This window comes from Hyperolius riggenbachi, chromosome 5, assembly GCF_040937935.1.
Source record: "Hyperolius riggenbachi isolate aHypRig1 chromosome 5, aHypRig1.pri, whole genome shotgun sequence".
NCBI classification, from domain to species: domain Eukaryota; kingdom Metazoa; phylum Chordata; class Amphibia; order Anura; family Hyperoliidae; genus Hyperolius; species Hyperolius riggenbachi.
Genome location: NC_090650.1, coordinates 440,961,057 through 441,033,145, shown reverse-complemented (window position 1 = coordinate 441,033,145; position 72,089 = coordinate 440,961,057). Strand labels below are relative to the sequence as shown.

General features: G+C 46.6%; 2 protein-coding genes across 2 annotated transcripts in view; one reads left to right on the top strand and one right to left on the bottom strand.

Moving 5' to 3' along the window:
• Window positions 1–14,698, bottom strand: part of CALCRL (calcitonin receptor like receptor) — a 95,094-nt gene extending 80,396 nt beyond the window's left edge. Inside the window, exon 1 of the mRNA XM_068235004.1 lies at window positions 14,336–14,698. The gene's annotated coding sequence lies outside the window, so the exon portion shown is untranslated. The remainder of the gene's footprint in view (window positions 1–14,335) is intronic.
• Window positions 14,699–59,649: 44,951 nt separating this feature from the next.
• Window positions 59,650–71,624, top strand: EXOSC4 (exosome component 4). Its single transcript, XM_068235003.1, has 3 exons — window positions 59,650–59,871; window positions 63,794–64,000; window positions 70,650–71,624. The coding sequence occupies exons 1-3, from the start codon at window positions 59,701–59,703 to the stop codon at window positions 71,019–71,021; spliced, it is 750 nt and encodes a 249-aa protein (XP_068091104.1). The 5' UTR covers window positions 59,650–59,700; the 3' UTR covers window positions 71,022–71,624.
• The last annotated feature ends 465 nt before the right edge of the window (window positions 71,625–72,089 follow it).

The following is a 72,089-nucleotide window of genomic DNA, read 5'->3' as shown; positions in this document are numbered from 1 at the left end:
GAGGCTTCAAACTTGCTACAGTTGGTCATTGGATGACTGGGGTCCAAATTCACTATATCAGGGACCCCCTGTATTGTCCCCCATGTTTGTGATTCGGTCCTCTGCTCTCCCCCCCCCCCATTCTCTGTTACCCCATGTATAGGTATAAGTAGTGACAGCAAGCCTCACCTCATCCATTGGCTATAATCAGAGTCCTCTCCTCTCCCTGACCGCTCCCCTAGTGCTGGTGTAATGATGCAGTCAGCAGAAGCCAGCACTAGGGGAGCAGTGAGGGAGAGGAGTGGTCTTTGATCACCACGGGCTCTGATGGATGAGGTGAGCTTTGCTGTCACTACTTATACCTATACATGGGGTAGCAGAGAATGGGGCGGGGGGGGGGGGGAGCGGAGGACAGAAGGACACACATGGGGGACAGAAGGGGACAACAAGGGGACACAGGAAGACACATGGGGACATATGAGGAAAAAGGGGAACACAATAATTGGGGGAGAAAATCTGCAAGGCCCTCCTGGAACATGGACACACCAGGTTTAGCATATTTTTTCACCTTGTTTTTGCCCTCTAAACCTGTGGCGTCTTATAGTCTGAAAATATGGTACTTGTCTCAGTTGTAGGAAGCCTCTGAATAGACCAGAGGCTTCCCTGATCTTCTCATGCTCCCTTTCCAGCGCTGGCACCCATTCCAGTGCAAGTCGAATAGACTTCCTCTAGCTGTGGAAGAACGCATCCAAACCAGGCATGTGCTATTAAGGTCTGCACATGCCCAATATACTGAAACATTCCGCTCATGCACAGAGTAAAAAAACTGTGCATGAGCGACTTCATTCTACTGGGCATGTGCAGACCAGACTTGCACATGCTCGGTGCAGATGCGCTCTTCCAAGGCCAGAAGCACAGCCAGAAGATGGAGAGGAACCCTTCGCTGGAACAGTGGATCATCCAAAGCATATATGTCAAACTCCGGCCCGCGGGCCAAATCTGGCCATCAGAGCCATTAAATTTGGCCCTCAAGTGGTTTCCCCACTTTGCATTATGTTGGGCCCACTCTAAACCACCAGGGAAGCTATACTGGAGGTGAAGCCCTAGAACACCATAAGAACACCAGGGAAGCCATATGGGGGAGGTAGGGGGAAAGCACTAAACACTAGGGAACTGTATAGGGGGGGAGAACCACTAGACAACAGAGACCTGTATAGGGATTGGAAGGGGGCCATTAGACATCTGGAAACTGTATAGGGGAAGGAGGGAACCACTAGACACCAGGGAACTGTATAGGTGTTGGAGAGGGGCCTCTAGACACCTGAGAACTTTATAAGGGAGGAGGGTAACCAGTAGATATTGAGGTTGGCCCGTGACTTGGTCCCAGTGTTCAATTGCGGCCCACTTTGTATTTGAGTTTGACACACCTGATACAAAAGCTTCCAGCTACAGTGTACATTGAGTTAATCTTCAGACACATGCTGTGATTTGAACCATCTCAGCCAAAAATCTAAAGTGTGTACAACAACGGTTTGTTGTTGATTGTTTGCTGCCCATCGCCAACTTCTCCCCTCTCCATAGAACATTTCACGCTGCTCAGGTATAGCCATCACCCGTGTCTGTACAGAACTCTTTCCCATAACCATTGCCCTAACAATCAATTAGTAACCATTAGTTATGACACTAAGGGCTCGTTCTTTGGCATTTTTACCCTTTTTTCAAGCGCAGGCGATTTTCAAAATCGCCCTAAAAACTCTTGTGCAATGATTCCCTATGAGAGAGTTCAAAGCCGAGCAGTTTGTTTCCGATCCGCTCAGAAAAGCGCTGCCTGGACCATTTTTGAGGTGATTTTGTCTAAATGGAATGTATAGGAAAAACTCTCCCAAAATCGCTTTGTGCAGCGATTGCATTCATGTTCATTCTTTTCCAGGTCAAAAAGTTCACTTTCTGACTTGTGTCAGGGAGTGAAGGACAAAACCGCTCTGGAAAAGTGCTTTTAACAAAAATGCAGCACGCAGTGGAGCGCCAGGAGGCGCTAAAAAAAAGTGCCCAAAAACGTAAACCGTTTGCGTAATTAGATGTGAAGGCCTGAGCCTGTGTACAGAAATATACACGCAGGAGGCACTTATCACTACAAGCTGTTTTCCACTGTACACGTTTATTTCAGTGTGTGGATCATTTGTGAACCACAAAAAAATATATATAATGTAAATTGCAGATACAGGTTTCCACTTGCGTGATCTGATTTTTATACAATTAAGGCTGCTTACACACAGGGACTGTAACGCTCCCCCAACGCACAGCAATGTAACTCAAGTGGGCTGTTCACACAGCCCACGTTGCGTTACATGTAACGCTGCACGTTGTCGGGGCGTTAGAGCGGCGTTAGAGCGGCTATAGCCGCGTTAGACTGTTTGCACATGCGCAGTGGGGGGCGGAGAGGAGGCGGGGAGAGCCAGCTACAGTAGCCGCGCACATGGCTACTTAATATTCACTGCACTGGCGGCCGCTGATTGGCCGGCGGGACCACGTGATGCGGAGTGTCTCGCTCCGCATCACGTGGTCCCGCCGGCCAATCAGCGCCACTCTGGGAGACTTTATCGGAATAGAGCCGCCTAACGCGGCTCACTCTACCGTCGGCTCTTGCAGCACCATACGTTGTGTTAGGTGCACGTTATGCGACCTTAACGTGGCACCTAACGCAACGTCTTGGTCTGCAAGTAGCCTAAAGGTGGTTACACACTATAACCTTTTTTTTTTTTTATCATCTCTTTTCAATTCAAGGTTTACAATCAATTTTTCTGATTGATTGTAACATTTGAAGAATCTGACCAACGTGTTTTCAATTTTTCTCCAACTATGAAAAAAAATGATTGAAAACTCTGAGAACATTGTGTGAGTGTACCGTATATATTAATAAATTAACAATCTACCCTACACCATTCAATTTTCATAAAAATTGATCAGAAAAATCCAACACTCCCAATCGACTTCTATGGAGGAAAAACGGGAAATCTGATTGGATTTCTTGCTCAAATAAAAAAAGCTTTACATTTTGGGGAAATCTTATTGTTTTTATGGAATTTCCATAAATTTGGATAATTTTATTGTGCGTGGCCACTAGTGTTGGGCGAACACCTGGATGTTCGGGTTCGGGAAAGTTCGCCGAACATGGCCGCGATGTTCGGCATGTTCGGGCCGAACCCCGAACTCCCCGAACATCCCGCTTTTGGGGGCCCTATGGGGTCGCAGGCATAAGGGGGGAGCATGCCCCGATCGCGGGGGGGGCGTTGAGGGAGGCCGGGCAGCGGGCGGTTCAGCAGTAGTACGGTACTACTGCTGAACCGCCCGCTGCCCGGCCTCCCTCAACGCGTCACTCTCCGGACTCCTCCTCCTCAGTCACTCACTTCACAGTGCCGCCCACTGCCAGCCACCCACTACCACCGGACCGGTACTTCCTGAAACTTTTGTATGGGGAAGCGGGCAGAGGGGGGAGCGCTAGCGGAGGGGGTGGGGGGAATTTCCGACCCCCCCCCCCCCCGCGATCGGGGCATGCTCCCCCCTTATGCCTGCGACCCCATAGGGGGGCAGTATTCGGTCGAACAGGGCCCTGTTCGGCCGAACAGGGGCCCTGTTCGGCCCTGTTTGGCGGCCATTTAGTAGTTCGGGGCGAACCCGAACTTAAAAGGCCGAACACCATCAGGTGTTCGGCCGAACGCGAACATCACCCGAACTGGGTGATGTTCTGCAGAACCCGAACAGTGGCGAACACTGTTCGCCCAACACTAGTGGCCACCTTAAGGCCTGAACCCACTGGAGCGTTTTTTTGAGCGTTTAGGGAGCGTTTTAAATCGCTAGCGATTTCCCTAAACAATCTGCCAAGGTGTATATATGTAACAAATTCCACAGTAGTGATTGCGATTAGCAAAACCGCAATCGCAGGACATGCAGCATTTTGGGAGCGTTTGTGATTCAATGTAAAGTACTGAAGCGCTGGCAAATTGTTAATGAATCGCTACACATAGTGATTTTTGCACGATTTTAAATTGCTGCACACTGTAAAAAAATATAAATAAATAAATTGAAAGGACCAATCAGAATCACTGATCGCAAATCGCTATCACAATCGCTGCCAAAAAGCTTACACTTTTTAAAATCGCTATCAAAATCGCTTACAAAACGCTCATTAAAAACGCTAGCGATTACGCTAGCTATTTGCGATTTGTAGTGAGTTCCAGGCCTCAGCCTGATCGCAAACGACAGTAATTTTTTTTAGTGCATTTGCAATTTTTAAGGCAATCTGAATCTACTAAAAATAGCTAAATGCAATCACAGACACAAATTGCCAAAATGCAAAGAGTCACAAACTGGAAAATTGTAAAAATCGCATTGAAATTGCGCTGCATTTGCGTTTAGCGATTTGTAGTGGAAATTGGAAAACAGCCGTTTGCCTCTTCCTGGCGATCTGATCCGGTTATATGCCGGTTATCCAGGATATGCAGAGACTACAAATATATTCACACATCTCAGTGACCTATGTACACCGAGTACCACGGTTACAGCTACTGTACTATCAAATATTTATTTTTATAATGATATCATTACATAAAGGCAGCATGGTGGTGGTGAGCGCTCTCGCCTTGCAGCGCTGGGTCCCTGGTTCGAATCCCAGGCAGGTCAGCATCTACAAGGAGTTTGTATGTTCTCCCCGTGTATGTGTGGGTTTCCCCCGGGCAATCCAGTTTCCTCACACATCCCAAAACATACAGATAAGTAAATTAGCTTTCCCCTAAATTGGCCCTAGACTACAATATAGGACTATGATAGGGATTAGAGTGTGAGCCCTTCTGAGGGACAGTTAGTGACATGACTGTATGCTCGATGCTGCGGTGCTTAATAATAATTACAGACATAATTTCAAAAGTCATGTAAAATGATTTTTGAACTTTTTTATGAAAAAAAAATGGTTAAAACCTCTATGTAATTGTGCAAAAGATTTAGTTTTTTTTTTATTTTGTTGTTTTCTTTTTGTTTTTTGATACCACATAAGGGGCCTGGTCCCCTCCTTTCTGCAACCTCTCTGGGATTTTATTGCTGTCTGCTTCTCCAAAAGTGAGAATATCTCTCTGGCAGTGTTATGTTCTGTGAAAATGTAAAAACTGATTTTATTTCCCCTTAGCAGAGCCGAGAAGTAATAAGTGATGGTCAGTGAGATGCCAATCAAAATCAACAGAACGTGCAATTGGCCGAATCCAAGCTTAAATTTCCATTAAACTGCATGCAAGCCACATTTATTAGTATCTACCATCTCTAGAAGTGACAGAACCTCTGTCACATTTTATTAAAGTTTTTATTGCTTTCCCTTGCTTCTTGTCCCCAACAAAAACCTCAGCTTCATAAATGCAGCCACAGAGATCCCAGGAACAGGGAAACAGTCACAGCGATCCTAGGGACAGGGATGCAGCCATATAGATCCCAAGGACAGGAATACAGAGCTAGAGATCCCAGGGACAGAGACACAGCCAAGGAGATCCCAGGAACAGGGAAACAGTCAAAGAGATCCCAGGGACAGGGAAACAGCCACAGAGATCCTAGGGACAGGGATGCAGCCATATAGATCCCAAGGACAGGAATACAGAGCTAGAGATCCCAGGGACAGAGACACAGCCAAGGAGATCCCAGGAACAGGGAAACAGTCAAAGAGATCCCAGGGACAGGGAAACAGCCACAGAGATCCTAGGGACAGGGATGCAGCCATATAGATCCCTAGGACAGGAATGCAGAACTAGAGATCCCAGGGACAGAGATGTAGCCATTGAGATCTCAGGGACAGGGATGCAGCCATAGAGATCTGAGGGACAGGGATGCAGCTATAGAGATCTCAGGGAGAGGAAAAAGCCATAGAGATCCCAGGGACAGGGATGGAAGCATATAGATCTCAGGAACAGGGATGCAACCATAGAGATTCCAGGGACAGGGATGCAGCCATAGAGATCTCAGGGGCAGAAAGTAAGCAGAGAAGAGATACACTTTTTTCCAGTATGTAGATATACAGTGATGTGAAAAACTATTTGCCCCCTTCCTGATTTCTTATTCTTTTGCATGTTTGTCACACTTAAATGTTTCTGCTCATCAAAAACCATTAACTATTAGTCAAAGATAACATAATTGAACACAAAATGCAGTTTTAAATGATGGTTTTTATTATTTAGTGAGAAAAAAAACTCCAAATCTACATGGCCCTGTGTGAAAAAGTGATTGCCCCCCTTGTTAAAAAATAACTTTACTGTGGTTTATCACACCTGAGTTCAATTTCTGTAGTCACCCCCAGGCCTGATTACTGCCACCCCTCAATCAAGAAATCACTTAAATAGGAGCTATCTGACACAGAGAAGTAGACCAAAAGCACCTCAAAAGCTAGACATCATGCCAAGATCCAAAGAAATTCAGGAACAAATGAGAACAAAAGTAATTGATATCTATCAGTCTGGTAAAGGTTATAAAGCCATTTCTAAAGCTTTGGGACTCCAGCGAACCACAGTGAGAGCCATTATCCACAAATGGCAAAAACATGGAACAGTGATGAACCTTCCCAGGAGTGGCTGGCCGACCAAAATTACCCCAAGAGCGCAGAGAAAACTCATCCGAGAGGCCACAAAAGACCCCAGGACAACATCTAAAGAACTGCAGGCCTCACTTGCCTCAATTAAGGTCAGTGTTCATGACTCCACCATAAGAAAGAGACTGGGCAAAAACGGCCTGCATGGCAGATATCCAAGGCGCAAACCACTTTTAAGCAAAAAGAACATTAAGGCTTGTCTCAATTTTGCTAAAAAAACATCTCAATGATTGCCAAGACTTTTGGGAAAATACCTTGTGGACCGATGAGACAAAAGTTGAACTTTTTGGAAGGTGCGTGTCCCGTTACATCTGGCGTAGAAGTAACACAGCATTTCAGCAAAAGAACATCATACCAACAGTAAAATATGGTGGTGGTAGTGTTATGGTCTGGGGTTGTTTTGCTGCTTCAGGACCTGGAAGGCTTGCTGTGATAGATGGAACCATGAATTCTACTGTCTACCAAATAATCCTGAAGGAGAATGTCCGGCCATCTGTTCAACTCAAGCTGAAGCGATCTTGGGTGCTGGAGCAGGACAATGACCCAAAACACACCAGCAAATCCACCTCTGAATGGCTGAAGAAAAACAAAATTAAGACTTTGGAGTGGCCTAGTCAAAGTCCTGACCTGAATCCTATTGAGATGTTGTGGCATGACCTTAAAAATTTGGTTCATGCTAGAAAACCCTCAAATAAAGCTGAATTACAACAATTCTACAAAGATGAGTGGGCCAAAATTCCTCCAGAGCGCTGTAAAAGACTCGTTGCAAGTTATCGCAAACGCTTGATTGCAGTTATTGCTGCTAAGGGTGGCCCAACCAGTTAGGTTCAGGGGGCAATTTCTTTTTCACACAGGGCCAGGTAGGTTTTGAGTTTTTTTCTCACTAAATAATAAAAAACATCACTTAAAACTGCATTTTGTGTTCAATTATGTTATCTTTGACTAATAGTTATCGGTTTTTGATGAGCAGAAACATTTAAGTGTGACAAACATGCAAAAGAATAAGAAACCAGGAAGGGGGCAAATAGTTTTTCACATCACTGTATTGTACCATACAAATAACCGTAAACCATTATTAATATCTTTCAAATATATAGATAAAAGAAACTGTGATACAGAATTCTGGGTTTTGTAGTTCCAGTCAGGAAAGTGAGGGGAGGAGTCAAAAATAAAGAACAGAAAGAGAGAGAGGAGAAAAGAGAGATTGGAAGAGGGAAGACAGAATTACCCATCACTGCTTCCAGCATACATTTATATTGTAACACCGCACAGAACTGTATGCAGCTCACTCAGCCCACCACAATCCTTGACCTTTCTGGTATCTATTATATCAAATAAATGCTGGGGGGCGGAGAGAAGACAGGAGAAGCGGATTGTTCTGTAATTCTATAATCTCCAGTACACGGTTACATTGTAATGCTTACATTCCATGCAGATGCCACATGCAGTTTAGCTGCACAGTTACGCCTTGCACTTTATTCCTGAGATCTCTGAATAAATACCTCCATCCGGTCCCCACATCTGTTGTTCCATGTCAATGCAATACATCTGCACTGTGATAATACACCCACCGCCTGTCTGTGTACATGACATCCCCTCTCACTGAGCACAGCGGGCCATCACCACTGGCACCAATTAGTCACTATTGTCACAGGTTTAACGTCTCTGCAAATCCAAAGTCGACAATCAGCCAGGTGGACAGCCCTGGGAAATGCTTAAAGAGAACCTGAGATGAAAAGTAAATACAAAAAAATATACATACCTGGGGCTTGCTCCACCCCCCCAAGACCCCCCACCCCCACCCCACCCCGCATTATTGCTCCCTTGCCATCCTCAGTCACCGCCTGGTTCATCCGCAACTGGCCCCAGTAAGTCGTCCAGTCGGGGCCAGTCGGCACAGGGGCAGTCCAGCCTTGCGTGCTTCCTCATCACGCTCCCGTCGCAGGCTCAGAACGCTCGGAGAGTGGAAGACGGGAGAGTGTGTGCAGCCGGGCAGCACATGCACAGTTGGCCCCGGACCGAAGGACTTTCCAGGGCCAATTGCCCATGAACGAAGTGGCGGTGGAGGACGGCAAGGGAGAGATAAGCCTTGAAGGGGCTGGCTAAATCTTTCAATCCCCATCTCAGGTTATCTTTAAAGCTATGTACCCACGTGGCGATTTTCCCGACGACAGTCGATTTTTACACACCATTGCAAGGTGGGTACAGGCGCGCAATTGTGAACATTGCTTAGCGTCGCGGGATGACTACAGACCGACACAGTGGATCGGATCTTTAAGATCCCTGACGACACTGCGCAAAGTACCACGATCGCTGGAAGTCTTGCTTGCGCCGCCGTGTAAGTCGCGTGGCATCATGTTTTTCATTTACCAACAGGAAGAGGCTTTGCTAGCGACCATCGTCAAGGGGACGTTGCTGGACCCATTGAGCAGTGAGTACGCAGCTTAAGGTGCCCATAGATCTAGCGATGTATGGGCAGATCGACAAAGAGACAGATCAGAGAGAGATCTGTTGGCTGCCTATACACCGCAGGCCAATTTCCGATCAATTTCAGCATGACATTTCTTGGGAATTGTCCTGTTGACGATGTATCCAGCGCTGTCTCCCCAAATGTTATATGTGCCCCCCCATGCATTAAAATATCTCACCTGTCCAACTGCCACGGCTAGTGTCCAGCCCTCCAGCTTCCGCATTCGCGCCCCAAGTGACTACAGCCCTACGGGTGTATAGCACGTGACGCAGGTGTCACATCGACAAATGTGGATGTTGGACACTAGCTGCGGCGGCCAGACAGGTAAAGTGTTTTAAGGCAAATTAACATTTGATAAGACAGCAGCCGGGGTTCCGTCGCGTTTGGCACTTGTCACAATAACACACGGCGATGTCCGTCCTCCTGAGATTTCCAAGCATGTCCGATCGATTTACTCGGCCAATTTCAGCCCAAAATTGGCCGATTCATTGATCAGTCAAGCATGTTGCAACCAGGGCTGTGGAGTCGGAGTCGTGGAGTCGGGCAATTTTGGGTGCCTGGAGTCGGAGTCGGGAAAAAATGCACCGACTCCGACTCCTAATGATTTTGTAACTGTAATTAAAATAGAAAATATGATAAAATGTTCTATTTCTCAGATAATAGTCATTAAAAATAATGTATATATACAGTAATAGCTGTGCTTAGTCCACAAAAATAAAACAAACCAATCAAAATTAGTTACTTGTGGTGCTTCAATAAAGCAGTCCCCGTATTTTTAAGGTCAGATATACATATCTGATTGTGACTGTATATATGATGTGTACACAGGAATCTCTTATATATACTAAATAACATCTATGCTGTAAGAATAAAGCCTGATGTGTAGCCGTGTCACTAATAGAGATGGTCAACGAGATGGAAATAATTCTGCATTGATGCTGATTTATGCAAATGTATGCACTCCCTTTGCTGATGAAATCAAATAATGTGATATGTTAAAATTTGGTTTGGTGACTACAAATTAAAGGGTAACTGAGACGGATGAAAAGTAAAGTTTTATACATACCTGGGGCTTCCTCCAGCCCCCTTCAGGCTAATCAGTCCCTCGCTGTCCTCCACCACCCGGATCTTCTGCTATGAGTCCTGGTAATTCAGCCAGCCAGCGCTGTCCGGCCGCATGCCGCTCCCACAGCCAGGAACATTCTGCACCTGCGCAATAGTGCTGCACAGGTGTAGTATGCTCCTGGCGGTGGAGTGTGTGCATGCGCACTACGCCTGACTGGCTCAAGTACCTGGACTCATAGCAGAAGATCCAGGTGGTGGAGAAGGACAACGAGGGACTGATTATCCTGAAGGCGGCTGGAGGAAGCCCCAGGTATGTATAAAACTTTAATTTCATCTGTCTCATGTTTACTTTGTTACACAGTAGTACTATACTCTACATATGCACTCCCCACAGAGCTGCAGAGAATCCACTGAGAATGATGTGCACATTGAACACAGAGGTGTTGTCTGTCACCCATAAACCTTGTTCAGATTGTGCATGAAGAATGTGTAATAGAGGAAGAATCTCCTCATTCCCCTGCAGAGTACCTGCACATCATTCTTACATGTACCCACACTTACATTGCCTAGGGCCTGATAGATGTTCTTTGTTCCGGTTTGTACCTTTTACAAGTAACAATAACAATAACAATAATATTTATATAGCGCTTTTCTCCCTGGGGACTCAAAGCGCTGTGACCCTGCATTATGCAGTCTCAAAGGCTAGGGAAAAGAGGTGAGTTTTTAGCCTTTTTTTAAAGCTGTCCAGAGAAGGAGCCTCTCGTACTGATTGTGGAAGTGAGTTCCATAGAGTAGGGGCTGCATAGGAAAAGGCCCGAGCACCAAATGTTAAGTGTATCCTGGGAATAACCAGCTTCATCTTGTTGGCAGAGCGGAGGGTGCGTGGAGGGGCATAAAGTTCCAATAGATCCGCTATGTATTTGGGTCCCATGTGGTGTAGAGCCTTGAATGTCAGCAGGCAGATCTTAAAATTGATTCTCCATTTTACTGGCAACCAGTGAAGAGTTTGCAGTACTGGGGTGATGTGTGAGCTGCGGGGGGCATTGGCTAGGAGTCTGGCTGCAGCATTCTGTACTAGCTGTAAGGGGCGCAGAACCTTATCTGTAGATCCGATTAACAGGGCGTTGCAGTAGTCTAGGCGGGAGGATACAAATGCGTGAACCAGGGCAGGTAGGTCTTCAGCTGGGATTAGGTGTTTTATTTTCGCTATATTTCTTAGATGGAAGAAGGAAGACTTGACGACAGCTGATCATTCATTACTCGGACTAATGCTGTTTCAGTGCTGTGCCTTTTCCTGAATCCTGACTGAAAAGTATCAAAGATGTTGTTATCTGTAAGCCTGGCTTCTAGCTGGTTGGCGACTGCTTTCTCGATAACTTTTGATAGGAATGGTAAGTTCGCCACAGGTCTGTAGTTGGTTACAGAATCAGGATCTAGTGATGGTTTCTTCAGGAGGGGTTTTATGATTGCTTTCTTTAGTTCTTCTGGGAAAAGTCCACTTTGCAAGGAGCACTGAGTGATTTTGTGAAGTGCTGGCCTGAACAGCGCTGGGCACTGCATTAAGGATCCAGTTGGGCCAGGATCCAGGTCGCAGGTAGTGGGGCGGAGACTTTGAATGAGAATTCCAAAATCTTCTACACTCAGAGTGTCAAAGACTTGCCATGGTGGTACGGTAGTAGGCATATGCAACGTCCAGTGGTCAATTGATGTTGTTGGTGTAATGCTGGCACGGATGGTAGACACCTTGTTTGTGAAGAAGGCAGAGAATTCTTCACACCTTTCCCTGGAGTATGTGGTTGGGGCTTTTAGGCAGGAAGGATTGCAGAGTGATTCCACTGTGTGGAAGAGTTGAGCAGCTCTGTTGTTGGCTGTAGATATTTTGTGCGAGATAAAGTCTGATTTTTTCTTGTTTATTGCTTGTTGGTATTGTCTGAGGTGTTGAACTAGGCTAGATTTGTGCTCCCCAGTCCCTGATTTACGCCACTGTCTTTCTAGTCTGCGCCCTTTCTTTTTTAGATCCATGATGGTTTTGTCAAACCAATTAGCTTTCTGCTTTTTGGTTGCTGATTTGGTGCGCCATGGGGCAATACTGTCAAGTGTTTCATATATCGTGTTGTTGTACTGGGTTACTAGAGAGTTTGGGTCCATTTGACTGTGGAGCAGATTTGTAAAATCCAGGTTGGCAGTTATCCTCTCCGGTGTTAATTTACTCAGGGGACGGGTTTTGATTGTTTCTTTAGGGAGCTGCTTGATAGGGTGATGTTCAATAGTAAACTGTATTATGTGATGGTCTGACCATACCACTGGGGTTACTGTTATGTTACTAATGTCCATTCCAAGGTGGAACAGTAAGTCTAGCGTATGCCCTCCTCTGTGGGTAGCTGATTACAACACAGAAGTACTCTTACCAAGGACTAGTTTTAGTCTAAAGGGAATAAATATAGTAGTCTACATATCCTTCTCACTTCAGTTGTCTTGTAAAATTCCTAAGCGTTGGCAGTTAAGAGACGAATTTCATGTTACATACTTTTAATCAACAAAATTGTAATATGCAAATTAGAGGAGTCGGAGTCGAGGAGTCGGAGTTGGTGGAATCCTAAACTGAGGAGTCGGAGTCGGTGGATTTTTGGACCGACTCCACAGCCCAGATTTTCATCTGATTCGATAATAATTATTGAATTGAATAGTAAATTGGCCCAACACAGGAGGTCACCACATGGATCAGAAGCCCCCCACTGCCCCCCATAACAACACAGGAGGTCATCACATGGATCAGAAGCCCCCACTGCCCCCCATAACAACACAGGAGGTCACCACATGGATCAGAAGCCCCCCACTGCCTCCCATAACAACACAGGAGGCCATCACATGGATCAGAAGCCCCCCACTGCCCCCCATAACAACACAGGAGGTCATCACATGGATCAGAAGCCCCCACTGCCCCCCATAACAACACAGGAGGCCATCACATGGATCAGAAGCCCCCCTGCCCCCCATAACAACACAGGAGGCCATCACATGGATCAGAAGCCCCCCACTGCCCCCCATAACAACACAGGAGGTCATCACATGGATCAGAAGCCCCCACTGCCCCCCATAACAACACAGGAGGCCATCACATGGATCAGAAGCCCCCCACTGCTCCCATAACAACACAGGAGGTCATCACATGGATCAGAAGCCCCCACTGGCCCCCATAACAACACATGAGGTCATCACATGGATCAGAAGCCCCCCACTGCCTCCCATAACAACATAGGAGGTCATCACATGGATCAGAAGCCCCCACTGCCCCCCATAACAACACAGGAGGTCACCACATGGATCAGAAGCCCCCACTGCCCTCCATAACAACACAGGAGGTCACCACATGGATCAGAAGCCCCCACTGCCCCCCATAACAACACAGGAGGCCATCACATGGATCAGAAGTATCCCACTGCCACCCATAGCAACACAGGAGGTCATCACATGGATCAGAAGCCCCCCACTGCCTCCCATAACAACATAGGAGGTCATAACATGGATCAGAAGCCCCCACTGCCCCCCATAACAACACAGGAGGTCATCACATGGATCAGAAGCCCCCCACTGCCCTCCATAGCAACACAGGAGGTCATCACATGGATCAGAAGTATCCCACAGCCCCACATAACAACACAGGAGGTCATCACATGGATCAGAAGCCCCCACTGCCACCCATAACAACACAGGAGGTCATCACATGGATCAGAAGCCCCCACTGGCCCCCATAACAACACAAGAGGTCACCACATGGATCACAAGCCCCCACTGCCCCTATAACAACACAAGAGGTCACCACATGGATCACAAGCCCCCGCATAACCACACAGGAGGTCATCACATGGATCAGAAGCCCCCACTGGCCCCCATAACAACACAGGAGGCCATCACATGGATCAGAAGCCCCTCACTGATCTCTGATCTGTGTGTATCGGGTCACTGGACACATAACTAGCAGAGCCGATCGGTTACATATTCGCTACATTGTCAGAAGGGCTCTTGTAACAATAATAACAAATCATCACAAACAGATCACAAAATAATAAAACAAAAACAAGAAGTAAACAAAAGAAGCAGCTAAACTTCCTCATTCAGCTCCTGACAGCCTGGTCTCTGCATCAGCTGTGAGATAAATCACTAAGCATAGGTTATTCTTCAGCAATGGGAGGGAGACTCACCAGTCAGGAGACTCCAGGGTTCTGCAGATGCTTCTGAGGTCCCCCAGCTGACCCTCTTCTCTCTCTTCTCCTCTTATCTCTCTCTATTATCTATCCTGTCTGTTCTCTCTTCTCCCTGCTCTCTCTTCTCCCTGCTCTCTCTCTCTCCTCTGTTCTCTTCTCTCCTGTCTTCTCTCCTCTCTCTGCTGCTGCTGCTGAGGAGTCAGGAGGGGGATCAGCCTGGAGAAGAGGAAAGAGTCTTCTTGTTGCACAAACAGTGAATGTGATTCCCCGCAGGAAAGCAGAGAGCTTCCTGTTACATCAGCGGACTCCGCCTGCTCTCTGGCTGCTCAGAGCTGTCCTCAGTGTGGCCAGAGTTGGCTGATCGCCCCGGCTGTAGAGTGATGATCCCCCTCCATCCATCCATCCTCAGCTCTCCCAGCCAGCAGGATGTGTGCTCCCCCCTCCCCTTCTTCAGGAAGTCCGACTCCAGAGAGGAGAACCAGCCCCAGCCAGCACTTCCACCGACTCTCCTCTCTACATTCTCTGTTCTTTATACTACTGTAATGCAGAGGAGCTCACTATCTTATCATAGTGTAATGTCCTACCATATTATTATTATGTATTTATATAGCACTGGCATCTTCTGCAGCACTTTACAGAGTACATAGTCAAGTCACTGACTGTACACAGAGGAGCTCACACTCTAATCCTACCATAGTCATAGTCTAATGTCCTACCATATTATTATTATGTATTTATATAGCACTGACATCTTCTGCAGCACATTACAGAGTACATAGTCATGTCACTGACTGTCCTCAGAGGAGCTCACAATCTAATCCTACCATAGTCATAGTCTAATGTCCTACCATATTATTATTATGTGTTTATATAGCACTGACATCTCCTGCAGCACATTACAGAGTACACAGTCATGTCACTGACTGTCCTCAGAGGAGATCACAATCTAATCCTACCACAGTCATAGTCTAATGTCCTACCATATTATTATTATGTATTTATATAGCACTGACATCTCCTGCAGCACATTACAGAGTATATAGTCATGTCACTGACTGTCCTCAGAGGAGCTCACAATCTAATCCTACCATAGTCATAGTCTAATGTCCTACCATATTATTATTATGTATTTATATACTGACATCTCCTGCAGCACATTACAGAGTACATAGTCATGTCACTAACTGTCCTCAGAGGAGCTCACACTCTAATCCTACCATAGTCATAGTCTAATGTCCTACCATATTATTATTATGTATTTACATAGCACTGACATCTTCTGCAGCACATTACAGAGTACATAGTCATGTCACTGACTGTCCGCAGAGGAGCTCACAATCTAATCCTACCATAGTCATAGTGTAATGTCCTACCATATTATTAGTATGTATTTATATAGCACTAACATCTTATGCAGCACATTACAGAGTACATAGTCATGTCACTGACTGTCCTCAGAGGACCTCACACTCTAATCTTACCATAGTCATAGTGTATTGTCCTACCATATTATTGTTATGTATTTATATAGCGCTGGCATCTCCTGCAGCACATTACAGAGTACATAGTCATGTCACTGACTGTCCTCAGAGGAGCACACAATCTAATCCTACCATAGTCATAGTCTAATGTCCTACCATATTATTATTATGTATTTACATAGCACTGACATCTTCTGCAGCACATTACAGAGTACATAGTCATGTCACTGACTGTCCTCAGAGGAGCTCACAATCTAATCCTACCATAGTCATAGTGTAATGTCCTACCATATTATTATTATGTATTTATATAGCACTGACATCTTCTGCAGCACTGTACAGAGTACATAGTCATGTCACTGACTGTCCTCAGAGGACCTCACACTCTAATCCTACCATAGTCATACTCTAAGGTCCTACCATATTATTATTATGTATTTATATAGCACTGACATCTTCTGCAGCACTTTACAGAGTACATAGTCATGTCACTGACTGTCCTCAGAGGAGCTCACAATCTAATCCTACCATAGTCATAGTGTAATGTCCTACCATATTATTATTATGTATTTATATAGCACTGACATCACCTGCAGCACATTACAGAGTACATAGTCATGTCACTGACTGTCCTCAGAGGAGCTCACAGTCTAATCCTACCATAGTCATAGCCTAATGTCCTACCATATTATTATTATGTATTTATATAGCACTGACATCTTCTGCAGCACATTACAGAGTACACAGTCATGTCACTGACTGTCCTCAGAGGAGCTCACACTCTAATCCTACCATAGTCATAGTCTAATGTCCTACCATATTATTATTATTATTATGTATTTATATAGTGCTGGCATCTTCTGCAGCACATTACAGAGTACATAGTCATGTCACTGACTGTCCTCAGAGGAGCTCACAATCTAATCGTACCATAGTCATAGTCTAATGTCCTACCATATTATTATTATGTATTTATATAGCACTGACATCTTCTGCAGCACATTACAGAGTACACAGTCATGTCACTGACTGTCCTCAGAGGAGCTCACACTCTAATCCTACCATAGTCATAGTCTAATGTCCTACCATATTATTATTATGTATTCAAATAGCACTGACATCTTCTGCAGCACATTACAGAGTACACAGTCATGTCACTGACTGTCCTCAGAGGAGCTCACAATCTAATCCCTACCATGGTAATAGTCTAATGTCCTACCATATTATTATTATGTATTTATATAGTGCTGGCATCTTCTGCAGCACATTACAGAGTACAGTCCTGGCCAAAAGTTTTGAGACTGAAAAATTGTAGTTTCACAAAGTTTGCTGCTAAACTGCTTTTAGATCTGGGATTGCTTCTCCTCCAAGGGAGTGGGCTCACTCACAATATTGCCAGAAAACACAGCCATGAATAAAGAATGGTACCAAAACACCCTCCAACAGCAACTTCTTCCAACAATCCAACAACAGTTTGGTGAAGAACAATGCATTTTCCAGCAGGATGGAGCACCGTGTCATAAGGCAAAAGTGATAACTAAGTGGCTCGGGGACCAAAACGTTGAAATTTTGGGTCCATGGCCTGGAAACTCCCCAGATCTTAATCACATTGAACCAGCAGTCTCTGGCCCCTTGGAGACAGCTGGTTCACAAAATAGGGCTTACAGACGTCACGCTGCATGTTCCCACCTTTACTGCCATTCCCGCCACTCTCCAGCTGCTGCAGCCCACTCGCTATGATAGCAGAGCTTCCTGAGTTTCATTTCATTGGTTCCTGACCATGTGATTGCTATGACTGGCTATGATTGGATCACAGTGATCACAGTCTCGGGAGCCAATGAAATCTTCTCCTGATCAGCTCAGGGAGCTCTGCTATCATTGCGAGTGGGCTGCAGCGGCAGGAGAGTGGCGTGAATGGCAGTAGAGGTGGGAACACGCAGTGAGGATGATTGAAATCTGCACCGTGGCAGGGATAACAGCTCCCAAACAGGGTGGAGATTTCAAAAGCGGTTAAAGGGGAACTGAAGTAAGAGGTATACGGAGGCTGCCATATTTATTTCCTTTTAATCAATACCAGTTGCCTGGCAGCCCTGCTGGTCTATTTCTCTGCAGTAGTATCTGAATAACACCAGAAACAAGCATGCAGCTAGTCTTGCCAGATCTGCTGCATGCTTGTTCAGGGGCTGTGGCTAATAGTATTAGAGGCAGAGGATCAGCAGGGCTGCCAGGCAACTGGTATTGATTAAAAGGAAATAAATATGGCAGCCTCTGTATACCTCTTACTTCAGTTCCCCTTTAAGTTGGCCAACAATGATACAATCTAAATTTTACAATCTTACCTTTCTTTGTAGTAGAATAGTAACTGAATGAATATACCCTGAATGGATGCTTTAGGGCCTAGGTTCTCAACGTGTGGTACGCATACCCCAAGGGGTACTTCTGAGGTTCCAGGGGGTACTCGGGCCTGGTATACTCAACCAAGAACAACAAATTTAGAGTTTTAGAAAATGATAAATCTTATTTAAACATCACCAAATTAGTGTTTTAGCTCATTAAAAGCAATAGTGAATGCTTGGAAATAGTTTAGAACCAATTATCTTGTACTACTATTAAATATTTATTTGCCAAGGGGTACTTGTGATAATGTTTACTATGCCAGGGGGTACTTGGTGAGTATGGGGTTTCAAAAGGGGTACATACCAATACAATGTTGGGAAACACTGCTTTAGGTAGTCCCTATTACGTAGACGGGGTAAGATTGTACAATAAAGATTGTATCATTGACAGACACCTTTAGACTCTGGAGGGGCTGCTGGTAAAAGTGGGCTTGGAGTAATGAAAAGTACAAACCTAGCCCTGGATATTTAATAAGGTGCTTTAAAGGATACCCGAGGTGACATGTGACATGATGAGATAGACGTGTATGTACAGTGCCAAGCACACAAATAACTATGCTGTGTTCCTTTTTTCTTTCTCTGCCTGAAAGAGTTAAATATCAGGTATGTATGTGGCTGACTCAGTCCTGACTCAGACAGGAAGTGACTACAGTGTGACCCTCACTGATAAGAAATTCCCCCTATAAAACACTTTCCTAGCAGAAAATGTCTTCTGAGAACAGGTAAGAGGTAAAAAGGGGAATTTCTTATCAGTGAGGGTCACTGTAACGATTGTGGAATCGTCTCCGTGGTCAGCGCACCAGACGTGCGCTGACACGGCGGATTTCTTCCACAAGCGTATATTGCGGACACCCAGGCTAGGTGCTATGCACCCGCAGAGGGCAATTCCCACCGGCAGATGGCGCTGTGGAGTGCAGGCGAACACAGCCGCTGCACAGCCACAGATGCCAAATGGGAATTGTACAGATCCGGGACAAGGTACAATCAGGCAGGGCTGGATAGCCCACAGGGAACAGAGTAAAGGGATAGAACCAATGTGTGCCCACCAAATTAGTCGCCACCCAGCGACGGCGAACACACAACGGCGGAAACGAAGAAGGAAACGCAATCGCAAGAATGGCGATTGCCAATAGCGACACAAGACTGAGCAGGACAGAGCACAAGGGTAGCAAAGGCACAGCAAATCATACAAAGAGAAAGATAAAGAAAATAATAAACGCTAGCTGAACGCGAACACCGCACTCATTCGCAACAGTGCACGCGTTCGTGCGCGGTCTCCGCGTGTTACGCACAACAGAGACAAGCACGCCTAACTAACCAAAGACAGACAAACACGAAACAGAGAACGCGAGCGCTTGCTTAACGGTTACCTCACCGAGCCTACAGCAAGCGTTTCGAATCAGACAAGACAGACAAACGTGAAACAGGAACTAGGCAGAAAGGATCCACCGCTCTTCCGTCAGAGCAAGTGTGATCCAAGCAGAAACACAGATCAGAAAGATCCACAGCCGCTACCGCTAGCGGTTAGTGCGATTCAGGAAGACAGATCAGAAGGATCCACAGCGCTAGCGAAAAGTGTCTAGCGCGATCCCAGGAGACAGAACAGAAGGATCCACAGCGCTAGCGAAAAGTGGCTAGCGCAATCCCAGGAGACAGAACAGAAGGATCCACAGCGCTAGCGAAAAGTGGCTAGCGCGATCCCAGGAGACAGAACAGAAGGATCCACAGCGCTAGCGAAAAGTGGCTAGCGCGATTCCAGGAGACAGAAGGATCCACAGCGCTAGCGAAAAGTGGCTAGCGCGATCCCAGGAGACAGAACAGAAGGATCCACAGCACTAGCGCAAAGAGACTAGTGCGATCCAGAGAAGATACTAACAGAACAGAAGGGCCTACCAGTAGCAGCCGCTGCTCTGGTTAGCACCGCACAGACAGACAGACAGAACAGGCAATACAAATAATACAATCCTAACTAGACTAGGGAACCTGCCTAGTGCAGTCCCACGAATAACTCTAAACTAATCTTCAACGAGAAGTAGCATGGCTGCCACTCACTAGGAGTGTATACTACAAACCCTGAAGGAATGACCAGCAAAGGACTGTGGGTAATCCCAACCTTTATACTGCCAGTCATCACAGGAGGCAGGTAGGGGATTTGCATAACGAATGTATGCAAATTCCTCAGCAGCAAGCTGCAGAACTGACAATAGGTCTCTCTTAAAGAGACCTGCAGAATGCAGACGTGAACAATGGTCAAAATGCTGCCTGTCTGCACAGGCAGCTGAGCAGATTCTCACAGTACCCCCCCCCCTTCTAGGGTCGAATTCCAGACGATCCTCAAAACTGATATCTCCAAACCACTCAAACAGAAGACTCATGAAGGTCGGGGCAGCCCGACAAGGTCCAATTCCAGAGTCAGTCCACCCGAAACCGACCTCATCGGAAACAGAAGCCACCGAAACATGCCCATCAGTACTACCAGTCTCAGTATAACACCCATCAGGACTGTGAACGCCAGAAAAGAAGCCATCGACACCCTCCAGACAATACCCACCACCTTCCAAGGAGCGTCTGAAAATACCAAACCTGCCACAATACCTGTTCGAAGTGTCCCTTACAACACAAAAGCCACCGTTGATCTTATTCAGGGTACCAAGCAAAATTTCTCCCAGAACCTTTTGAAGCTCCACAGAGATCCCAAGAGGGCAGAACAATCACCAGGCTCACATGGAGAATTACCAAGAACCCCCATGGAACCAATGACAATTCCGGATTCAGAATTACGAGGACACCCATCAAGATCAAGACTTTCAGGGACCACTTCTGGGCATGCAAGCAGGCAGGCCATATCAGAGGCAGAGCATGTCTCCACTGAGGAAGCATCTGAGTACGCTGGTAACCGAGGCACACTTGGGCTTTCTGGGTCACAGAGCACACTGGGGTACACCAGCACAGGAGAAACCTCAGGACATGTTGGGGAACTGCCAACCTCAGAGTCCGGCACGACAAGACCAAAACCAGTACCGGGCAGAGAATCATCATAAGTGGAGGTCACAGGCACTGGACTTTCAAAAGAAGACTCGGATACAAATTCAGAAATTTCTGTGACAATAATATCATCATTGACTACATATGAGTGAAGCTCCATCAGAGCTGAAAAGGTAGCCAGCAAGGCAGCAATGCCTACGGAAGAGGGTAACACCTCAGAAGGACTTGGGGGGCAGGAGACATCTCCTACAAGTTCTGCACCCTTTGGGAGGAACTCGGAGACCTCCAGAATATCGAACAAGACCTTAGGAACATCATTTTTCAAGTTTTCTAGGAAGGATTCTGAACTATCCATGTTACAGGGCAAAACTGGAACTTTATCTTGTGGACAGGGCAGATGTCCCAAGGAAGGTTCCACCATAAACTGAGATTAAATTTCATAATCATGAGGGGAATGTACAGGCATATTCACTGGACCACACACTGACTTCCTAACTTTAATCTCACTGCACCCAGAATTCTGCGTAGCAGTCAAACTAGCTTGCAATTCCAAAACTGCAGAAAAACAGGTGAAAATAGCAGCAATACCTAGACGAGCCTCTAGGGACACTGCAGGAGATATTGTACAAGGCAATATTGACTCATCCAGAGTACAGGGTGGAGAGTCAATACTTTCTTCAGAATCAGACTCGCAAATGTCAATGCGAGTGGACATAATGTCTTTATTCATGATGCAGGGCAGGCTCAGAGACATCTTCTCTGGACAGAGCAAAGGTGCTTCAGTATCAGGTTCGCAAACCCAAGGCGCTGTCTCACTCTTGGACTCGGCTAACAATGTCGAATCCGAGGAGTCAGAACGCGAAATTTGCGAATCCAAGATCGCAGTTGATTGCGAAAGTGGACATTTCGAAGACAGGGATTCAGAGATCTCCAGGCTGAATTGCTGGATCTCAGAAACGCCAGCTGACAGAGTGCTTTTACAAACATCAACTGAATGAAGTACACGTTGTTCATTCAGAATCATTTTCCACATACAAATCAGCGGACTCACAAAGTCAAATTCAAACCCCTTTCCTTCTCTTAAGGCAGAAGCAGAACTTATACATGCTCTCAAGACAGACTCACTTCTGGCAATGTAGTACTCACAAAACGACTTTGAATTGTTCTCCAATTCGTACACCAGCGATTCGAGCTGCTTTTTCTGGAACGGGGGCTCTCATTCACACCTGACTAGGTCTGAGCATACATACTGAACAATATTAGAAGAAGGAGTTGTGACAACAACATGAGAAACTTTATTAATCACATTACCCTTACTCTTGAAACTGCATAGTTTGGGAATTTTCCCCATAGCAAGATCATAGATGGAGGATCTTAAAGTAGTACTGGGAGAAAAAGATCTGTTTTTACAAGACAAGGGATCCCACATATCATTGACAAAACTGACACACTCACGCCAATCACAATCGGCAGGAACATCTGAGAAACAGGCATCAGATCGCACAGATTCAACCTCCAAACAAACAGAAGAAACTTCATCAGAATTCACACAGGTGTCCACAAACGAGGTACACCCATTCATTTCAGGTCGCACAGTGTCCAAACTCACTTGCTTTACCCCAGAACGACAGGAATAATCATGGGACAATGGTGTCTCTTTATTGGAAATAATTGGTTGGTGTGTGTGCAATTCGTCCAAAATAGTCTGCCACACATCAATCACCAGATCCACATCACACTCATCACATTCATCAGAATCGATCAAAAGGTACATAGAGTCGAGACAATCATTCAGGTCATCCGCGCTCTTTGCGATATAAAAATCGCAAAAGGCTTTCCAATCGAAATCAAACTCTTCCAACAAGGCCCCAATCTCCCATGAGGCAAATGGCGGTTCAAACAACCCAGTATCTAGATAATCCCCATATGGGTGGGGATCAGGGACGAGCACCGATTTTTTAACTGCTTTTATATAGTGTGCGATCCTACCTATAATAGGATCCACATACGCTTTTGTCTCAGGCAATGACGTCTGAAGCAAATCAAAGGTTCCCTCTGCCCTGGGAATTTTGGTTGGGCTGGTCATTCTGTAACGATTGTGGAATCGTCTCCGTGGTCAGCGCACCAGACGTGCGCTGACACGGCGGATTTCCTCCACAAGCGTATATTGCGGACACCCAGGCTAGGTGCTATGCACCTGCAGAGGGCAATTCCCACCGGCAGATGGCGCTGTGGAGTGCAGGCAACCACAGCCGCTGCACAGCCACAGATGCCAAATGGGAATTGTACAGATCCGGGACAAGGTACAATCAGGCAGGGCTGGATAGCCCACAGGGAACAGAGCAAAGGGATAGAACCAATGTGTGCCCACCAAATTAGTCGCCACCCAGCGACGGCAAACACACAACGGCGGAAACGAAGAAGGAAACGCAATCGCAAGAATGGCGATTGCCAAAAGCGACACAAGACTGAGCAGGACAGAGCACAAGGGTAGCAAAGGCACAGCAAATCATACAAAGAGAAAGATAAAGAAAATAATAAACGCTAGCTGAACGCGAACACCGCACTCATTCGCAACAGTGCACGCGTTCGTGCGCAGTCTCCGCGTGTTACGCACAACAGAGACAAGCACGCCTAACTAACCAAAGACAGACAAACACGAAACAGAGAACGCGAGCGCTTGCTTAACGGTTACCTCACCGAGCCTACAGCAAGCATTTCGAATCAGACAAGACAGACAAACGTGAAACAGGAACTAGGCACAAAGGATCCACCGCTCTTCCGTCAGAGCAAGTGTGATCCAAGCAGAAACACAGATCAGAAAGATCCACAGCCGCTACCGCTAGCGGTTAGTGCGATTCAGGAAGACAGATCAGAAGGATCCACAGCGCTAGCGAAAAGTGGCTAGCGCGATCCCAGGAGACAGAACAGAAGGATCCACAGCGCTAGCGAAAAGTGGCTAGTGCGATCCCAGGAGACAGAACAGAAGGATCCACAGCGCTAGCGAAAAGTGGCTAGCGCGATCCCAGGAGACAGAACAGAAGGATCCACAGCGCTAGCGAAAAGTGGCTAGCGCGATCCCAGGAGACAGAACAGAAGGATCCACAGCACTAGCGCAAAGAGACTAGTGCGATCCAGAGAAGATACTAACAGAACAGAAGGGCCTACCAGTAGCAACCGCTGCTCTGGTTAGCACCCCACAGACAGACAGAACAGGCAATACAAATAATACAATCCTAACTAGACTAGGGAATCTGCCTAGTGCAGTCCCACGAATAACTCTAAACTAATCTTCAACGAGAAGTAGCATGGCTGCCACTCACTAGGAGTGTATACTACAAACCCTGAAGGAATGACCAGCAAAGGACTGTGGGTAATCCCAACCTTTATACTGCCAGTCATCACAGGAGGCAGGTAGGGGATTTGCATAACGAATGTATGCAAATTCCTCAGCAGCAAGCTGCAGAACTGACAATAGGTCTCTCTTAAAGAGACCTGCAGAATGCAGACGTGAACAGTGGTCAAAATGCTGCCTGTCTGCACAGGCAGCTGAGCAGATTCTCACAGTCACACTGTAGCAGTGGTGCTCAGCAGAGCTCGAATATTCGAGTAGCTCGAATATTCGAGCTCTTTTTCAGCTATCCGAGCTCGGTATTCGAGCTCCGAATAGCTGTAGCTATTCGAATGGGCTATCCGAGTACACTCGAATAGCCCATTCACTATTCGAGCTATTCGAGCAAACGGCGCTATTCGAGCTCGGTACCGAGCTCGAATAGCGTCATAGCCCAGATTGATGTCCTTAGAGCCAATCAGAGGGCTCCCAGGCCCTCTGACGGCAGCCAATCACAGAGGGGGACCCTGGCCAGCCCCTACCCTATAAATAGCGGCCGCCATGTTCCGTTTCTCCATGCTTGCCTGAGACTTGTACAGAGAGAGAGTTGCTCCTTTGTGCTTTGGCTTAGCAAGTGCTCTATTGTGATCATTTACCTAGCGTTTTTGCTCACCTACACCTGCCATATACACCTATATTGTTGTTAGTTAGATAGACATTGTATTTTAGTTAGTAGCTTGTGTGTTACATTAGAGACAGGCAGCTGCTGCAAGCTTACAGGTTTAGGCCTCAGGGGGGCCTTGCCTCTGTGGGCAGCTGTCCTCTGTTTATTTCTCTCATCTATACCAGTATTTCTGCTGTCCTTTACTAATAGTATTGTAGTTATACTGTACTAGGAGTAGGACACTCACTGACTGTCACTGTTTATAGGCTACTAGCTAGCTCCTGCGTGTGTGCACTCACTCACTGTCTGTGTGTACACACACTCTATTTCCTTCTGATTACTGATAGATTATTGTTAGTTAGTTGTACTTACTGTTACTACTTACTCTTACTGTACTAGGAGTCTAGGACACTCAGTCAGACAGTCACTGTGTTCATAGGCTACTAGCTCCTGCGTGCGGTCACTCACTGTCTGAGTGTACACACACCACCCACACTCCATTTCCTTCTGATCGCTGATTGATTATTGTAATTAGTTAGTTCTACTTACTGTTACTACTTACTCTTACTGTACTAGGAGTCTAGGACACTCAGTCACTGTGTTCATAGGCTACTAGCTCCTGCGTGCGGTCACTCACTGTCTGAGTGTACACACACCACCCACACTCCATTTCCTTCTGATCGCTGATTGATTATTGTAATTAGTTAGTTCTACTTACTGTTACTACTTACTCTTACTGTACTAGGAGTCTAGGACACTCAGTCACTGTGTTCATAGGCTACTAGCTCCTGCGTGCGGTCACTCACTGTCTGAGTGTACACACACCACCCACACTCCATTTCCTTCTGATCGCTGATTGATTATTGTAATTAGTTAGTTCTACTTACTGTTACTACTTACTCTTACTGTACTAGGAGTCTAGGACACTCAGTCACTGTGTTCATAGGCTACTAGCTCCTGCGTGCGGTCACTCACTGTCTGAGTGTACACACACCACCCACACTCCATTTCCTTCTGATCGCTGATTGATTATTGTAATTAGTTAGTTCTACTTACTGTTACTACTTACTCTTACTGTACTAGGAGTCTAGGACACTCAGTCACTGTGTTCATAGGCTACTAGCTCCTGCGTGCGGTCACTCACTGTCTGAGTGTACACACACCACCCACACTCCATTTCCTTCTGATCGCTGATTGATTATTGTAATTAGTTAGTTCTACTTACTGTTACTACTTACTCTTACTGTACTAGGAGTCTAGGACACTCAGTCACTGTGTTCATAGGCTACTAGCTCCTGCGTGCGGTCACTCACTGTCTGAGTGTACACACACCACCCACACTCCATTTCCTTCTGATCGCTGATTGATTATTGTAATTAGTTAGTTCTACTTACTGTTACTACTTACTCTTACTGTACTAGGAGTCTAGGACACTCAGTCACTGTGTTCATAGGCTACTAGCTCCTGCGTGCGGTCACTCACTGTCTGAGTGTACACACACCACCCACACTCCATTTCCTTCTGATCGCTGATTGATTATTGTAATTAGTTAGTTCTACTTACTGTTACTACTTACTCTTACTGTACTAGGAGTCTAGGACACTCAGTCACTGTGTTCATAGGCTACTAGCTCCTGCGTGCGGTCACTCACTGTCTGAGTGTACACACACCACCCACACTCCATTTCCTTCTGATCGCTGATTGATTATTGTAATTAGTTAGTTCTACTTACTGTTACTACTTACTCTTACTGTACTAGGAGTCTAGGACACTCAGTCACTGTGTTCATAGGCTACTAGCTCCTGCGTGCGGTCACTCACTGTCTGAGTGTACATACACCACCCACACTCCATTTCCTTCTGATCGCTGATTGATTATTGTAATTAGTTAGTTCTACTTACTGTTACTACTTACTCTTACTGTACTAGGAGTCTAGGACACTCAGTCACTGTGTTCATAGGCTACTAGCTCCTGCGTGCGGTCACTCACTGTCTGAGTGTACACACACCACCCACACTCCATTTCCTTCTGATCGCTGATTGATTATTGTAATTAGTTAGTTCTACTTACTGTTACTACTTACTCTTACTGTACTAGGAGTCTAGGACACTCAGTCACTGTGTTCATAGGCTACTAGCTCCTGCGTGCGGTCACTCACTGTCTGAGTGTACACACACCACCCACACTCCATTTCCTTCTGATCGCTGATTGATTATTGTAATTAGTTAGTTCTACTTACTGTTACTACTTACTCTTACTGTACTAGGAGTCTAGGACACTCAGTCACTGTGTTCATAGGCTACTAGCTCCTGCGTGCGGTCACTCACTGTCTGAGTGTACACACACCACCCACACTCCATTTCCTTCTGATCGCTGATTGATTATTGTAATTAGTTAGTTCTACTTACTGTTACTACTTACTCTTACTGTACTAGGAGTCTAGGACACTCAGTCACTGTGTTCATAGGCTACTAGCTCCTGCGTGCGGTCACTCACTGTCTGAGTGTACACACACCACCCACACTCCATTTCCTTCTGATCGCTGATTGATTATTGTAATTAGTTAGTTCTACTTACTGTTACTACTTACTCTTACTGTACTAGGAGTCTAGGACACTCAGTCACTGTGTTCATAGGCTACTAGCTCCTGCGTGCGGTCACTCACTGTCTGAGTGTACACACACCACCCACACTCCATTTCCTTCTGATCGCTGATTGATTATTGTAATTAGTTAGTTCTACTTACTGTTACTACTTACTCTTACTGTACTAGGAGTCTAGGACACTCAGTCACTGTGTTCATAGGCTACTAGCTCCTGCGTGCGGTCACTCACTGTCTGAGTGTACACACACCACCCACACTCCATTTCCTTCTGATCGCTGATTGATTATTGTAATTAGTTAGTTCTACTTACTGTTACTACTTACTCTTACTGTACTAGGAGTCTAGGACACTCAGTCACTGTGTTCATAGGCTACTAGCTCCTGCGTGCGGTCACTCACTGTCTGAGTGTACACACACCACCCACACTCCATTTCCTTCTGATCGCTGATTGATTATTGTAATTAGTTAGTTCTACTTACTGTTACTACTTACTCTTACTGTACTAGGAGTCTAGGACACTCAGTCACTGTGTTCATAGGCTACTAGCTCCTGCGTGCGGTCACTCACTGTCTGAGTGTACACACACCACCCACACTCCATTTCCTTCTGATCGCTGATTGATTATTGTAATTAGTTAGTTCTACTTACTGTTACTACTTACTCTTACTGTACTAGGAGTCTAGGACACTCAGTCACTGTGTTCATAGGCTACTAGCTCCTGCGTGCGTGCACTCACTGTCTGAGTGTACACACACTAAATTTACTTGTGATTACTACTGATTATTGTAACTGCTAGTTGTACTTCCTGACTGTTACTACTTACTTACTGTACTAGGGGACACTCACTCAGTCACCTCACCAACCAACCCACTCCATTAAAGTACCCCACTTTTCACCCGCCCTTTTACAAAACTTTTGTCTATACGCCCAAAACATTGAAGATGTCTGGAAGTGGCAGCCAGCGCGGTTTGGGCAAGGGGAAGGGCAGCAAGGGAATCAGGAGGAGAGGGAGCAGCATTGTGGCAAGCCGCGGCCGCGGGCGCGCCACCATGCACAGTTCCGCAGCAGCAGCAGCAGCGTCAGTGGCTAACATTCCTCCCATAGCCACTGGCCGTGGACGCCTTGGGCGCCGCCCAGCAGGAGCATCTGCAACTCACGCTGCAGAGACACAGCAGCAGCAGCGTGTAGCACCTGCTCCCATTTTCCTCCAGCCGGGTCGGAAACGTCCCATTGAGGAAAAGGATGCAGACACTGTGGTGCAACTCATGACGGAGGATGAGCAGCCCGCCATCAGCTCTGCATCCGAGGCCTCCACCCTCACCACCACCACCACCCCTGTTCGCAGCAGCCGCCCAGCAGGGTCTGGGGAGGAGGCCAGTTCACCGTCACTCGCCGACCTGTCATTCAGCAGTCTTTTGACCCCAGGCATCATGAGTAAATTGTCTGCTGTTGTTGGCGATCTTGAGGAGGAGATGCTGATGGGCACTTTGGGGGATGAGGGATTGGACAGCAAGACTGTGGCGACAGTCAAGCAGCCCATCCATGCATCAGGAGAGGAGTTTGGGGGGTCCTCATCCCAGCAGGACATGTTTCAGGAGGGGGAGGATGATGATGACCCGGTGACAGACAGAGACTGGGTGCCACCACCTCCAGGGGATGTCGTCCTCAGCAGCTCTGAGGAGGAGGAGGAGGATGCTCTTGTGGGCCTTGCAAGGAGGCGCATCATTGCAAGCATTGGCAGCAGCAGTAGGCAGGTCCCACAGCCTGCTGGTGTCTCAGGCTCAGCAGCAGCAGCATCTGCCAGTACCACCACCAGCCGCACCCAAGCCCCCCCCCCCAACCACCACAGGGAGACAGGCAGCAGCGCTTCCATGCCGTAGGGGGATGTTTAAGTCACCAATCTGGCGATATTTCACCATGCCCACTGTGTACAGCAAGTACGCCACTTGCAACCACTGTCAGCGGAAGTTGAGCAGAGGTGCAGACCCCTTAAAGTTCTGCACCAGCTCGCTCATCAACCACCTTGCGGCTAAACATTTCCACCAGCATGAGGAGTTCCAGAGGCTGAAGGCATCTGGTGCTGGCAGTGGCACCACACCCATCACTGCACAGCCCTCAGCAGCAGCAGCAGCAGCAACAGCAGCCACCCGCCCTCCTGCTCCTCCAGCAGCACCAGCAGGAGTGCGGAAACGCACTGCTCCTCCCCCCTCTGCAACTCCTGCCGCCGACACTGAGGCCTGTTCTGGCAGCCAGTCCTCAGTGGCCTCCTCCGCTGTGTCTGCTGATTCCCGTGTCAGCAAAAGGCCACGCCAGAGCCTTTTGAGCGAGTCCTTCCAGGGGGTGGTTAGGGCTCTGCCTCCCAGCAGCCGTCGCGTGCGGCAGCTGAACGGCTTGCTGGCACGGGCCATGTGCTCCCAACTCCTGCCGTACACGCTCGTGCAGGAGGGGAGCGACATTCGTGCGCTGCTTGCTTGCGCAGCCCCAGACTGGCAGCTCCCCAGCAGACACTTCTTTGCCCGCAAGGCCATTCCTGCACTGCACCGCTTTGTGATGGCCAATGTGGAGCGAGGGCTGGAGCACGCGGTTGGTGAAAGGGTCCACGTCACCATGGACTCCTGGAGCAGCCGCTTCGGGACAGGCCGCTACCTGTCCTTCACTGTCCACTGGGTCAGCTTGGTGGAAGGGGGTGAGGATGGGAGAGCAGCAGCGGGCACAGCAGCAGCAGCAACACAGTGGGTGGTGCCACCCCGCAGGCTCAGGGGAACTGCAGCAGGTTCCTCCGATCCTCTGCCATCCTCCGGCACACCTGGCCAAACCCCCCGCCTCAGCAGCAGCGTGAAGGCCCGCCACTGCCAAGCGCTGCTGCACTTGGTCAGCCTTGGGAAGACCAAGCTGACGGCAACCCATGTGTTGGCCAAACTCCAGGAGCAGGAGAGGATTTGGCTGACCCCCAGAGGCCTCAGAGTCGGAGAGGTGGTGGCCGACAATGGGGCCAATCTGGTTGCCGCAATAGACAGGGGAAACCTGACCCACATCCCCTGTCTTGCCCACGTGCTGAACCTGGTGGTGCAGAAGTTCCTGCGCACCTACCAGGGGATGGGCGAACTGCTGGAAACGGCAAGGAATGTTGTGCGTCACTTCCGGCGCTCGGCTGCAGCCTGTGCGAGCCTGGAAGACGTGCAAAAGGAGCTGGATCTGCCACGCCATCGGCTGATCCTTGACGTTCCGACTCGCTGGAACTCCACCCTGGCGATGTTGGAGCGTCTGGTTGAACAGAGGCACGCTGTCAACCAGTACCTTGCCCTGGCCACTGTTTCCGCAGCTCAGAGAAGGGACAAGACCAGCAACATCCCGTCCATCGTCCCCGATGATGACTGGAGGCACATGCAGCAGGTGTGCTTTGTGCTGGCTCCCTTCCTGCAGGCCACAAACATGGTGAGCAGGGACCATGCTATGGTCTGCGAGTGGGTGCCCCTGGTTTCTCTGCTGAACAGGGCCCTCGATGCTTTGCTGGAACAGGGAGCGGCAGCCTTGGACCAGCAGGAGCGGCAACCAGCTGCGCAGTCCACCTCTGAGGGGGAGGAGGAGGAGGACTTGGTGGAGGTCCCTGACCTGGCTGCTGATGAGGGGGATCAGCACAGCGCAGCTGAGTTGGTGCGGGGGTGGAGAGAGGATGAGGCGGCAGAGGAGGAGGATGAGGACAGCACTGACGTCGATGTGCCAGCAGACGTGGCCCGCCTCTTCCCAATGGCAGCGCACATGCTGACGTGCCTGCGCAGGGACCCCAGGGTGATCCAGATGAAGCAGAGGGAGGAGATCTGGATCAGCATGATGTTGGACCCACGCCTCAAGGGGAAGTTGAGCCAGTTCCTGCCGCCTGCAGGAGGAGACCCAGCGCAACAAATAAGGAGCTTGCAGCAGGCCCTTGTTGAGCGCTTGGAGGAAGCCTTCCCCCAGCCTTCCACCCCCACTGTCCAGCAGCCAGCACAGAGGCAGCAGCAGGTGCCTGCATCCAGCAGCAGCAAGCGCCCCACAGACCTGCTGTCTCTCAGCCACGAGCTCTACAGGACTGTAGAGGCTCTGGCAGCAGTGACTAGAGAGGAGATGCATGCAGCAGCATCCTCCTCCGGTCACAGCCAGCGCCTGACCCGCATGGTGGCTGACTACATGGGGTCGTACAGCGGGCTTGACAGCGATGCCCCTGTTGATCCCATGGAGTATTGGGTCAAGCGCATGGAGATCTGGAGCGAGCTGGCGCAGTACGCCCTGGAAGTGCTGTCCTGCCCCCCTTCCAGCGTGCTGTCCGAGCGCTGCTTCAGTGCAGCTGGTGGCGTGGTCACCGAGAAACGCTCACGTCTGTCTCACAAGTCTGTGGACAGACTGACGTTTCTCAAGATGAACCAGGCGTGGGTGGAAGGCGAGTTCCTGGCCCCTGTTGTCGGCGAGAGGGGGACATGAACTGGCTGCCGGAACCATCGTTGATGTGCCTTATCACCCTTTACCACCTCCTGGCTCCTGCTCACTAAGCCAGCCTGGTTCACTTTGACTATTACGTCGCCTGCAGCCACACATTTTACACCTACAGTGGGCTGCTGTGTACTGCCCTTCTGCTGTCTGTCTGTGTTTCCCACTGCCAGGGTACACAGAATTACCTTCTTCTGCTGCCACTCTGCCACCAGCTATTACGTCAAACAATAGCTATATTGGTTGCAAAACCAAAACCAAACAAACCATTAAAAAAAATAAAAGGTTTAATTTTTCTGAGGTGCCCGGGTTGAAAACTGTGTTGTCCCAGTTGTGTATTGGACACAATGTGGGCTGCACGACCGCTGTCTGGGACCTCCTGTTGTGTTTATTTACAGCCCTGGTATCACCGCTAGGTACCAGGGCTATTATGTCACGCTGCCTACCTGCTGCCACACTCACACTGCTCCTCCACACCTCCTCCTGCTGCTGCTGCTGCTGTCTGTCTGTGTTTCCCACTGCCAGGGTACACAGATGATTTACCTTCTGCTGCCACTCTGCCACCAGCTATTACGTCAAACAATAGCTGCTCGCCTACTCCTCCATTCCTCCTCCTGCTGCTGCTGTCTGTCTGTGTTTCCCACTGCCAGGGTACACAGCATTACCTTCTTCTGCTGCCACTCTGCCACCAGCTATTACGTCAAACAATAGCTATATTGGTTGTAAAACCAAAAACCAAAAAACCATTAAAAAAAAAAAAAGGTTTAATTTTTCTGAGGTGCCCGGGTTGAAAACTGTGTTGTCCCAGTTGTGTATTGGACACAATGTGGGCTGCACGACCGCTGTCTGGGACCTCCTGTTGTGTTTATTTACAGCCCTGGTATCACCGCTAGGTACCAGGGCTATTATGTCACGCTGCCTACCTGCTGCCACACTCACACTGCTCCTCCACACCTCCTCCTGCTGCTGCTGCTGCTGTCTGTCTGTGTTTCCCACTGCCAGGGTACACAGATGATTTACCTTCTGCTGCCACTCTGCCACCAGCTATTACGTCAAACAATAGCTGCTCGCCTATTCCTCCATTCCTCCTCCTGCTGCTGCTGTCTGTCTGTGTTTCCCACTGCCAGGGTACACAGCATTACCTTCTTCTGCTGCCACTCTGCCACCAGCTATTACGTCAAACAATAGCTATATTGGTTGTAAAACCAAAAACCAAAAAACCATTAAAAAAAAAAAAAGGTTTAATTTTTCTGAGGTGCCCGGGTTGAAAACTGTGTTGTCCCAGTTGTGTATTGGACACAATGTGGGCTGCACGACCGCTGTCTGGGACCTCCTGTTGTGTTTATTTACAGCCCTGGTATCACCGCTAGGTACCAGGGCTATTATGTCACGCTGCCTACCTGCTGCCACACTCACACTGCTCCTCCACACCTCCTCCTGCTGCTGCTGCTGCTGTCTGTCTGTGTTTCCCACTGCCAGGGTACACAGATGATTTACCTTCTGCTGCCACTCTGCCACCAGCTATTACGTCAAACAATAGCTGCTCGCCTACTCCTCCATTCCTCCTCCTGCTGCTGCTGTCTGTCTGTGTTTCCCACTGCCAGGGTACACAGAATTACCTTCTTCTGCTGCCACTCTGCCACCAGCTATTACGTCAAACAATAGCTATATTGGTTGCAAAACCAAAACCCAAACAAACCATTAAAAAAAAAAAAAGGTTTAATTTTTCTGAGGTGCCCGGGTTGAAAACTGTGTTGTCCCAGTTGTGTATTGGACACAATGTGGGCTGCACGACCGCTGTCTGGGACCTCCTGTTGTGTTTATTTACAGCCCTGGTATCACCGCTAGGTACCAGGGCTATTATGTCACGCTGCCTACCTGCTGCCACACTCACACTGCTCCTCCACACCTCCTCCTGCTGCTGCTGCTGCTGTCTGTCTGTGTTTCCCACTGCCAGGGTACACAGATGATTTACCTTCTGCTGCCACTCTGCCACCAGCTATTACGTCAAACAATAGCTGCTCGCCTACTCCTCCATTCCTCCTCCTGCTGCTGCTGTCTGTCTGTGTTTCCCACTGCCAGGGTACACAGCATTACCTTCTTCTGCTGCCACTCTGCCACCAGCTATTACGTCAAACAATAGCTATATTGGTTGTAAAACCAAAAACCAAAAAACCATTAAAAAAAAAAAAAGGTTTAATTTTTCTGAGGTGCCCGGGTTGAAAACTGTGTTGTCCCAGTTGTGTATTGGACACAATGTGGGCTGCACGACCGCTGTCTGGGACCTCCTGTTGTGTTTATTTACAGCCCTGGTATCACCGCTAGGTACCAGGGCTATTATGTCACGGCTAGCTGCCTGCCTCATTGACTGCCTGCTGCCACACACTCATCCTCCTCCTCCTGCTGCTGAATTTACCTCCTGCTGTCTTTGTGTTTCCACTGCCAGGGAGCACATACAATGGCGCTTCCAACATGCGTGCGCCCACCAGCTATTTGTTACGCTCAAAAATAGCTGCATTTCTTTAAAAAAAAATTGAAAAGAGAAATACGTGAAGATGATGAAGAAGAAGATGAAAAAGAAGAAGAAGATAAAGAAGAAGAAGATGAAGAAGATGAAGAAGAAGAAGATGAAGAAGAAGAAGAAGAAGAAGATGAAGAAGAAGATGAAAAAGAAGATGAAAAAGAAGAAGAAGAAGATGAAGAAGATGAAGAAGAAGAAGATGAAGAAGAAGAAGATGAAGAAGAAGAAGAAGAAGATGAAGAAGATGAAGAAGAAGAAGATGAAGAAGATGAAGAAGAAGAAGATGAAGAAGATGAAGAAGAAGAAGATGAAGAAGAAGAAGATGAAGAAGAAGAAGATGAAGAAGATGAAGATGAAGAAGAAGATGAAGATGAAGATGAAGAAGAAGATGAAGAAGATGAAGAAGAAGATGATGAAGAAGAAGAAGAAGAAGAAGAAGAAGAAGATGATGAAGAAGAAGAAGATCTAGAAGAAGAAGAAAGATAAAGAAGAAGAAGAACAAGTATATACAGTAACACTACTGAACAAAATTTAGGACACAACTTCTCTTTCCACATTTTTTTTTAAAGGAACATCCCCACATAATCACTTGCTGTTGTTACTTGGAAAAAAAGATGTTTCTTGCATCATTCACCCTCAAAACAAGTGTTGGAAGCTATTTAAGGCCAATTCGAATAGTCAGCTCGAATAGTGAGCTCGAATACCGACTCGAATAGTGAGCTCGAAGTCCGAGGTCGAATCGAATAGTAAAAATTATTCGACTCGAATATTCGACTGACCTCGAATAATTTACTATTCGAATTCGACCAAACTCGAATTTTAAAAAGGGGTATTTGAGCATCACTACACTGTAGTCACTTCCTGTCTGAGTCAGGACTGAGTCAGCCACTTCCATACCTGATATTTAACTATTTCAGGCAGAGAAACAAAAAAAGGAACACAGCCTAGTTATTTGTGTGCTAGGCACTCTACATACCCATGTCTATCTCATCATGTCACATTTCACCTCGGGTATCCTTTAAGTTGGAAGTCTGTGGACTCAATGATAGTATTTTGGGTCAATATTAGGGTGTTATCAACTCATTAGCAGCTTCAAATGAATTATCTTGTTTGAGATAAGTGTGCTTCTTTGGACCTCAGTCGGCAGAACTCGTTGTGCTGTAAATTTGTGCCAATTAGAGTGATGTACGGATGTTATCCGATGCTTGTTGTTGTGGAATAAGTTTGCATGCAAATTTAATGCAGTTTGTATGCAACTCTAAATCGGACCAATCAAATTAAGTTCCCAAAGGTTTTGGTTGGCCCAGTTCCCAACTGCATATACTGACCAGTTTTATAGACTTTATTATTTTATTGAACCGATTATAAAGTAAAAAGAAATTGCAGTTTCGATTAATGCAAACCAGTTGATATCTGCTAGATGATAAAAAGAAACAAACAAAAAACAGTTGATTGAACACAATGATAAATTTGTGTACCACTGAATCCTCCAATCCCTACGCTACATTCCTCCAACACCGATTGCTATCGGAGCAGTGCTTTTCAGCGCTGCTAGATTTGGGCGCAGCCGGCGCCTCCATAGAATTCTATAGGAATCACTCCTATTGCAGCGCTCAGTGAGTAACGTCGGCTCCGTCAGTAGACGGAGCTGAAGTTGCTTAAAAACATGATAATTCGGCCTCCAGCAATCGCTGGAAGCCGAATTATTTCATTCCCCCACTATCCATGGCGGCCTGGAGGGGGAATAGTAATTAAATCGGCCCGGACTTGTGCAGAAGCAGGATCAGCCATATACCGGCTGTATCCTGCGCCCAAGTCTACCGGCGCCGATTTCAAATGTACTCGTTGCTATAGTAGCTTAATCGCAGGAAAAATGCAGCAGGGCAGCGATTGCGTTCTGGAGAAAATTGCATCGCAAACAGATTCAGTAATACAGATTTCCATCCGTTTAACCGGTTCCGGATCCTTGCCACACGTATCTACGCACCTGAAAGCCTGAATTTGCAGATCAGGTACACAGATATGCAACTCTGCTTCAAACGCGCCACTGTCACCATCCTGTCAGTCCGTGATCAGTAATGGGAACATGCGTTCCCAAAGCTGATCAAAATGATGATCTCCAGCATCAGCGAGATGCCAGTGGTCATTCACAAAGGTAAAGAAAACACACATAGTACGAGATAGTTCACACTCGGAGCTTGGAGCGCCGCTAGCCCGCGTTCGGCTCTGCGATCACGATTTGCGCTTGTTATTCCCGTTCAATAGAATGAGAATCACAGAGCAATCACCCTCAAAACATTGCATGCAGCGCGTTTGCGATTAAAATCGCAACCACTGCAGTGTGAATGTATCCATAGGGATACATTGTAGCAGCGCTTTGCTGATCGCCGGCGACCAGCAAAGCGTTTAAGAATCGCCCCAATGTGAACCAACCCTAACACGACTTCCTGTGTACTTTTCAGTACACATGATTAAGTGTGAGGACATCTAGTGGTCAAAAACAAAAAGGACATTAACTATTCACCCTCCCCCATAGTTACCAAAATAAAGCACTTGTACAAAAAAAACAAAAACAAAAAGTGACAGCATTTTAAAGAAAGGATAAATGCTTTGGGACTCTTTCTTAATATGTATGTAATGAGAGTATATTACTATTATTTTTGCAAATAAGGGCTTGTAATTATTGATATGATATAAAGAAAACCAACACGGAAAAAATACACCTTTATTTTCAAATAAAATATTGGTGCCATACATTGCACTAGTGACATAATTTAAACGTAACACTTTGTTGTAATAACCAAATGAGCAAATTAAATGTGTGGGTTTTATCTACAGTAGCATGTTTTATTTTAACATTATAATAGCTGGCATAGTGGTTAGCGCTCTCGCCTTGCAGCGCTGGGTCCCCGGTTTTGAATCCCGGCAAGGTCATTATCTCCAAGGAGTTTGTATGTTCTCCCCGTGTGTGCGTGGGTTTCCTCCAGGCACTCAGGTTTTCTCCCACATCCCCAAAATATACAGATAAGTTTATTGGCTTCCCCCTAAAATTGGCCCTAGACTATGATACATGCACTACATGATACATACATAGACATATGACTATGGTAGGGATTAGATTGTGAGCCCCTTTGAGGGACAGCTAAGTGACAAGACAATATACTCTGTACAGCGCTGTGTAATATGTCAGCACTTTATAAATACCTTATATTCCGGCGTATAAGACGACCCCCCAACTCTTCCAGTTAAAATATAGAGTTTGGGATATACTCGCCGTATAAGACTACCCCTCTTCCAACGCACACCAAATAAAAATAAAAAAAATCATGTACTGGTGCTGTGTATGAACAGATACTGGTGCTGTACTGTATGTGGTACCCAGTATATAACAGTATATAGTCAATTGACTTGTTGCATTGGTCAGCTCTCCTTGTCTACCTGTTTATCAGAGCGGTATGGAAGAATAGATTGCGCTCCCTCAGCAGGGAGATCTGAGAGGCGGTAACAGGATAGGGCATATCACCCGGCATCAATGACACCCGGCGTATAAGACGACCCCCAACTTTTCAAAAGATTTTCAAGGGTTAAAAACTAGTCTTATACGCAGGAATATACAGTACTTAAACAAATAATAAATAATTATTTTTTTACTCTTTATTCTTCTTTCTCCCTTTAAAATGCATATAAACTTAAAATAATAGTTAGCAAAAAATACCACCTAAAGAAAGCCTAATTTGTAGCAAAAAAAAATAAAAAATATATATATAATTTTGGTGTGATAAGTAGCGATAAAGTTATCAGTGAATGAATGGGAAGCGTGCTGATATATGAAAACTGCTAGAAATAACCTGTGGTGGGGATGTGCTTAACTGTACTTAATGTGTTGCAATTCTCAAGCGATTGGACTCGGAACACAAAGTGCTGGTAGTGGAAAAAGGCCATAAAAATAGATCAGTTGAGTTCCACCTTGGCATGTTACGATTGGACCATTTTCAAGCGTCATACATTAGCATAAACCTGCATTCATTGAATTATGTGCATTCATTGACCATCCCTATTTAATGGTATTAAATAGTACCTGAAGTAAAAAAAGAAGTGAAATGCAATACTTAGTTCAGTAGTGGGAAGTCTCTGGATAGTCCAGAAGCTTCCCCATCCCCCTCCTCCCCACCGAACCAGGGCTGGGACCCTCTGAAAATATGTTCTTGCAACTGCAGTCCATCCAGTATGAGTACGGCCCATGCCTGTGCAGCACGAAACCGGTCGGCCCATGCCTGTGCAGCACGAAACCGGTTGTGCAGGCTTCTCAATCCATGCTACTGCGCAGGCACAGGCCATACTACCACCTGTACAGTGCAGCCAAGCTCATACAAGGACGGGAGCTTGGCCGCTAAGGAGACGGTCCCCATCGAGCAGCGGTATGCTAGAGGAGGATCATCAATCGTCTTCCCTCTACTTAGTACCTACCTTCACTTTTCTTTCCCCACAGGTTTGCTTTAAAGTGGTCTGAAACTCTAACATAACATTCAATAACAATGTGTTTTCCTATTTTTTATTACTCATACAGTTATCATATTTGCTTTTATCCACAAGTAATATTGTCTGTCAACAAATTACAAGTTTCCAAAGTGTAGTTTATCTTGCTCTGAAACCTGCCAGTGCATTTTATTCCAGCTGCTTTTTATTATATATTAAAATCTTCTAGTGAGCTGTTCTGAACTGTTTGTGTGTTTGAAGCACAGAGAGCTTCTCAGAGAGTGTTTTCAGTTATTTACACACTCATGTAACAACATTGGAACGTAAACAAAGATACTGTTATCCTAGACTGGATGTGGATTTGAAGCTGAATAGCCTTTCCATGGCAGGACAAGGTTCTGTGTTTAACTGTTTCATTGATGTTCTGCTACAATTTGTTTTCTGGGATATTAGTTTTAAGGGCCCATTCACACCTGAGCGATTAGCGGGTGATGATAACCGCTAATTGCTAAAGTGCTAGTGCTTTTTAAAGTGCTAGTGCTATTTTACTCTATGGCAGTGTTCTCACTGCCAAAATTGGCACCGATCACGGGTGTTTTGTGATTAGTGCCAATCGCAAAACGTATTCCCTGCAGCATTTTTCTGTGATTCTGAAGCAATCTCAGTACAGTGCTTAATCTCGCTGAATCGCAGAAATGTCCAGTGATTTTACCGCACTAATCACAGTAAAATCACTTGTGCAAAACGCTAGCATTTTTTAGATGTGAACGGGGCCTAAAGCTGTAAGGAATCTTTTAGAGCAAAGTAGAAATGCTGACTTTCAGACCACTTTAAGACTGAAATGCAGCACAAAAAAGGACCAGGTCCAGACAGCCAATCAGGAACTTGCAGTGTGGCGGGGTGAGTGCGCTAGGCCCCATTCCTTTGCATTGTCATTGTGTTCAGGGCCGGATTTACCATAAGGCGATGTAGGCACGTGCCTACAGACGCCTGATGTTGGAGGGGCGACTCACTCCCTTCCCTGAGTGCCTCCCTCCTTCCCTATGCAGGGTCCTGATGAGAGTGTAAATGAGAGGTCACTCACCCAGCTCTCTGCATTCAACTGATGAGATCTCCCTTCAGTCAGGGGCACCTCTAGCTACTTAAAGGAACCTAAACTGAGAAGGATATGGATTTTTCCTTTTAAAATAATACCAGTTGCCTGACTCTGTTGCTAAACCTGTGTCTGTAATACTTTTATCCACAGCCCCTGAACAAGCATGCAGATCAGGTGCTCTGACTGAAGTCAGACTGGATTAGCTGAATGCTTGTTTCAGGTGTGTGATTCAACCACTACTGCAGCCAAAGAGATCAGCAGGATTGCCAGGCAACTGGTATTGTTTAAAGAGACACTGAAGCGAAAAAAAAAATATGATATAATGAATGGGTTGTGTACTATGAATAATTACTAGAAGATTAGCAGCAAAGAAAATATTCTCATACTTTTATTTTCAGGTATATCGTGTTTTTTCTAACATTGCATCATTCTATAATATGTGCAGATTACACAACACTCAGCATTCAAAATGAGTCTTTCAGAGCAGTCTGTGAAGTAATGACCTCTCCTCTGGCAGAGGAAAAGTAAACAGTTCACTTACAGTTGAGATAATAAAAGTCAGATAACAGCCCTCTCCACGACTAACTTAGTCGTAGAGCTTAATGGCTTGTTTGCATATAGATAACAACTGGAGTTTCTCAACTCTTCCTGTACTGGAAACAATTAGACTGATGTATCTGATCTTAATGTTTTATTTCTTAGCTGTACTACACATACAAATCATAATATCATAATTTTTTTTTCGCTTCAGTGTCTCTTTAAAAGGAAACATCCATATCCCTCTCAGTTTAGGTTCCCTTTAATACTGAGAGTACCTCTGGCTACCTAATAAGGGGCACCTGTAGCTACCTACACGAGGCAGGGGATAGGGATTCCTATAGGCTCATGTGATGTAAATCCGGTCCTGATTGTGTTACCTTGCGGCACACCAGGGTAATGAAAACGCACACTTGTAAGGCAAGTGTAAAATGGGCCTAGCAGTGCGTGTGTGCGCACCTTCAAATCTTCCCCCATCCTGTTCTGGCCAGAGCGTGGCTTTGTGCACGACACAGGAGAGACGGAGGGACAGTAAATGCGTCTGCAGACTTTTTTTTCAAATTCTGTTTATTTATTTTCTACGGTTGTTGCTAAGAGAACGAAGATATCCACTTTCCATTTGCCCTGTATGTACAGACAGCATATTCTGCAAATAGACAGAATTCTTACAAGCAAAATGTGGAGGAAGCTGACCCCGAGGGTAAACATTTCTTAAATAAAGTCACTGCGCCTATAAATGGAAAAGAAGCGATTTACAAGCGTCAGGGGAAATAAGCCGTCAGACTGGAAGCTGCAAAGTAAAAGCGGACCTAAACTCAGAACTTCCCCTCTGCTCTAAAAGATACGCAACCGCATAATAACCATAATAACCATAATAACAGAAAAACATTTATTTGGTACAGCTGATACGAATCTTGCTATAAGACTGAAGTGTGAGTACTTCCTGCTTTCATGGAAGCAGACATGTTGTTAACCTCCTGTGCTTTCAAATGAGCTTATCTGCCACGGCAGTCAGCTGACACAAAATAAATCAAATTACAACTTGTGATTAGTCACAGATGAGGGGGATTTAGGCAGGGTAAACTCTCTATATACATATAGGGTGCATTTCTCTCTGTGTTCCTTCTGTCCGGTGCAAGAGTTCAGGTCCATTTTAAGAAGCTTCCTCGGTTGTAGCATCAGAGGCAGAAAATAAACAATCTTGTCTTTGGGAATGAGAGTTGGTGGTTTTGGAGTTACATTTGTCGTGTTTTGGAACTTTGCTGATGGTGGGACACAGCAGAGGGACGAGTGGACCCCCCTGCCCCCCCCACCCCACCCCTTCTTCCGGCCTCCCCCGGCTTCACCCAGTGACAGCATCACTCCACTGCGGCACAGTCAGTTCGCCCATCTACATCCTGTCCATTAATAGGAGGAAACTGAGGACTGTTTTGGAAGCCACGAAGCAGTTTTTTTACCGCCTTGTGTAAATAAATTCTACTTTCACATTGTTCACGCCTCAAGAGCCCCTCCCCCCCGTATAGCATTTATTATATATCTTCCCACACCTCTCAATAGAGGGCTGAGATAAGGACAACATGTCAAGGAATACTGTAATGTTACCCAGAAAAGGATTCAGATGAAATGGGGCCCTGGGCAACATAGCAGTTTTAGCCCCGCTGCTGATGATCACCTGGATTAATAAGATTTAGTGGGGAGTAGCATCCACCAGGCCCCTAGACTCTCTCCAGGCCCTAGGCAGCTGCCTAGGATGCCTTGTGGATGATCGGGCTCTGTGTTTAACCCAGCAGCACAGTCACATCACCGTTCCCCGTCACCCTCCCCGCTCTGGCTCCAATTAAGGAGAGTTCCCTCCTGGGAGGGAGGGGTGTGGACAACCTGCCACCAACAACCACTCCCAATCATGATGTGGATGGGGTGTGGCCAGGTTGACACTCTGTCACCACCCTCAGTCTCTTCTTTCCCAAAATCCCCTTCATTCTCAACTTTGGAGGTCACAGGACCCCTTCTTTAACGCAGCTCCTTTATACACCAGGCTGTCTATTGGTGGTCCAGACCCCACCCCCATTCGCTGGACCACAGGTAGACACTGAAAGGAGAGTAAGTGACCTGCCACTGAGTACTGGGAGGTATAAACCAGGGGGAGTCAGACATAGGGAAATGGTCTTACCACTGAGTAGTGGGAGGGCTCAAACATCGGGAAGGGGTCTTACTACTGAGGAGACGGATGTGGCAGAGGTAGGGAAAGGGTCTTACTGCTAATTACTGGGAGAAATCAAACGTGGGAGGAGGTCATGACCCTAAACAATGGGAGGAGTCAGACATGGGGGAAGAGTGTCACTGCTGGTAGTGGGAGGAGTCAGACATGGGGAAGAGTCTTACTGCTGGTACTGGGAGGAGTCAGACATGGGGGAAGAGTCTTATCTGTGGAGTACTGGGAGGAGTCAGACATGGGGAAAGAGTCTTACTGCTAAGCACTGGGAGGAGTCAGATGTGGGGAGAGTCTTACTGCTGAGTACTGGGAGACATGGGGAAAGAGTCTTACTGCTGAGCAGTGGGAGGAGTCAGACACGGGGAAAGGGTTGTCGCCCCAAAGACTGGGCGGAGTTAGGCATGGGAAAGAGTCTTAGGCCCGGGTTCACATCTGCATGTTTTGCTGAGCCGGTCGTATGGATCCAGACATCAGGGTCAGGTAAAAACTGTCAGTTTTCTATTTGTTGCTATGCAGCTGCAAAACCTTCTGTTTCCGTTCCACTGAGCGAAACAGTCCGGAAAATTGGGTCCTGCTGCATTTTTTGAACCGTACGGCCCGTTCTTTTGACAAAAGCTAATGTGAACCGAGCCTTACTGCTGAGCTGAGGAGTCGGATGAGGGGAAATCTTTGGCACTGAGTCTGGACATGTGTGAGATGCGGGAAATCGGTCATTGCCCTATGTTCAATCGATTTGGCTGAGATGAAAGCAAACAGAAATAGAGCTAAATGATGAAAGTGGCAGTGCTGAAGGGACTATAGTTAGTACATTGTAGAAAATATTACTAAAAAATGGGCTACATGGATGCTTGGAATAAAATTCCCAGAATGCTTTTCAGGGAGCAAATCACATGACTTCCTGTGTGTTGGCAGGTCTCCCAATCTACCCTCCCTGTCACAGTCCAGGGACACAATTTACCCTCCAGTGTAAACCCCTGTGTCTTTCCTGGGGAGTCTCCCTTCATTTGCTGCATTATTGAGCGATACTTTGGATTGATTGTATTTCCCATTCTCTCTGGGCTCTCATTTGACTTCCTGTGTGGAGTGGTGGCATTGTGGCAGCAGACAGACTGCCTGTATAGCCTGGCAGATGTGTGGTGGTGATTAGAGTGTCAGCCTGGGACCGGCGGCTCCAGGAAGGGAGGGAAATCCTGCAGACTTGTACTGTTGGCTGGGACTTGTTGTGTAAGAGGTCCGCCAGGCTTTCAGAGCCGCACACTGGAGGTTACATTAACAGCGGGACACAGAAGTCCCGGGAAAGGCTAATCAATAAGGAGCTGATAATATTTCCCAGTTCAATACATGAAGAGTGAATCAGTGACGCTCTGTAACCAATCAGCATCTGGCTTATACAGGGCTGCGAGAAACGGTCTCTCAGCCAATCACGTACTGTGTCAAGGTGGCCATACACTTATCGATTTTTCCTAATGATATTGAGCCAATTCGATTACTCTGATCAAATTTACTATGAAGCCATGAACTGATCTATTGTTTGATCAGTTTTCATCTGAAATTGATTACATTGGTCGATTGCTCTTCTAGATGGAAGAAACAGATCGGCGGAGGGTGGGGAACGGTGTTAGATCGACAGCCCATAGCGTTGCACTGCATCGAGCATACTTGTCATAAGTGTATGGCCACATTAAAGGGAGTCTGAAGGGAAAATGAAAACATATACTCACCTAAGGAGAGGGAAGGCTCTGGGCCCTATAGAACCTTCCGGTTCTCCTCCGAGTTGGGCTGGCTTCGGCCATCTTTGGAAGCATCTGGGTCCAGTTTTTGCTCATTTGTCCTGCTATTGCTTTGAAAACAACAGTAGGTTTTTTTTCCAGACGATGAGGTCCCCCAGCCCCCAAACAATGATGCAGGGACATGAAACCAGTATGGTTGGGTAGTGCTGAGTACGTAGCAATTTTCGTTGCAAAAAAATAATAATAATTGTCCTATCATTTTATAGTTTTTGAAATATTAACGTTTTTATAAAGGTCAAAAGTTTACTCACTTCCTCAACAACAGTGTACGGCTGGGAGAACTTTACAAAAACTTTAAAGGCTTGTTAACATCTAGGGTGTTTTCAGCCTTTTTTCAAGCGCAGGCAATTTTCAAAATCGCCCACAAAACGCTTGTCCAACGAATCTCTATGAGAAGGTTCATATCAGTACGTTTTCATCCGCTTTGCGCTCTGCAAAGCGCTGCCTGTACCATTTTGGGGCAATTTTGCTCTAATGGAAGGTATAGGAGGAAGAGAGCTAAACGCTCACAAAATAACTTTGTGCAGCGATAGCGTTCGCGTTTTTAAGAATAAATACATTGTATTTATTCTTTTCTGGGTCAAAGAGTTCACTTCCTGACTTGCGTCAGGGAATGAATGAAAAAAATCGCTCTGAAAAAGCGCTTGGAAAAGCGCTTTAAAAAAATGCAGCACGCAGTGGCGCGCCAGGAAGCTCCAAAGAAAATTGCGCACAAAATTGCAAAAACGCTTGTGAACAAGGCCTCATATCTCAAAAACTATACATATGAAAAAATGATTTTTGGAGCACGAATGGGAACAAATGCAGCACTGCCCAATCATACCAATATCAGGCTCGTGTGCCCGTGTGCTGTTGTTATTTGATGTTATCTTCCAAACAAAAGCAGCATGAATCTTTATTTTTGCACCACAAATGTAGCACTGATTATTTGGACTGATTGTAGGAGGGCAACTTCACGGAGACGCTGTATTACTTTCCATCTCCTCATGGTAGATTCTCAAAATGTCCTTTATTCTTCACAGGAACACTACCTGAAAAGTATCTTTACAGGAACACTCCCTGCGAAGTATCTATACAAAGGTGCTGGCCGGCCTCCCAAGTGGCACAGTATGACTGCCAGAATAGCAAGTGCCAGGGCTCGCCTCTATTGTGCCTGCCACTGTTGTAGAGGGGGTGAAAATAAAGTAAACCCTGAAAATCCCCTTAGAGGAGATTGACTAGTTGAAAACCAGTCAGATCTGTCATAATCTTGCTACCCACTGTAAGTTACAGCCACATAGGAAAAAGGTAATTGTAGTTCATTTTACCAATGTAATCTTATACATATGCATACACATGGATTTTCAACTCTGCAATTTTTTTGTGATAATATTTCTTCTAAACGACAGACAAAAGATTTGTGTGCCATGACTAGGTATCAAAGGAGAATTCTAAATACGTGCAAATATTTGTACTGCTGTTCTTAAAGAGAACCAGAGATGAAGCACCCTCTTGTATTTTACCTTATAAATCAGTGGGAACATGACAGTAAACACCTAATCTGCCCTTTGTTTCATTGTTCTCTGTGTAATCTGACTGTTATCACGTCTGATAAGAATCCCCGATTGAGAAGTCAGGCTGCTCCGTCTAGCTTTGCTACAGAAAGATTATAGCTAAGTCTGTATTCTGTGGTGTTATTTCAAGCCCAAGCCTGCCCCCTTGTGGCTTTGCTATAATGACTCAGCTATAATCATTCCCAGCAAAGCCAGATTTAATTGCTCAGTCTGGGATTCTTGTGACTGCTGTTAACAGACACTTTTAGCAGTGAGGAGGAAACAGAGAGCATGGTAAGTGTTTTCTCTAATGTTCTTACTGATATACATGGTAAAATACACAAGGGTGCTTCGTCTCTGGTTCCCTTTAAGGCTTCTTTCACACTAAGACGTTGTGTTAGGTGCTACGTTAAGGTCGCATAACGTGCACCTAACGCAATGCAACGCGTTAAGCGGCTATTTGATGTGTCCGTGATGTTTACTATAGTACGCATGCGCTGGTGGAGACCACGTGAGCGGAACACTCCGCATCACGTGGTCCCGCCAGTGACGTCAGCACAGTGCAGTGAATATTAATTAGCCATGTGGCTAATCACTGCGCCTGTGCAAGCAGGCTAACGCGGCAAAGCCGCTCAAAGCCGCTCTAACGCCGTAGCATGCTGCACTTTAGATTGACGTGCAGCGTTACAATGTAACGCAACGTGGGCAGTGTGAACAGCCCATTGCAGTTACATTGCTGTGCGTTGGGGAGCGTTACAGGCTGCACTAACGTGCGCCTGTAACGTCTCACTGTGAAAGCAGCCTTAATGTATGCCGCTTGAAAATGCAGTAGCTGGAGATTTTGTTAGGTCCAATCTCAAGCTGCCTCACATTTGCATAGAGTTAATTAATTCTAAGTGAAATTTTGAACATTTCATTCACCATCACTACTCCTTGATTTTGAATGTAAAAAAAATATATATATTTTTTTTTTGCTTGAGATGTGCCAAAATGTATGTATTATTTCTTGAATCATACAAGCCCAGAAATGGAAATATTCCATAAAACTGTTGCCATGGTTACATAGTTATAACTGGCTGATGTAAAAATAAGTTATGAACTAAATTCAGCCGAGTTTTGCCCTGTCCATCTCTGGCATAGCTGAGAAAGAAGTAGCAGTCCTCTCTGGGTCGGCATATTGTATTACTCAGGCCTGATTGAATACCAGTTCTTGTTAGTGTTATTATTTGTTATTTATATAGCGCCAACATCTCCCGCAGTGCTGCACATGGTGTAAAACAAATATTGGGGAACATACTGTATATACATGAGAAGTTCTAGACACTGTACAGTCATGACATCCAGCAATACAAGTATAAATATATATAATGTGTGGTTTGAAATATCACTAGAATTGGTACACACATGATAAATTATAACAAAATACAAAATAGTGTGAACCCAAATCTGGAAAAAAAGGAAATTAAATAATTCATTGTATTTGTTTTACAAATGATAAACAGAACATTCCTGAAATCTAAGAATGAACTCTAAACAGCAGCCAGGTCAGGGTGAGGCAATCTCTGCTTTATTATACTGCAAAAAAATAACTAATGAACTTACAGTCCTGTTATCAGCAGTGTTTCCTCCACCGGATAAGTGTTTTTGGCTTCTGTTTACTTTTCAGTAGAGCTGAGGCTGGAAATTGCATACAGAATTTGCAGTGATAAGTATGGACGGTCCCTTAGGCGTGGTCAGTGAGACGCTAATTATTCTGAGTTGATGCAAAGCTTACAGTCATTTTACGGAGATTGTGTAGCTTGGAAATGGAGCAATCACATGCAGCAGCATTTCGTTATGCAGGTGTGAGCGTCGATCTCTTACGCTGGGTACACATGATGAGATTTTCTGGCAGCTTTACTGTCAGATCGATTATCTCCAACATGTCCGATCGATTTTCCGTTCACTTCTATGGATAATTGATCATAAAATCGATCAGAAATAATCGATCTGACAGTAAATCTGCCAGGAAATCTCATTGTGTGTACCTAGCATTATGAAGGAGCCTTGCACAGCCCTGGCCTCTGTGTATTGCAGCTGTATACAGAGATGTTCTCAGCAGATATAGAGAAGTCACCATCAGTTCCATTCTGTGTGCGATAATGATTTCTTCTGCTATTCACAGCCTAAGCAATAACTGATGTAAAGCAGCGTCTCCCTGCTCATATACTTGTGACAGAGCATTTATTGTATATTCTGCACATGGTAAGCTCCGCTCAGCCCTGCAGCGGGTAATATCTATTCATGTGTTTGCATTAGTTTACATTTATAGCTGCTAGGAATTTTTCTCTGATATTTGCAGCCGTTATCCTCAGTGCAGATGATTCATTTGCAGCAGGAATGGAGGCAGAACCACGTTACCATATCGGGAAGAGCATTTATTACTGACTTAGGTCTCATTCACACTAGAGGCGTTTTTTGATTTTTTTTAAGCGCTGGCGATTTTTCAAGATCCCCTGAAAGCGCTTACACCATGCTTGCCTATGCACTAGTTTAGACTGGGGTGATCTGTTCGCTTTCCGTTCAGAGAAGCGATGCATGTACCATTTTCGGGGCGATTTTGCTACAATGGAAGGTATTGGAAAAAGGCAAGACGCTCACAAAATGGCTTTGTGCAGTGATTGCGTTCACATTTTTAAGAATAAATACATTGTATTTATTCTTTTCCCAGATCAAAGAGTTCACTTCCTGACTAACAATTTTGATTCCTCGACGCTAGGACAGTGCTTCCGATTTGCGATTCGCTGTGTTTTTTTTTTTTGGGGGGGGGGTTGAATCAAACTTTTTATATACTCACCAGGCGTCCTTATTCTGTCCATAACCCCGCCCCCTAAAGGAAGAGGTCATAGGTGCTTCTCTATGACCAATCAGAGAAGCGCCTGTGACCGCTTCCTCTAGGGGGCGGGGCTACCGACGGAAGAAGGAAATACAGAAACCCAGTAAGTATAATAACGTTTCTTTTTGTACGCAAATTGCTGCCCCCCCCTTCCCCCCCCCCCCCCCAAGCACTGCATACAGTTGCTTTAATAAGTGATGTATGCAGCGCTTATATACTTTGCATTGAGAACTAACACACTCAAAATGCTGCATGTCCTGCGATTGCGATTAGCGTTTTTATTTCTGATTGGTCCTTTATTTAATTTAAATTTTTTTACAGTGTGCAGTAATTTAAAATGTTAGCAAATCGCTCTGTGTAGGTTTTGACGAGCGATTACGCCAGCGTTTATATACTTTACATTGTAGAAACGCTAAACGCTAAAAATGCTGCAAGTCCTGCGTTTGCGATTTTGGAAATCGCAATCGCTCCAGTGGAATTTGGCCCATCCATTAACATTAGCTGGGCATTTAGAGAAATCGCTAGCGGTTTGAATCGCTCTCTATACGCTCACAAAATCTCTCTAGTGTGCAATGGCCCTTACATGTACTGTATATAAACATATGTATTTTATGTTTTTTGTCATAGTGCCCCTTGGAATGTGTGAGCGTATCTATACATATCTGTGTGTTCTTTTAGCTGTTGCGGTCAGAATGTTACAGACTCCGCCCTTCTCTGCGCTGCAGATCACTCACTGATCATGAATGTTTTTTTTTTTTTTTTTTTTTTTGCAAAAAGCACCAACACCACAAAAACTATTTCCCTCTTCTATTTATACATCATTTATTGAACTGGAACACACTTGCTAGATGATGACCTTTGGTGCGAGCAGGCGGGGCTATGCGCTGGAGGCCGGCAGGCAGGCACAGACCTCGGGAGACCCGGCTGGTAGATAAAACTTTATTTAATACAAGAAAATCACCAGCAAAATCGCTTTTAAGCAATTCAAACCTGGTGGTGCAGTATTCCTGCGACTGCGACTTGACCAAAGCACAATGGCTCCTGGGGGGGTCACCTGCATCCACCAATAAAGCGCTTTTTGGGATCGTCAGCGATCTAAGAACGCGGCTGAAATCATTCTAGTGGCTCCGAGCCTAAGCAGTCTGGATTCTTGGCTTCCAGAGTTTCATTCAATGACTGCTCAGGGAGGCAACAAACCACATTCTGCAACTGCCTCTAAGGCCCGGTTCACACTTGCGTTATTTTGCGGACCGCAGCCGGACCGCAAACTGAACGGACGATTAAGGGTCCATTGTTAATCAATGGACCCGTGCGCACTCGTCCGTTCCTCCGGATCCGGTCTGCGGTCCGGCCTGCTGTCTGGAATTTTCCAACATGCTCCAATTTTCCGGACCGGTCCTCCGTCCACCGCCGCCGGACCGGATTCGGACAAGAAATCCAGCACAAGAGGAACTGATGAGAAACGGAAGTGCACAACACACTTCCGGATGAAAGCCGGATGTCCTGCCCCACTTCCTGTGGGGTTCTCTATGGTACAGGCGGCCATGTGGATGTACCCAGCGCCGGACAGCCCCCAGCCTTTCCACAGCCACCCCAGAACACAGCGGAGGACAGGGAAGGACCCGACCATCCAGACGCAAAGCCCCGCGGGACGAGGAGGATGATGTCCGCACAGCAGGCTCTCCCCAAGAAGGACTCCAGTGCTTTTCCAGACCTTCCAGGCCCCTCTTTGAAAACAGAAACGGATCCAGGACGCATGAAGAACAGAAGAAGATCCGGATGAAAACTGAACGTGACCTAGCCGGATCCTGATGGCCTCCTGATGGCGAACGGATGTTCTCAGAATGGACCGGAACAGACCCGTGCCACCGGTAAGTATTTGATCAAAACGCAAGTGTGAACCGGGCCTAAACCTGACCTCCGACATGCTGCAGAACAAGAGCTATTCTCAGCAATATTCAGTTATAGTACAAGCAGTGAGGGTCACACTGTAGTCACTTCCTGTCTGACTCAGGACTGAGTCAGCCACTTACATACCTGATATTTAACTCTTTCAGGAAAAAAAAAAAAAAAAGAAAAGGGAACACAGCCTAGTTATTTGTGTGCTAGGCACTGTACATAGCCATGACTATCTCATGTCACTTCGGGTATCCTTTAACTAGTGTGACTCTGTCCTATAGCACTGCCGCATGCTGGACGGATTCCTGTGAGTTTCTTTAGACAGGCGGCCCCAGCAGAAGGCAATGGAGAGATCAGACAGCGGAGCAGCAGCCGCACAGCTGGAGGGATTAGTGGCCTCCGGCTCTCAGCCCTTCTCAGGAGACGCAGCTGCGAGATCTTCAGCCCACCAGCCTTCTGCTGTTACTCCTTCCCAGATGTTACAGAATACACAGACAGCTCATAATGACCCAGAACCACTAGGAACGTCCAGAAAGTCTGAAACAGGCTGTCTGCATGTGGGGCTGATGTAGCTCTGTAACATGTATGGGTTGCAGGCTCACTATACAGCAGCAGTTCTGGATGTAAGCCTGGCTTCAGGGGCATAAAGAGATCATTTGCATATCCAGGAGTGAAGCATCATGGGAAACCACAGTCGCTCACTTAAAGGGACTCCGAGCTCAGAAAAAAAAAGGAAAGTTGTACTCACCAGGGGCTTTTTCCAGCCCAGTGCTGGTCGGGAGGTCCCACGCCGGCGTCCTGGCTCCTCTCCTTCTCCCCGCTCCGGAATGGCTGGCAGGCCGCAGCCTGGGCGACACTCTCCCGAGTGTCGGGCTGCTTCTTCCGCATATGACGCGGATTACGTCACACGCCGGCCGCCTCGCGTCATCACGCCGGCCGGCGTGAAAGTACTGCGCATGCGCGAACAAAGCGCGCATGCGCAGTACTTTCACGCCGGCCGCCGTGATGACGCGAGGCGGCCGGCGTGTGACGTAATCCGCGTCCATATGCGGAAGAAGCAGCCCGACACTCGGGAGAGTGTCGCCCGGGCTGCGGCCTGCCAGCCATTCCGGAGCGGGGAGAAGGAGAGGAGCCAGGACGCCGGCGTGGGACCTCCCGACCAGCACTGGGCTGGAAAAAGCCCCTGGTGAGTACAACTTGCCTTTTTTTTCTGAGCTCGGAGTCCCTTTAAAGAGACACTGAAGCGAAAAAAAAAATATGATATAGTGAATTGGTTGTGTACTATGAATAATTACTAGAATATTAGCAGCAAAGAAAATATTCTCATACTTTTATTTTCAGGTATATAGTGTTTTTTCTAACATTGCATCATTTTATAATATGTACAGATTACACAACACTCAGCATTCAAAATGAGTCTTTCAGAGCAGTCTGTGAAGTAATGACCTCTCCTCTAGCAGAGGAAAAGTAAACAGTTCACTTACAGTTGAGATAATAAAAGTCAGATAACAGCCCTCTCTACCACTAACTTAGTCGGAGAGCTTAAAGGCTTGTTTGCATAGAGATAACAACTGGAGTTTCTCAACTCTTCCTGTACTGGAAACAATTAGACTGATGTATCTGATCTTAATGTTTTATTTCTTAGCTGTGCTACACATACAAATCATAATATCATCATTTTTTTTCGCTTCAGTGTCTCTTTAAAGCTGAATTACTGCAAGTGCCTAGTTTTATAAAAATGTAAACTACACTCAGCGTTCCCAGATATTAGTAACAGAAGAGTCAATCCTGAACCTTCTTCACCATCAGAGAGAGAGAAAAGAGAAACCAGCATGCAAATTGTATGCATCAAATTACTGTTGTGTATAGTTAAACGCACCAATTAATGCATACCTGTTGCATGCTTGTTAAGGAACTGCAAGTGTTATGTGTATTTTTATTAGCCATCTTGCTTTTACTGATGGCTAACACGGTACAATACCCTACTGTGTATTTTTAAGAGGATTAATAAATTTGTAAGACTACACCAGATATGAATCAATCCAAAGTTCAGGATCAAATTTTAATATATCAAAAAGTAGCAAAAAATATGGATAAAAGCTTTCCGTTTGTCAAAAAAACTGAAAATATCTTCTCAAGACAATGTATCCACAAGTGACAGAAGATCATACATTTTTGACAAAATGGCAATAGGTGTGATATGCTTCGTTAAATAGGATTTTCAAGTAACGACACTACTCAGTTTCAGGTGACATAAACCCTTCGTCAGGCCTTTTAAAAAAGCATAAAGCAATCTCAGGCAAAGGAAGACATATTTAGGAAGAAAATGGGGCATCTGTTCCAACCAGATGCATTTCTTTGACAGGCCATGGGTGAGCGCATAGACTGCTAAGATCAGAGTGCCCAACTGCAACACAGGCTCAATTCTAAATATTTGCTATTGAGCACACAGCACTAGTTTGTTTTTTGTTTTTTTAATGGTCCATAGTTCACCTGTGATATGTGTTCTTATTACTAATAGTAATAAGAGGTGTGTTTAGCTTCTAAGGGTACAATGGTTAATTTGCATATATTCAGCAGTGATGCACTGGGAGACATCTCAAGCTCACTCCAACCTGAATTATCGCAAATTCTTTCTGTTTTAGGAAAGCAAACTTTTGTTTTTCTTAACATCTTAGTAAGGGGGCTATTAGGACCATTGTAGTCCCTTACACACTCCAATGAGTTCTGGGTCACCATGAGCTTGCTGGCTAGTCTGTGCCTCTCGGATTTACAAGCCCTACTCCATAGAGCCAAATTAATCCATGCCATGCACTGATGAGGATCAAACAATCCGAAACAGTCTGTATGCATGTTGGATTATTATGGCTCTGTACATATTAACAAGCTGACACATCATTGCATTCCAGCGGTTCTGGAGGTGTGTTTAGCTTCTAAGGGTAACAATGGTTAATTTGCAAATATTCTGCAGTGGTGCACTGGGAGACATCTCGAGCTCACTCCAACCTGAATTATCGCAAATTCTTTCTGTTTTAGGAAAGCAAACTTTTGTTTTTATTACTAATATGTATTTCTATAGCACCAACATTAGAGGGGCTCACAATCTAATCCTCTCTCTCTCGTTTTGTGTTTTGGAATTTTATTTAAAGGATACCCGAGGTGACATGTGACATGATGAGATAGACATGGGTATGTACAGTGCCTAGCACACAAATAACTATGCTGTATTCCTTTTTTTCTTTCTCTGCCTGAAAGAGTTAAATATCAGGTATGCAAGTGGCTGACTCAGTCATGACTCAGACAGGAAGTGACTACAGTGTGACCCTCACTGATAAGAAATTCCCCTTTGTATCTCTTTCTTATCAGTGAGGGTCACACTGTAGTCACTTCCTGAGTCAGGACTCAGTCAGCCACTTACATACCTGATATTTAACTCTTTCAGGCAGAGAAAGAAAAAAAGGAACACAGTCTTGTTATTTGTGTACTAGGCACTATATATACACATGTCTCTCTCATCATGTCACATGTCACTTCGGGTATCCTTTAACCATTTCAGCCCGCAGGGATTTTTCACCTTATGCATCAGGCTAGATTCACAGTGGGACGTTGCGTTTTGATGCCACGTTAAAGTCGCACCGCAAGCTTACAACGCAACGCGCCCAAAAAGTGGCAATGCAGCGTTACCGTCACATACAGCAGATACAGTAAAAAATACAGGCAATGAAAAGTATGCTTCCAAGTCATTACTGAGCATGTGCAAACAGTCCAACGCAGCTAATAACGTGTATAACGCACTGCATGCAGTACTTTTACTTAACGTGCAGCGTTAGTCACTAACGCAACGTGTGCACTGTGAATGGGGCATTGATTTTTCATTGCAGTGAGTTATTCTGCGTTAAATGCTGTTTTAACGTGCGACTTTAACGTCCCACTGTGAACTTAGCCTCAGAGTAATTTTCACCTCCCAATCATTCGCTAATAACTTTATCACTACTTATCACAATTTATTGAGCTAGATCTTGTTTTTTCCGCCACTAATTAGGCTTTCTTTGGGTGGTACATTTTGCTAAGAATTATTTTTTTATAAATGCATTTTAACAGGATTAATAAGATAAAAATGGAAAAAATTCATTATTTCTGAGTTTTCGGCCATTATAGCTTTAAATTGATCCACGCTACCATAATTAAAACCTATGTATTTTATTTGCCCGTTTGTCTCGGTTATTATACCATTTAAATTTTGTCCCTATCACAATGTATGACGCCAATATTTTATTTGGAAATAAAGGTGCATTGTTTCTGTTTTGCTTCCATCACTATTTACAAGCTTATAATTTAAAAAATGTTCGTAGTATACCCCCTTTAAATGCATATTTAAAAAGTTCAGACCCTTAGGTAACTATGTCTTTTTTTTTTTTTAATTGTAATTTTTGTTTCCATTAAAATTTTTATTTGGGTAATATTTTGGTGTGGGAAATAAACAGTTAATTTTTAATGTTGTATGTGTAAATTGTAATGTAAAAAATATGTAGATGTAGTTTTACTATTTGGCCACAAGATGGCCACCTTGAGTTTTTAATTTTCTCCTTGTGCTTCTCGCTAAGCGGAAGCACAAGGGGGATGCGGAAATTTTAACGTGCAGAAAGACTGAAGCCTCTAGTAAGAGCGCTTCGGTTTTTCTGCTGGGGACACGGATCGGTGATCGGGAACCATGTTCCCGTTCACTGATCCCAGGGCTACCGGGGGACACCACGGGGGAAGCATAGCACCGCAGCAGAGCAGCCGCCTGGACGTGAGTTTCATGTCCGGGCGGCAGAAATGGTTAATAGCTTGCACTCTGTTGGGTCAGAAAACAACTAGGAGCTACTTTCTGAGCGCTTTGTGATTTGAAAGCTCTTGCTAATGTAATGCTATGGGTGTGATCCCACTTGAGCGATGTGATTTTATAAAAATCCCCCATAGCATTGCATTAGTAAGAGCTTTTTCAAATCACTAGTGCTCAGAAATCACTCCTGGGTTTCTGGCCTTATACATTCTGCATCTGTCATTGTAATCACCAGTTCTGTATTTTGTTAGGGCTTATTCACATTAGAGGCGTTTTTTTGGATTTTTTTTAAGCGCAGCCGATTTGTACAAATCACCCTAAAAGCGCTCACACCATGCTTTGCAATGAGATCGCTCTCATTGAGTAGTTCCGTTTGCTTGCCGCTGACAAAAGCGTTGCATGTACCATTTTCAGGGTGATTTTCTCTGAATGGAAGGTATAGGAAAAACGCAAAATGCCAATGGACACGCTGCCGGAACGCAATGGGGACAAGACCTAAGTATTTCCATATTGTCGGCTATTTAGGAGCTGTTTATTCCCGGATCATTGAGGTTGCAGTACATCTGTGCAGAATTTACATAATGAAGCTAATGAGCTATGCATTATTGTCAAGTAATATTGGGAGATCTCACTTCAGGTCCTCCTCTATAAATAGATGGCTGAGTAATGAATTGTGCTCTATAAAATGCTGCTTAGCACGTCAGCACTGTATAAATACGGCAAATACTAAACACATCTCCCATAATCTCTCCGGCTATGGGCTGGACTCTTCCTGCAGGACAGCTGTGTTTTCACAACACTCCCTCAGCTGTGACGTCTGATCCTGCTGCTGCTGTGTCCTAATCAATTGTGTACACACACATATCAACACACACACACAATACTCACACGTATCACACACACAGGCAGACACAATACACACACCATGCACACCACACACAGACACACAACACTCCCTCAGCTGTGACGTCTGATCCTGCTGCTGCTGTGTCCTAATCAATTGTATACACACACATACACACAATACTCACACATATCACACACACACACAGGCAGACATAATACACACATCATGCACACCACACACAGACACACAACACTCCCTCAGATGTGACATCTGATCCTCCTGCTGCTGTGTCCTAATCAATTGTGTACACACACAGAGACCTACACATATCAACACACACACCAAGCACACCACACACAACACTCCCTCAGCTGTGACATCTAATCCTGCTAACCCTGCTGCTGTGTCCTAATCAATGGTGTACACAACACACACATATCAACACACACACACCAATCGCACAACACACGTACATCACGTGCACTCACACATACATTACAACATACACACCAATCATACAACACTCCCTCAGCTGTGACGTCTGATCCTCCTGCTGCTGTGTCCTAATCAATTGTGTACACACTATACCTGGGACTATCTCCAGCCCCCTGCAGTCCATCTCCCTTGCCATCCCCCTCTGCCCCCTGGATCCTTTGATATTGGCCAAGGAAAATCCTCCAGTTGAGCCCAGTCGGCGCAATCCAACCGCACGCGCTCCCCTGCGCCAGCACAGTACACTCTTGGCCACGGGAGCGCAACGAGGGCACACGTGGCCAGGCTTCGCATGCAAAGTACGCTGCGGACCAGAGGCCAACTTCAGAAGATCCACGAGGCGGAGGACGGCAAGAGAGTAGACGGACTGCAGTAGGCTGGAGGAGGCCCCAGGTACGTATATCAACACCCCCCCCCCCCCCTCCCTCCGGTAGCAGAGCATTATACATTTATTTATTTTAAGTATTTATTCAGCGCCGACCTATTACACAGCGCTGTACAGAGTATATAGTACAGAGTATATAGTCTTCAGTGGCGTAGCTAAGGAGCTGTGGGCCCCGGTGCAAGTTTTACAGTGAGGCCCCCAAAGCACTCTATACATAACAATTGATACGGCGCACCAAAACCAGCCAATGGCAACTACAGTGTCAGAGGTGCAAGAAGGGGATGGGTAGCAGCTTGTTAATGATTACCACTATTCAAAGTATCTATAGAAGTGATTATTATAAGCACAGGACCAATAGAGAACTAATACTATAGTTGAGAGAGGGCCCTCGGGCCCCTCTGGCCCAAGGGCCAAAGCCGGGACAAGGTCCTCCAGCACTCAAGGCTGAGACACCAAAGTGCGCCCCTCCATCCTTCTCACCCCAGCCGTCACACACTGATTGCTATTAGAATAAGAGGCACCTCAGGGACCCCAACACCTTCATCTCTAGTTATCTGGCTTGCAGTCACTGCTATGTATCCCCTTTTCTTATTTATCTCTGCTTCAAAAACAATGGAGAATGATTGCAGAGTGAGATGTGTGCCCCTCCTACACTGTGCCCTGAGGCTGGAGCCTCTCTCGCCTCTGCCCTCCATGCGGTCGCAACCTGTGCAACCCCTATTGCTACCCCCCTGATTGTCTTGTCACTAACTGTCCTCAGAGGGGCTCACAATCTAATCCCTACAGGACAGGTCATCTTCACTCAAGCTCATCACTGCTCTGTGCAAATCACCAGGCTCATTTTCAAGCTCTTTTTCTCCATATTATAACATCTGCATCAACTCAACAACTTGGCTCATCCTATTCCTAACTGACAACAGGGTACAAGCTAAGGGACAGAACGGAAGTGACCTCAGGAGATGGGCGGGGGAAACGGTGACTGGCGGAAGTGGAATCTGAGAAAAGTTCAGGGCGGAAAGGAACAGACGTCAGATGGCTGGCGGAAGTAACGTCAGGTGGTTGGCAGACGTGCTCCGAGTTAGAGATGGGAAGTTCGGATCTTTTCAATGATCCGGATAATTCGAATCGGATCATTGAAGAGATCCGGATCTTTGATCCGAATCTCGGATCATTTTACTACCGGAAGCATTCGGGGTGAAATGAACAGCAGGACAGGTCTGTGGACAGGAGAAGGGGAGGGAGTGGACACAGAGAGAAGGGGAGAAGATGGACAGAGGGCAGGGAGTGGACAGAGAAGGGAGGAGGGACGAGCAGAGAGCAGAAATGTTTGCACGTAATACCCACATGCTGCAATATGCTTTACATATATTTCACCTATATGCTCATCTGTACACTTTGAAAGAAAAGGTCGCACAGTGAAAGAAAGCATTCCCAGAAGATAAGTGCAGCTGTTTAGTGCCCAGTGCAGGAGGATTATATTGCCTTTCAATCACAGTGTCTGCAAAGTTACTGAGCTGTGCTGAGCCAAAAGCTTCCAATGTGTTCACTGTGCACAACTACGGAACAGACAGCCTGTAATCAGCAGCACATTGCAGCCAGTATGTGTGCTCTACACATATCTGGCAGTGGCACCCATGTCCCCTCTACCTGTCCCTGTAAGGCTGCTTCCCTTCCAACAGAGCGATCCCTGCTTCCAGGACCCCGCTGCCCGCTGAGAGGGGGCGTGTCGCTCCTGGCCCCGCCCCTTTTGCGATCCGAATCGTTCATTTTAATGATTCGGATGATCGACTCATAAAACAGATTCGGATCAAAGATCCGAATCGTTCATGATCCGGACAACACTACTCCGAGTGACTTTAGATGACTGGCGGAAGTGCTGTGAGCGGCGAGGAAGTGACGTCAGGCGGCTGGCGGAAGTGCTGTGCTGAGCGGCTCCTCACGTGTTTGGCATGGCGGGGCTGGAGCTGCTGTCGGATGAGGGCTTCAGGCAGGACGGGCGGCGGCCGGGGGAGCTGCGGAAGATCCAGGCCCGGATGGGGATCTTCGCTCAGGCGGACGGCTCGGCCTATGTGGAGCAGGGGAACAGCAAGGCGCTGGCGGTGGTGTACGGGCCGCACGAGGTGAGGGGGCCCCCCTGTATATATCACACTGCTCCGCCCCTCTCCCTCCTCTGATATCCCCGGGGGGCGGAGCCTGCTGCAGCAGGGCTGCAGGCTGCGATCTGAGCAGTAGCCCCGCCCCCAGACACTCCAGCACACGTGACCAGCCAGCTGGGAGTCACTTTACTTTGACAGATGTAGCCTTTTAAAGTGGACCTGAACTCAGAACTTCCTCTCTGCTTTAATAGATAAGCAACAGCATAATAACCTTTTAAAGAAAAACATTTCTTAGTTACAGCTTATACAAAGCCTGCAAGAAATCTGCAGTGTGTCTGCTTCCTGCTTTCATGAAAGCAAACATCCTGTGTTTACCAATTAACTGCTTTGCTGTGACAATCTGCTGATTGATCAAATTACAACTTGTGATTAGTCACAGATGAGGGGGATTAGACAGGCTAAACCGGGTGCATTTTTATGTTTTCCTTTTGTCCTGTGCAAGAGTTCAGCTCCATTTTAAAATAACCCTTTGATACTCACCTCTGTAGAGGGAAGACTGTATCCCATAGAGCCCCCGATCCTCTCTGCATCCCCTCGTTCCACCGCCGGGTCACATCCGTGAGTTCAGGTCTCCGAGTATCTGAAGAGCAGCGGCTCGGTACTGTGCAGACATCCATGCTTGCGTGTGCGCAGTGTGCGGCCACTCCTCCTCAGAAGTACTTCAGGACCTGGAATGGTGCCCCGGAAGTGGAACGGGAGGACAGGAAGAGAGGAATGGGGAGGCTCTATAGGATCCAAAACCTTCCCTCTACACAGGTGAGTATCTGTCTACAGTAACAATAGAGTTCTCTATGGGGACTTACAGGTTACAGTTGTCCTTTAACTTGAAAGAAAAGAAAAGTAGTTTAGGTGTAAGTACAAATCTCCTCCCTCTTAGGTACCTCTGCAGAATGGGGTGGGGGTTACATGTCCAGCAAATGCATTTGTATAAATATACATATACGGTAATTATATGACCAATTCTGACATAGTAAACCACTTGGCCAGATTCCTTGCTGCCCCACAGGGATTCTACTACTGTAGTCAGGCCCGGATTTACCTCAGAGGAGCCTATAGGCACAGATGTCCTGTCACCTCAGACTCTGCCCTCCATGAACCTACAAACCCCCGCAGAACTGTACCACAAGTGTGCTGGCTGTCCCAGCAGTCACTTCTCCCTTACTTCCCTTGCCCATCATAGGTAGCTACAGGTGCCCCTTAGTATTTGGGTGCCAGACATACCTTCAGTATTAAGCAGCTAGAGGTGCTCCTGACTGAAGTGAGATCTCATCTGTGGAATACCGAGAGCCAGGTGAGTAACAACTAATTTATGCTCTCATCAGGACTTTGCATAGGGAAGGAGGGAGGAAGACGCTCAGGGAGGGGAGTGAGCCGCCTTCCCGTCATCAGGCGCCTGTAGGCATGTGCCTGCATTGCCTTATGGTAAATCTGGCCCTGACTGTAGTATTGTTTTAGTTAGGCCTACTTTTAGCATTGACTCTCAAGCAACCAAAAACTACACTTATCCTTCATCAGCCGATCCCCGTTGGTGCTGGATAATGGGGGTTGTATATACGATACAATCACATTTGTAAAGCACTTTTTTGCCATAAGACTTAAAGTGGACCCAAATTAAAAATACAAGATATCAGAAATAAAATCTATTTTCTAAATTATAATAATAGCAGCCTTTTTCCAGCTGCATGATGACAAATATAAAATATTTTACATTTATTGGAGGAACCTTTCCTTTCATATTGCCGGGACAGAATCCGGCAGACTGGTGGAGGAGATAAAAAAAAACCACAGGCTGCTACTGATGTCACAGGGGAGGTGATCTCAGCTTGTATGAGATTTCACATAGATGACGCCCCTGTGAGGGAGGGTAACTGATGACAAACACACCCATGATCTAAAACCGCCTACTAAGCTCAGAAGTAATGGCTGCCACCTCTATAACCCTAGTTATGAAAAGAGAAGGGTGAAAAGCATGCACTGAAATGCTCATAGGCTTCGAAGGAGTGTTTATTTATCTTTGTATGTGTCAGAGTGGTGCAACTAAATATTTTGAATTAAAAATATTTATGGTTTGGGTCCGCTTTAAAGCACATATATATGTCTGAGATCAATACTGTGCTACAGAGGAAATAGTCAGGTGTTCATAAATGCCACACTAAACATGTACTGTGCCATCGCTTCTGGCTGAGGGGAAGGGAGCAGGCGTTAGGAGATGGCTGAGGATCTATGAATTAGTGCAGCATTTTATTACTTTTCATAAACTAAGATGGCGCCATGCCAGGATGCCACGGCCACAGGGCTCCGGTCCTTTTCTCTTATTTCCCCCTAATTCCCCCGCTGGCAACCTCCTGACCACCTCCACCCACCTGGGGATCATGCAGGGGCCTCGGAGGTGCTCGTGGTGGGGATCGCTGAAGCCAGGGGAACCTGGACGCCGCTCGTTGTAGCCAGGGGAGCCGGGAACTGGGATCGCTGCAGCCAGGGGAATCTGGACGCCGCTCGTAGTAGCCAGGGGAGCCGGAGCTGGGACGCCACTCGCTGCAGCCAGGGGAGCCGGGACGCCGCTCGCCTCCACGCTGTCCGCGGTCTATCTCTCCTGCCGGGGACCACAGTGAGAAGTGCAGCAGCGACACTGCCCTCAGCCGTCTGGGGCTGCCGCCTAGGAAGAGGCCGCCATGCGGGCTGAGCACGTGCGCCGCCGGTCCGACATTTTCAGGGGCCGGTGGCTGCTCCAACCGCCATCAGCAGCCGTCCAGGACCGCTGCCAGAGACCACCCCATCGCTGGGCAGGTTACCCTTTGTCCGCAGCCAGGATTGCTGGGGCTGTCGGACCCCCTCCACCACGGGTCACCCTGAGACCAGGACACCAGCACGGGCATCTGGGACACTCCCCGCGTGCAGAGGAGGCCTATACTGCAGTGGCTTCCCCAGTCACCAAGGGAACGGCCATCGCAGCCCCGGCCCCTGCTGGACCCCCTCCACCACAGGTCACCCTGAGATCAGGTCACCAGCACGGCCACGCCACCGTCAATGGAGGGCCCGATGCTGCCCCATCGCAGCCACAGAGGAGGTGATGCTGCCTGCTGCATCTGGCATCAGCGTCCTGCCACCACCAAAGGTAAACCCCCCTGGCCTGTCCACCACTGCTGCTGCCCAGCCGGGGTGGCCCCTGGCCCCACGTCCACCATTGCCCCTGGCCCCACGTCCACCATTGCTGCCCAGCAAAGGTGCCCCCTGGCCCCACAGGGCCCCCACTGTGTCTGCACCCTCATTACCCAGCCGTGCGGACTTGAAATCAGGAGCGCTACTCCTTGGGCAACCTGACCCGAGTGAACTCTGCTGTCCGCCTCCATCATGATGCCCCTCAGCTTTCTCTCTACTTCCGTGGACTATCGGTAGCACCTGTCTTGTTGGGAGCGTGTCGCTGTGTAGCGTCCAGTGCTGAAAATGGCAGCGCTCGTATCAGCTCTCAGGCTGCTGCTCCAGTCCCACTCTTTTCTGTTCCTGCTATCAGTGTATGCTTTGCTATGCTTGTATTACGTTAACTGTACGTGTATGCTGCAATGCTCTCTGTCTTCTTTTTTTATTTTTGCTTTAATTGTTTTTATTGTTTATATGTATGTACCATGCTTAACTGTATGCAATGCTGCACTCTGCTTAATTGTACGCACAAGCTGTAATGTTGTCCCCTGTATGCTTGTCCTATGTATGCTATTTCTTGTTTCTTCATCAACGACCCTGTATGCGCCAAAACCAATTCCGGGTACAATCCACCGTTGTACTTGGCGATAATAAATTCTGATTCTGATAAACTGCAGTGTTGTTTCAGAATGAGCAATGTCCTGTGCAATGCCTGATTGTGTGTTATCGCGTATCTCTGTTCTCGCAGATCCGCGGCCCTCGCAGTAAAACACTTCACGATCGTGCCATGGTGAACTGCCAGTATAGTATGGCTACCTTCAGCACGGGTGAGAGGAAACGCCGGCCACACGGAGACAGGAAGTCCAGCGAGATGACGCTGCACCTCAAGCAGACCTTCGAGGCCGCCATCCTCACCCAGCTGTACCCGCGCTCCCAGATCGACATCTACGTGCAGGTGAGCTGTGTGTGGCGGGATCTGCTGCTGCTCTCGTCATCTCTTCATCAGAGAGGGATTGTGGTCCACTACTCACATCGTATCTCAAAACTTTGGGAAAAACGGACACTACAGTTGGCCACACACCATACAATTTTTTTAAAATATCTGTTCAATTCAAGAATAGCAATTTTTCTGACTGATTGTAACAATTCAAAAATCTAACTAATGTAGCACACACATTTATTTATGTATTTATTGTACTTATAAAGTGCCAAAATATTACGCAGTGCTGGACATTAGTTTAGGTTACAGACAATATTTAGGGGTGACATACAGCAATATGACAATACAGGAATACAAGAAAACCAGATCACACAGCACAGTATGAGTACCAGGTAATGCTTAGTCACTGGAGGGGAGCATGGAGATCACACAGCACAGTATGAGTACAAGGTAATGCTTAGTCACTGGATGGAGCATGGAGATCACACAGCACAGTATGAGTACAAGGTAATGCTTAGTCACTGGATGGAGCATGCAGATCACACAGCACAGTATGAGTACAAGGTAATGCTTAGTCACTGGATGGAGCATGGAGATCACACAGCACAGTATGAGTACAAGGTAATGCTTAGTCACTGGATGGAGCATGGAGATCACACAGCACAGTATGAGTACAAGGTAATGCTTAGTCACTGGATGGAGCATGGAGATCACACAGCACAGTATGAGTACAAGGTAATGCTTAGTCACTGGATGGAACATGGAGATCACACAGCGCAGTATGAGTACAAGGTAATGCTTAGTCACTGGATGGGGCATGGAGATCACACAGCACAGTATGAGTACAAGGTAATGCTTAGTCACTGGAGGGGAGCATGGAGATCACACAGCACAGTATGAGTACAAGGTAATGCTTAGTCACTGGATGGAGCATGGAGATCACACAGCACAGTATGAGTACAAGGTAATGCTTAGTCACTGGAGGGGAGCATGGAGATCACACAGCACAGTATGAGTACAAGGTAATGCTTAGTCACTGGATGGGAGCATGGAGATCACACAGCACAGTATGAGCACAAGGTAATGCTTAGTCACTGGAGGGGAGCATGGAGATCACACAGCACAGTATGAGTACAAGGTAATGCTTAGTCACTGGATTGAGCATGGAGATCACACAGCACAGTATGAGTACAAGGTAATGCTTAGTCACTGGATGGGAGCATGGAGATCACACAGCACAGTATGAGTACGAGGTAATGCTTAGTCACTGGATGGGAGCATGGAGATCACACAGCACAGTATGAGTACAAGGTAATGCTTAGTCACTGGATGGGAGCATGGAGATCACACAGCACAGTATGAGTACAAGGTAATGCTTAGTCACTGGAGGGGAGCATGGAGATCACACAGCACAGTATGAGTACAAGGTAATGCTTAGTCACTGGATGGGAGCATGGAGATCACACAGCACAGTATGAGTACAAGGTAATGCTTAGTCACTGGATGGAGCATGGAGATCACACAGCACAGTATGAGCACAAGGTAATGCTTAGTCACTGGAGGGGAGCATGGAGATCACTCAGCACAGTATGAGTACAAGGTAATGCTTAGTCACTGGATTGAGCATGGAGATCACACAGCACAGTATGAGTACAAGGTAATGCTTAGTCACTGGATGGGAGCATGGAGATCACACAGCACAGTATGAGTACAAGGTAATGCTTAGTCACTGGAGGGGAGCATGGAGATCACACAGCACAGTATGAGTGCAAGGTAATGCTTAGTCAGTCACTGGATGGGAGCATGGAGATCACACAGCACAGTATGAGTACATGGTAATGCTTAGTCACTGGAGGGGAGCATGGAGATCACACAGCACAGTATGAGTACATGGTAATGCTTAGTCACTGGAGGGGAGCATGGAGATCACACAGCACAGTATGAGTACAAGGTAATGCTTAGTCAGTCACTGGAGGGGAGCATGGAGATCACACAGCACAGTATGAGTACAAGGTAATGCTTAGTCAGTCACTGGATGGGAGCATGGAGATCACACAGCACAGTATGAGTACATGGTAATGCTTAGTCACTGGCGGAGCAGTGCTTTTCAGCGCTGCTAGATTTGGGCGCAGCCAGCGCCGCCATAGACTGTAATGGGAATCAGTCTATAGCGGCGCTCAGTGAGGAAGGTCGGCTCCGTCAGAAGACGGAGCCGAATTTGCTTAAAAAACACAATAATTCGGCCTCCAGCAATCGCTGGAAGCCGAATTATTTCATTCCCCCACTATCCATGTCGGCCTGGAGGGGGAATAGTAATTAAAACGCCCCGGACTTGTGCAGAAGCAGGACCAGCCATTTAACAGCTGGATCCTGCGCCCAAGTCTACCAGCGCCATATTCAAATGTACGCAGTCACTGGATTGAGCATGGAGATCACACAGCACAGTATGAGTACAAGGTAATGCTTAGTCAGTCACTGGATGGAGCATGGAGATCACACAGCACAGTATGAGTACAAGGTAATGCTTAGTCACTGGATGGGAGCATGGAGATCACACAGCACAGTATGAGTACAAGGTAATGCTTAGTCACTGGATGGGAGCATGGAGATCACACAGCACAGTATGAGTACAAGGTAATGCTTAGTCACTGGATGGGAGCATGGAAATCACACAGCACAGTATGAGTACAAGGCAATGCTTAGTCACTGGATGGAGCATGGAGATCACACAGCACAGTATGAGTACAAGGTAATGCTTAGTCACTGGATGGGAGCATGGAGATCACACAGCACAGTATGAGTACAAGGTAATGCTTAGTCACTGGATGGGAGCATGGAAATCACACAGCACAGTATGAGTACAAGGCAATGCTTAGTCACTGGATGGGGCATGGAGATCACACAGCACAGTATGAGTACAAGGTAATGCTTAGTCACTGGAGGGGAGCATGGAGATCACACAGCACAGTATGAGTACAAGGTAATGCTTAGTCACTGGATGGAGCATGGAGATCACACAGCACAGTATGAGTACCAGGTAATGCTTAGTCACTGGATGGAGCATGGAGATCACACAGCACAGTATGAGTACAAGGTAATGCTTAGTCACTGGATGGAGCATGGAGATCACACAGCACAGTATGAGTACAAAGTAATGCTTAGTCACTGGATGGGAGCATGGAGATCACACAGCACAGTATGAGTACAAGGTAATGCTTAGTCACTGGATGGGTCATGGAGATCACACAGCACAGTATGAGTACAAGGTAATGCTTAGTCACTGGATGGAGCATGGAGATCACACAGCACAGTATGAGTACAAGGTAATGCTTAGTCACTGGAGGGGAGCATGGAGATCACACAGCACAGTATGAGTACAAGGTAATGCTTAGTCACTGGATGGAGCATGGAGATCACACAGCACAGTATGAGTACAAGGTAATGCTTAGTCACTGGATGGAGCATGGAGATCACACAGCACAGTATGAGTACAAGGTAATGCTTAGTCACTGGATGGGAGCATGGAGATCACACAGCACAGTATGAGTACAAGGTAATGCTTAGTCACTGGATGGGAGCATGGAGATCACACAGCACAGTATGAGTACAAGGTAATGCTTAGTCAGTCACTGGATGGAGCATGGAGATTAGGCAAGTTAGGTTCACTCAGATGCATAGCATGGGTTCACAGTAATGGAGGTGCATGATCAGGTAGGACACAAAAGGAGGAGGACCCTGCCCAAAGGCTTACAATCTAGAGGGAGAGGTAGGGACACGAACGGTAGGGGACCAGAGTTCAGCTGTAGGTTTAGAGCACTTGTGAGGGGTAGTAGGTCAGAGTGAAAAGGTGAGTTTTGAGGGCTTTCTTGAAGATGTTGAAGGAGGGGGCTGCCCTTATGGGTGGAGGTAGGGAGTTCCATAGTGTTGGAGCAGCTCTTGAGAAGTCCTGGAGGCGTGCATAGGACTGGGTGATGCGGGGGGGGGGGGGGGGGGGATTAGGCGAAGTTCATTGGAAGAGCGGAGTGAGTGGCTAGGTGTGTACCTCTGAGTAAGATCGGAAATGTAGGTTGGACAGGTTTTGTGGGCAGATTTGTAGGTCAGACACAGTATCTTGAATCTGATTCTGGACTGAATAGGAAACCAGTGGAGGGATTCAAGGAGGGGATCCGCCGTGGTGGAGCGATGGGAGGAGTGGATAATTCTGGCTGCCGCATTCATGATGGACTGCAGTGGGGCTGTTCGGGTCATAGGGAGACCAGAGAGAAGGGCATTGCAGTAGTCAAGGTGGGAAATTATGAGGGCATGGATGAGGAGTTTGGTGGTGGCAGAGGTCAGGAAAGGGCGAATCTTACAGATGTTACGGAGGTGGAAGTTACAGGACTTTGGGAGGTTTTGGATGTGGGGAGTGAAGGAGAGTGCGGAGTCCAGGGTGACACACAGACAGCGGGCTTGAGAGGTAGGGCGAATGGTAGTGTGGTTAACAGTGACATGCACATCTGGGAGGTTCATGGATGGCCGGGGTGGGAAGATCATAAATTCTGTTTTGTCTAGATTTAGTTTCAGGAACCTAGCGGACATCCAGGAGGAGATGGCTGATAGACAGGAGGAGACCTTGTCCATGGTAGTGGTGGATTTGTCAGGGGTGTGGAGGTAGATCTGGGTATCAACTGCATACAGATGATAGTTAAAACCTATGGAGGAGATAGCCTTGCCAATGGAGGATGTGTATAGGTTGAACAGTAGGGGGGCAAGGACCGAGCCTTGGGGGACTCCCACCGAGAGGTGGTTGGGGGTGGACGAGGACTCATTGAAGGCGGTCATGAAGGAGCGGTTGGAGAGGTAGGATGAAAGCCAGGACAGGGCGAGATTGTGAATGCCCATGGACTGGAGGGACTGGAGAAGTAGGGGATGATCTACTGTATCAAAAGCTGCTGAAAGGTCAAGGAGGAGGAGAATGGAGTATTTACCTTCAGCTTTATCTAAGGCAAGGTCATTGACCACTTTGGTGAGAGCAGTTTGAGTTGAGTGGGTAGGCCGAAATCCAGATTGCAGTGGGTCTAGCAGTGAGTTGGCATTGAGGTACTGGGTCAGGCGTTTGTGAACCAGACTCTCAAGGAGTTTTGAGGCACATATGTTCAATTTTTCCCCAATCATGAATAAAATAATTGAAAGCTCAGAAAAATTGATTGGAACCAAACATCAAGTAATTGACAATCCATCACACACCATATAATTCTTGACAAAGTTGGTCTGAAATGTCCAATCTCAAAAAATCCCAGAAGCCTATGACAGCCGATCTCGTGATTGGCCGGCAGGGGAGACGGAGGGGGGAGGGTAAAGTTAAAAAAAAAATTGTAAAATTTATTTAAAAATAAAAACAAATGTTTATAAAAAAAAATAAAAATAAACAATGTGGGGGCGATCAGACCCCACCAACAGAGAGCTCTGTTGGTGGGGAGAAAAGGAGGGGGGAATCACTTGTGAGCTGAGTTGTGCAGTCCTGCAGCTTTGCCTTAAAGGTGCAGTGGCCCAATTAAGTAAAAATGGCCTGGTCACTAGGGGGGGGGGGGGTTAACATCGCAGTCCTCAAGTGCTTAAGAACCGTTCCTGCCCCATTCTTGCAAGCACAGCACCTCCTTCTTCCTCTATTCAGTTCCCCGGTGTCTAGTGGACCCGCCTCCCTCTTCTATACAGTTCTCTTGTGTCTATTGCCTTCCCCTCTTACCCCCGTGTCCATGGTGACCTGGAGTGGGAATAGTCACTTACGTCACTGGGACTTTGGCAGGAGCAGGGTGAGCAATTTATCAGCTTTACCCTACGCCCAAATCTCTCAGAGGCTGAATTATAGGTATGCCATTTGTGGTGTCCGAGCCCAGGAACTGTCATTGGACTGTTTCACATCAAACTATTGCCTGATAACCGGTTGTGGATTGCTTATTTCTAATAACTTTTTATAAAAAGCACGTTTTATAAAACAAGAATTGTAACACAGTTGGGCTGGGTTCACACTGCACATAAAAAAATCTGTTTAGCGGATCTGAAAGGATCCTCTGCAAAGCATTTTGTTGGGTTCTGATGAATGGAACACAAGTATGCATCCTGTTCAACGTTTATGGATCAGCTGCACTAAGCAGATGCTGATGGAATCCATGAAAGCCTATGAGAACGGACTGTCAGTTCTCCCGGTCGCCGTGTATGTTTCACTGTTTTTTTTTTACTTGCCGTCTTCACATTTGGGTCCTGCGCCGCGGCTGGGCTGGGTCCACTGCACAGGAGAAGCACCAGTATACAGATCCAAACTCAGAAACATCAGGCTCCCATTGGATTGCAACAGACCAATGAGAATCATCTCTTGTTTGAAGGAGGATTCCCATTGGTCTGTTGCAATCCAGCAGTAGCCTGATGCTTCTGATGGGGCTGGGATCAGTATACTGGCCCTCCCCCGTGCAGTGGCCCTGAGTGTGACAGTGATTGGTATACTGGGCAGGTGAGGTCGCAAAGCGGAACAGAAAACACTGCTTAAAGCCGATGCCCAATGTAAGAAACCGCTCCGCTTGAAAGTGAATCATATTTTACAGGATCGGTTTTTCATCCATTCAGTGTGAACCCAGCTTTAATGATGTCTTCTGCATTATATTAACTGACGTTTGTCTGTTTATTGCAGATTCTGCAGGCGGATGGTGGGAATTACTCCACCTGTGTGAACGCGGCTACGCTGGCGGTGATCGATGCCGGCATACCCATGCGGGACTACGTGTGCGCCTGCTCGGCCGGGTTCGTTGAAGACACGCCCCTGGTAGACCTCAGCTACATCGAGGAGGCGTCCGGCGGGCCACAGCTGGCGTTGGCGCTACTTCCAAAATCCGATCAGATCGCCCTGCTGGAGATGAACTCGCGTCTGCACGAGGATCATCTGGAGAAAGTCATGGATGCCGCCAGCAAGGCCTGTAAGGACGTCTACGCCGTGCTGGACCAGGCGGTGCGCGAACACCTGCAGGAGGTGTCGGCGCTGGTGGGAGATCGCGGCTCCGCATAGCGGGGGCTGGTAACAGAGACTTATCGCTCTCGTACAATCAGAAGTCTGCTGCGATACTCGCTGGCTTCTATCTAAGCAGAGCAGTTACCGATTGGATAAAACGTGACTGTGTCCGAGGATTTAGGGACAGCATGGTGGCTCAATGACAACACTGACTCCACCATGTTGTGTACATTTACCACCAATCACACCACCGATCATTTAGCAGCTAATTATAAAGAGCACCCCTCTGCATCACAAAACATTGGGCTATTCCTATATGTTTGTTTCTGTTTTGTTTTTCTTTTTTATACAGCGAAAATACAGCTTTGATAATTTTGGTCCCCTTGTCATCTCCCCATTAGTTATAATAGGTCACTTGGGAATGTAATCTGAACACATAAGTTGTTTAGGGAATACCTTTAATGGTTCACTGTACAAGATATCTTATGCTAGGTACACACCATACAATTTTCTGGCAGATTTACCTGCCAGATCGATTATTTCCAACATGGCCGATCTGAATTTTGATACATTTTTTGTGATTGTTTGTTTTTCCGATCGATTTCCATTGAAGTGAACGAGAATCGATCGGAAAAAAAATCGATTGAAATTCAGATCGGACATGTTGGAAATAATCGATGGGGGGGGGGGGGGGGGGGGGCTCCTTAGGTTACTATGTAAGGGACCTTGCCAACTATTTTGAATAGGGCTTTAATTTGATTGAGAATCGCAGCAAAATTGCCACACACTATTTTACTGTGATTTTTCACATTTGCTGCAATTTTGCAGCGATTCTCATTCAAGTTAAGGCAGTGGATCAGCAGGACAGCCAGGCCAACTGGTATTGCTGTGACATGATGAGATAGACATGGGTATGTACAATGCCTAGCACACGAATAGCTATGCTGTGTTCCTTTTTTTTCTTTCTCTGCCTGAAAGAGTTAAATATCAGGTATGTAAGTGGCTGACTCAGTCCTGACTCAGACAGGAAGTGATTACAGTGTGACCCTCACTGATGAGAAATTCCCCTTTTTATCTCTTTCTTGCTCTCAGAAGCCATTCTCTGCTAGGAAAGTGTTTTATAGT

Excerpts from the sequence above, each read along its gene's own strand:
- EXOSC4 (XM_068235003.1), top strand. The coding sequence starts at position 59,701 with ATGGCGGGGCTGGAGCTGCTGTCGGATGAGGGCTTCAGGCAGGACGGG. Across the intron at positions 59,872-63,793 it reads TGGTGTACGGGCCGCACGAG|ATCCGCGGCCCTCGCAGTAA; the intron begins GTGAGGGGGCCC and ends CTGTTCTCGCAG. Across the intron at positions 64,001-70,649 it reads AGATCGACATCTACGTGCAG|ATTCTGCAGGCGGATGGTGG; the intron begins GTGAGCTGTGTG and ends TGTTTATTGCAG.